General features: G+C 42.1%; 1 protein-coding gene across 1 annotated transcript; it reads right to left on the bottom strand.

Moving 5' to 3' along the window:
* Positions 1 to 8,001: 8,001 nt before the first annotated feature.
* Positions 8,002 to 41,236, bottom strand: TIMD4 (T cell immunoglobulin and mucin domain containing 4). The gene is made up of 9 exons (XM_011219193.3): positions 41,131 to 41,236; positions 35,819 to 36,157; positions 33,009 to 33,299; positions 31,514 to 31,597; positions 30,284 to 30,373; positions 13,229 to 13,275; positions 11,755 to 11,848; positions 10,168 to 10,207; positions 8,002 to 8,980 (listed from the first exon to the last, which is right to left on the bottom strand). Exons 1-9 carry the CDS (start codon positions 41,186 to 41,188, stop codon positions 8,896 to 8,898), a joined length of 1,128 nt encoding a protein of 375 aa, XP_011217495.1. The 5' UTR covers positions 41,189 to 41,236; the 3' UTR covers positions 8,002 to 8,895.
* Between the last annotated feature and the right edge of the window lie 16,629 nt (positions 41,237 to 57,865).

The following is a 57,865-nucleotide window of genomic DNA, read 5'->3' as shown; positions in this document are numbered from 1 at the left end:
GAAGGGAGATAAGATGCATCTCAGAGGGACCAGAAAAGGGAAGGAAAGAAGCCGAGGAGGGAACAGAGATAAACAGAGTAGAGAGAAGAGATAAGAGGCAGCATGAGGGTGAGGCAGGGAAGAGGAAGACAGGACCAGGGGCTCTGCAGGAGAGTAGAACCCAGGCCCTTTGCTTTCTCTTTTCTCGGGTATAGTTTTAAAGGGGGTAAGGGATCGAGTTCATAGAATATGTTAAGTGCCAGATCCTGATGATTCAATCTCCGAGCCTGAATAGATGGTCCCATTTGAAAGTAATGCTGAACTTGAGTCTCTTCAAGAATGTGAGACCCTCTGGCTTTGTGCCCTTCACACCCTCCCAACCCATTTCCAGGTTGTTCCTATCAGACAGACTTCGAGAGGGAGGACACCGAACCACGACCCCTGTGCGATCCTGTCCACCGCACCCGGGAGTAGAGTCATGAAGAGATCACGAAGGCACTTCATACACCCGGGAGGGCCAGAGTGCAGGCTCGAGGACATGGGCTTTGAAGCGGCTCCAGAGTTTGAATCCCAGCTCAACTGCAGGCCACCTACTTCACGAACCTGAACTTCCATTTCCTCACCTGTCAAGCAGGGATGACACTGGCAACCCCCTCCTAGAGGGATTGTTACGATTATATAAAATAATGCATGCAAAGTGAGTAGGGTAATGTACAACATCCAGAAAGGGCTCCAGCAATATTAGAGATGACTACTATCGCTGCTATTGGGTTTAAGCACGAAGCTAGGTGCACATAGTAGGCACCCCATAAAAACATGTATCCATTGGATTGAGGTGGAATCAGGACATTTGCTTCTAGCCCTGTCTCACTCACTGTGGTGGGAACACAGGAAGTGACTTTACCTCTCTGCGCTTCCATTTTTCTCCCCTATCAAATGGGGATATGCCCTTGCTCTGACACAGAGTACTGTGGGTTTGGAAACTCTTAGAAAAGCAGGAAACCGCATAGAAATACAGAAGAAGTTATTTCCCTTACTCTACCATTGCGCTTTTCCCCAATCTGCCCATCTCCGACATACTTACGAAGTTTCACTGTAGCTAAGAATTTTTGCCACAATTTTCTGTCACCTACCAGGGCTGGATATTTCTGCCTCATTCCTCCATTGACTCCTGACACTTGCATGAGAGGTTCGGTCCCCCAACTTCAAGAAGGTGTGTATGCAGAATTTCTAAACTTTTATCCTGTTTAAATCCCTTCATTCTTTTTGCCTCTCACGTACATTAAAAATGATCCAAATATTTGGAATCACGAAATGCATAATGCAGACAGAAGTGGCTCTGTAGACTGTAAACTGTCAGGGAAGAGGGACTCGGTCTGCCCAGTTCATTTCTACACCCCAGCACCCAACAGTGCCCTTTGGTGCACAGAAACACCCAAGACACTTCCATTGGATGAGTGAGTGTGTCGGAAATCAAGGATGTTGACCCAGTANATCAAGGTTGTTGACCCAGTGGCCATTCCCAGTTCCTCCCATGCTGCTTGACTGTAAGTTTTGGCTAAATGGCCATGTGTACATCCTGGGGGCTGAGTAATGATTGGTGTAAATTAGTCCCAGATATCTCATTCCCCTTGGCCAAAGGGTGGGCATGTGATCCAGTGAAGTATATGGCTGATGAAGCACATGGGAGGGTCTTCTGGTAACCTCTATGGCAGATTTCCCTTTTTGATAAAGGATGAGACTCATATTAGGGGAAAAGTCCCATTCCCTTCCACCTCCTTCCTTCCTGTGTGGGATCCTTTTTGGGAGGGCACATTAGAGCTGTGACAGCCATCTTGCAACCATGGGGGACAAGCCAAAAGAAGTCACAAAGACTCTAATATCTCATTTTAGTGAAGTTGCTGAACCAACCTTCAAACAGCCTAAATCCAGATATCTAGTTACATGAGATAATTAAAAGTCTTTAATTAAGTCACTACTTTTAGTATTCTCTTCCTTGCAGCTGAATACAGTCTTTCTAAGACAATAACTGTACCCTGAGAAGGGTCTCCCATTATTTTTAGGTACAAGAGGGCAGAGAGTTGCCTTTTTACCAAGTTCTTTATTCTGCAACAAAGGTTTCCACTTAACCAATCTTCCATGTTTCTCTTATAATCTTAGCATCATCTCATTATCCCTCTGATGTCTCTGAAAGATTAATAGCACCACCTCGACCCCCAGACATTCTTTCTCCGTTTATCTTTTCTGTTTTCTCATTATCACTTTCCACAGACCAAATATTATATTTTGGTTTTTAATTACTTTAATGGGCCTCATCCATAGTAATTGGGACATTTAGGTCATTATCATGTCTCCTCAGATCTTCTTAAACAATTTTGTTGATCATCTCTTTGAGCAAAATCATGTGGGGGTACTAGACCCACATAAACTTGTAACTTAGGCCAAAAGTTGTCCTGATTAATTAGCAACCTTTCCTTCTGGCGCAAAGCTGTCCTCCCTTTAGAATTGTGGCTTACAGTCATTGCCGTACATTAGTGCTCTCCAAGGTCGTCTAAAAACTCCATGATTGCCAGGTCTGCCCCATGCCCATGAAAACTAGGATCTCAGAGGGGAGTCAAACATTAGTATTTTTTATTACTGAAATCCCCACTTGATTTCCATGTGCAGCTGACTTTGAAAACCAATGCTTTAGGCCAATCCTTCTCAATCTTTCGTGTTCATACAAATAACATGGAAACCTCCTTAAAATGCAGATTCCGATTCTGGGCTCTAGGGTGGGAACCGACATTCTGCATAGCTAACAAGCTCCCAGGTGAGGACTACGGCTCGCTCTGAGCCCCATGTTTGGATTAACAAGGGTCTAGCATCTATATTTTAGTATCTATTTTAAGACTGGATCTAAACAAATTAAATTCCACTTGGGTACCATTGCAGCAAAAAAATGATCGCTGCTCTTGAGTCAAGAAGTCAGAGGGGGTTGTTTCCATCTCTGCTGAGTTATGGACTTCAGTGGACCAATCATCCCAGTTTGCCTGGATTTGTAAACGTGTTATAATCATTAGGGGTTTCTGAAGGGGTTCCCAGCATGTAGGACTTTGAGTTTTAAAATGAGACAAGTTGGTCACCCTCGTTATGGCGGTGTTCTTCAAAAAGCAACAGAACAGCCAAGCTTTGTGCTTCCACATTCTCATTCCTCTTTCTGGGAATGGCAGTCTACCACAGGGTCAAGGGTGTGCTGGGAAAGATGGTTCAAGGGAAAGGAACACCGAGTTGCACACACAAGGAACTTAATGTGACTTCAGAAGAGTAAATAATCAGGCAGATTCAGGTGGACCTAGAAAATCCGAGAACAGGTTTATGACATGGCCACAGAGGGAAGTCCAGGAGACGTGGTTTAGGTCTGTGCTCTGGCACTGGTTTCCTGTGTAGCCTGGGGTAACTCAGTTCCCTTGTCTGGGCTTCAGGTTCATCAGATAAAACATGAGAGTCGAATTGCTGGATGTGCCAAGGTCTTTCCTGCACACACACACCCCAACCCCCACTCCATACACAACACGGATAAAGCCTACAACCGCAGAACAGCACCTTTCCAGCTCAGATGGAAAGTAAACGCATCTTCTGTTTCGTGAGCAGCTATCTCGAGCACGCCCCAAGACCCTCGTAACAATGTTAGCATTCATCTTACTCCAGCATCCTTCTCTTCGCTGTCCTTTGATGTTCAAGGAGCTGAGAACTCACAATGCCTTTTTTTTTTTAATGACTATAACATGTTTACAAATCCAAATGAAATTCTATTTTGAGACCCAGCCCTTTGGTTACAAGTGGCTTCCTTCTTCTGCTCTTGCCTTCACCCAGGGAGCTCACTTCTCAACTTTTTGTTNGACATACTTACGAAGTTTCACTGTAGCTAAGAATTTTTGCCACAATTTTCTGTCACCTACCAGGGCTGGATATTTCTGCCTCATTCCTCCATTGACTCCTGACACTTGCATGAGAGGTTCGGTCCCCCAACTTCAAGAAGGTGTGTATGCAGAATTTCTAAACTTTTATCCTGTTTAAATCCCTTCATTCTTTTTGCCTCTCACGTACATTAAAAATGATCCAAATATTTGGAATCACAAAATGCATAATGCAGACAGAAGTGGCTCTGTAGACTGTAAACTGTCAGGGAAGAGGGACTCGGTCTGCCCAGTTCATTTCTACACCCCAGCACCCAACAGTGCCCTTTGGTGCACAGGAACACCCAAGACACTTCCATTGGATGAGTGAGTGTGTCGTAAATCAAGGTTGTTGACCCAGTGGCCATTCCCAGTTCCTCCCATGCTGCTTGACTGTAAGTTTTGGCTAAATGGCCATGTGTACATCCTGGGGGCTGAGTAATGATTGGTGTAAATTAGTCCCAGATATCTCATTCCCCTTGGCCAAAGGGTGGGCATGTGATCCAGGGAAGTATATGGCTGATGAAGCATATGGGAGGGTCTTCTGGTAACCTCTATGGCAGATTTCCCTTTTTGATAAAGGATGAGACTCATATTAGGGGAAAAGTCCCATTCCCTTCCACCTCCTTCCTTCCTGTGTGGGATCCTTTTTGGGAGGGCACATTAGAGCTGTGACAGCCATCTTGCAACCATGGGGGACAAGCCAAAAGAAGTCACAAAGACTCTAATATCTCATTTTAGTGAAGTTGCTGAACCAACCTTCAAACAGCCTAAATCCAGATATCTAGTTACATGAGATAATTAAAAGTCTTTAATTAAGTCACTACTTTTAGTATTCTCTTCCTTGCAGCTGAATACAGTCTTTCTAAGACAATAACTGTACCCTGAGAAGGGTCTCCCATTATTTTTAGGTACAAGAGGGCAGAGAGTTGCCTTTTTACCAAGTTCTTTATTCTGCAACAAAGGTTTCCACTTAACCAATCTTCCATGTTTCTCTTATAATCTTAGCATCATCTCATTATCCCTCTGATGTCTCTGAAAGATTAATAGCACCACCTCGACCCCCAGACATTCTTTCTCCGTTTATCTTTTCTGTTTTCTCATTATCACTTTCCACAGACCAAATATTATATTTTGGTTTTTAATTACTTTAATGGGCCTCATCCATAGTAATTGGGACATTTAGGTCATTATCATGTCTCCTCAGATCTTCTTAAACAATTTTGTTGATCATCTCTTTGAGCAAAATCATGTGGGGGTACTAGACCCACATAAACTTGTAACTTAGGCCAAAAGTTGTCCTGATTAATTAGCAACCTTTCCTTCTGGCGCAAAGCTGTCCTCCCTTTAGAATTGTGGCTTACAGTCATTGCCGTACATTAGTGCTCTCCAAGGTCGTCTAAAAACTCCATGATTGCCAGGTCTGCCCCATGCCCATGAAAACTAGGATCTCAGAGGGGAGTCAAACATTAGTATTTTTTATTACTGAAATCCCCACTTGATTTCCATGTGCAGCTGACTTTGAAAACCAATGCTTTAGGCCAATCCTTCTCAATCTTTCGTGTTCATACAAATAACATGGAAACCTCCTTAAAATGCAGATTCCGATTCTGGGCTCTAGGGTGGGAACCGACATTCTGCATAGCTAACAAGCTCCCAGGTGAGGACTACGGCTCGCTCTGAGCCCCATGTTTGGATTAACAAGGGTCTAGCATCTATATTTTAGTATCTATTTTAAGACTGGATCTAAACAAATTAAATTCCACTTGGGTACCATTACAGCAAAAAAATGATCGCTGCTCTTGAGTCAAGAAGTCAGAGGGGGTTGTTTCCATCTCTGCTGAGTTATGGACTTCAGTGGACCGATCATCCCAGTTTGCCTGGATTTGTAAACGTGTTATAATCATTAGGGGTTTCTGAAGGGGTTCCCAGCATGTAGGACTTTGAGTTTTAAAATGAGACAAGTTGGTCACCCTCGTTATGGCGGTGTTCTTCAAAAAGCAACAGAACAGCCAAGCTTTGTGCTTCCACATTCTCATTCCTCTTTCTGGGAATGGCAGTCTACCACAGGGTCAAGGGTGTGCTGGGAAAGATGGTTCAAGGGAAAGGAACACCGAGTTGCACACACAAGGAACTTAATGTGACTTCAGAAGAGTAAATAATCAGGCAGATTCAGGTGGACCTAGAAAATCCGAGAACAGGTTTATGACATGGCCACAGAGGGAAGTCCAGGAGACGTGGTTTAGGTCTGTGCTCTGGCACTGGTTTCCTGTGTAGCCTGGGGTAACTCAGTTCCCTTGTCTGGGCTTCAGGTTCATCAGATAAAACATGAGAGTCGAATTGCTGGATGTGCCAAGGTCTTTCCTGCACACACACACCCCAACCCCCACTCCATACACAACACGGATAAAGCCTACAACCGCAGAACAGCACCTTTCCAGCTCAGATGGAAAGTAAACGCATCTTCTGTTTCGTGAGCAGCTATCTCGAGCACGCCCCAAGACCCTCGTAACAATGTTAGCATTCATCTTACTCCAGCATCCTTCTCTTCGCTGTCCTTTGATGTTCAAGGAGCTGAGAACTCACAATGCCTTTTTTTTTTAATGACTATAACATGTTTACAAATCCAAATGAAATTCTATTTTGAGACCCAGCCTTTTGGTTACAAGTGGCTTCCTTCTTCTGCTCTTGCCTTCACCCAGGGAGCTCACTTCTCAACTTTTTGTTTTCTTTAGAGAGACAAAGAGTCTCCCCAGCCACCCATTGCTGGATTCCTGTTAACCTTTCATTAAGCCTGCTGACAGCTGGCTTCAGCTCTTCCTGAGTTAGTTCAACACATTCCCATTTCAATGTGTCCCACCTGGCTTCATTAAGGTTCCTGCCAGGTTCTCCACTTGCGGCTTCCTCTGCAAATGCAAATAAGATTCTGAGTAAATAATACGGGGACAAGGGAAGATTGAGCTATAAAGGGGTTGGAATTGGAGAACCATCAAAACACTCAGGTCGCCATGGATTTGAGCAAACCAAAATCCACTTGGGACCAACACAGGCCAATACTGCAGCTCTCTGTGCACGAAATGCTAAATGAAGGCCCTTGCTGTGAAGTACAGGGTAGTGGTTAAGAGCGTGAGTCCTTCCAGCCTGGTTCAAGGCCCTGCTCTGTCATAGGGGGTTGGTCCATGTGCCCTTGGACAAGTTCCTTCGCTTCTCTCTGCTTCTGTTTTCTCAACTCCAAAAGCAGGAGTAATATACCTGTTTTACTGAGCTGCTGTGAGGATTCAGTGAGAAATTGCCTTGAAACACTTAGTAGAGTACCTAGACCAGAGCAGATGCTGTTTAAAGATCAGGTGTTATCTCTGATTTAGCCTAGAAAGGCCACGGTCAAGGTTGCAGAATTGGGTTGTTCTAAATCCTCAAGGTTGGATCGTGGACCCACCATGTAAAAATCAGCTGTAAGAACCACATCCATCAAAATCCTTCCTTGTGCAAATGGAAAATCAACGCTGGTTCCATTCTGTTGCATTTCCCATGTGCGTTTCATCTCATTTAGATTGTTAAGATAAGGGAAGCAATCCTCTCTTCTGGGTCCTAGATACTAGGAAGTTATTTGTAGGTGACTACAAATTCATCCTGATTGCATGCAGAGGGAAAGAAAGGAATAACCAGACCAATAATCTCCTCTGACCAGGAAGTCTCAGCAGAAGAACTTTATATTTATTCCTTATTTGGTAAAACCCACACCCTACCTCCTGGACTCTGGTGTCTCAGACTGGTTGCCTTGTTCCAGCCCGTGGCCACGTGTTGCTTGCCCAGGATGTTATTCTAACCAAGTTGGAGTGTTAAGGCCTTCAAGTGGACACAGACACGTCGCACTTAGCACAGCCTCGGCACTTCCCTTGCCTCAGTCATCTGGGGCAGCTGCCTGGCCTCAGGCAGAGAGCCTAAGAGCCTCTTCCACACCGTGGGTGGAAGTTGGGAGACAGGACTCTCTGATCTGCATTTAGAAAAGGAGATCTCTTTGCATCAGAAACCAGGGATGTACTGTATGGTGACTAACATAATATAATAAAAAAATTTTTTAAAAAAATAGAAAAGGAGATCTCTGCCACAGCATGGAGAACAAATCGGAGATGGGGAGGACTGAAGACAGGGAGTCGAGGTAAATGCCCGCTTAAAGGAGAGGTCTCTGACACCCACCTCCACCTGGACCTTTGCCTCCTGCTGCAGGAAACTCCTGACTATCGGCCACCACGCTCGCCCCCACAGAGCCCTGGTTAAGGGAGAATCTTTTTTTCAAAAAAGAAAATGTGAGCCAAAATTATGGTGCTGTTCTCCATCGCTTCTGGCAGTATTGATGAGACCCAGACCCAGGGTTGCTCCTACCATCCCTGGAGGGGGAGCAGTGCACTCCAAAAGTTGGGCATAAAGAGAGAGATACAAATGCATAGGAGGCAAAGGCAACTAGGGTTGAGAAGGGACCAGAAATGGTGTCCCAGAAGCAAGGCAGTTTGGAGAGACATGAGGCCTTTCTTCCAGTATCTGGAGCGCTGTCAGAAGAGAGATTACACACGTTCTGTGTAAACACAATGAGTTCAACTACAACCCACAGGCAGATGCTATCTGGAGACAGACTTTGTTTTAAATATTTCTAAGTCTCAGAGATGCCCTGAGATGGAATGATCTCCTTTAGATGTGGTAGTGAGCTCACCATCACTGAAATTATTCAAGCGCAGTCTGGAAGATCACTTAGAGTGATGCTACCCGGGAGATTAAAGCACCTGGCAGAGAAGGTGCTAAAGGTCTCTAAAGTACTTTCACTTGTGAAATTAAAGCAAGATTGGATCGTGACACCAATGGAATAGATGGGGGGCTTTAAAAACAAAACAAAACAAGACAAAACAAAACAACACATTCTAAGACTTATTTTGAGAATTCCTGCATCATGCCCCTGTCCTCAATCCTGGGAGAAAGTGGCACATTAGAGCGTGAAAAGACCGTCTTCGTCTTCTCTTCCATGCTGCATATCATCAAAGTTGTTTTTACTTTCTCCAACATTGTCTAGCCTGTAAGGAGAAAAGAGAGGCTGAGAATGGAAACCACCAGGACCAGAAAGAACCGGATGTTGCTAACTCACAGCACAACTAACCTCGGCTGTTAAGAGTGCAAAAGGCTCACACCCCATCCGGTCTAAGCCTCTCCAATCACAAATGGGAAAACGGACGCTGTAGGAGATAAAGGGCTTTTGCCAGTCTAGTCCAATAAGGGAATTAAATGTTTCTATATTAGCAAAATATAAAATCAAGATCGAAATGTGTGTATGACCTTGGAAATCTGTCTTGCTGAGTCTCGGTTCCCCTACTTGTTAATATTTATTTGCTAAGAGATATTTTGGTATTGATGCAATTAAGTGAAGGCACGGTCTTCATCACAGTTAACACCAAATCTTTCATTTCTTTCCCAAAAAGCTATAGAACAGGATGGATATCCAAAACCTCTTTCCAAAGACTCTTCAGACTATTTAAAACAAAACAAAACAAAAACCTGCTCTGATGGTCTAATACTGGGCGGAGGAACCAAATCCCAGGAATGATATTCTGCATGTTTTTCATTTTTCATACTGCCAACTCTCTTCTCCATAAACTCCTGTTAAACAATGTCCTTTTAAAATGAATTGTCCAGGGACACCTGGGTGGCTCAGTCAGTTGAGTGTCTGTCTGCCTTTGGCTCAGGTCATGATCCCAGAGTCCTGGGATCAAGTCCCACATCAGGCTCCTTGCTCAGCAGGGAGCCTGCTTTTCCCTCTGCCTGATGCTTCCCCTGCTTGTTCTCGGGCTTGCTCTCTCTTTCTCTCTCTCTCTCTCTCTCTCTCTCACACACACACACAAATAATTAAAATCTTAAAAAATAAATAAATAAAATTTTAAAAAAATAAAATGAATTGCCCAGAGTTGAACAAAGAATTCTGAGCACAGAGGGCAGAGACATATCACCTTCTTTCTTTTGCATGCCATGCTTCTATTAATGCAACCTGCCTTTGTATTTGTATTTCAGACAAACGTGACACAGTGTTAACCAAGACAGAGGTTAATATGAGTTAAATCCCACATCTTTTTCACCTCTAATGCCACAATTCTCCAACCCTGTATTTAATCAGAACACGCGCAGAAGTCATTAAACCACTGAGTAGTATCTAATCATTTGTAACAGCTTGTACAATCATTACAACAATCAGTCATGCAAGATGAATTACCTTGTGTGTTTCAGGAACCAACCGGTTTTCATGACTTTCCCTGAAAAGACAAAGCCATGGAATAAGCAGAGTAGCTGTGCTAGAACATGTGAAATGTGATGAAAGCCCAAAGCTGCCTTACCAAGAGCGCAGTTGGACCAAAGGTAAGACTTTAGGGACTGGTTTTGGCAGAGAAAGCCATTTTTTTTCCCATGTCAAGTGGGAAAATTGGGCCCCAAGGCAGTGCCCATCAATTACACACCTGTTCCCATGTTGTGGGCAATAGCGTTAAACTGCTTCATTCTTCAGTCATTTGCCCACCCAGTATTTAAGCACTCACTTGAGTTTTAAAATACTTCCTTATGAGACATACTCAGAAATTCCAAAACTGTATGAGGACCAGTGACCTCTGCTTTTAAGAGGGCTTTGTAGGAAGGCTAATGGCAGACTTCCCACTGAGTTCCAATTTTCCTTTGTCAGTGTTCACTAGGGACAGGTATTGAAATATGCAAGTTTCACTACTGTCGCTCAAATGGGCCAAGAGGATTAGCAGTCTTAGCTCCCCATTTACCACCTCAAAACAGTTTCTATTAATGACTACAGAACAATTTCTCCCCATTTTAAACAGGACCAGATGTCACATGCCTCTACTTTGCATGACAACTATAGACCCTGTTCCATGACTCCTTTCTGCAGTGTGTTAAAACTATTTTTTTCCTTTTTTTAATTTATGATTTTTTTTAAGTTCTTTTTTTTTTAACTATTTTTTTGGAGATGAGGGGTGGTGGTGGGGAGGTGTAAGGTCACAGATCAGCTGGGGAATCTGTTAACAACTATGGACCCCACCCCCTGAAAAGTGCAGATAAGAACATTCAAGTACATTTGCAAAGGATTTCGAGGGATTCGCTTTCCCCTGAGGTCTATCTGCCAAGCCAAGGTAAACAAAGCTTGCTTTAAGGGAAGAAGAAGCCTGAGATCTTTCTTCCTGGGGCAGTCCTAGCCAGAGGAGGAGGCGGGCCAGGGTTTCCTTCTCCCCAAGACAATGATAATAATGACACTTTTCACTTAAGGCAGTCGTGAGAATGAAAGGAGTTAGACACATCAGGAGTGTAACAACAGGGGCGCCTGGGCGGCACAGCGGTTAAGCATCTGCCTCGGCTCAGGGTGTGATCCCGGGCGTTATGGGATCGAGCCCCACGTCAGGCACTTCTTCTGGGAGCCTGCTTCTTCCTCTCCCACTCCCCCTGCTTGTGTTCCCTCTCTCGCTGGCTGTCTCTATCTCTGTCGAATAAATAAATAAAATTTAAAAAAAAAAAAGGAGTATAACAACAGCACTGTCAGAGATTGAGTTTCCAGTAAATAAAGGTGTGCTTGTTTGTCTTTTCCAAAATATAAACTCCTCATCCAGAAGATGATATGTGAAGGCTTTAGCATCCGAGGGCGAATGAGTTTCCCTGTTACCTCCTTGACCAGAATGGAGTCGGGGATGGTAATGGGACTCTGGGTGAAGGAGACACGGGCAGGAAGTGGAATCAGTCCACTCCCAGATTCTCCTGGAGTCTCCACAGCTCTGAAGGGAACCATCCCACCCGGGCCTGCCCTCCTTACCTCGAAGGAAAAACGCCACAAGCAACGCCAACAGCACGAATCCCAGGGAGGGAGCGACGATCATTAGCAGGTCAGAGTTGATGGCCATTTTCACCTGGTGAGACACAGGGAAGGTGATCGGGCCAGTCCTTTCTGAACATCACCCCCACATGAGTCTCCTGTCCCAATCATACCTTCAACTCGCCAAGCAGGTTCACTGCTTCTCCCCTCACTTTGCCTGATAGGGCTCAAGGTCAAGACAAAGCAGCCTTACAAATCAGAATTAAAAAAAAAAAATCTCTGAAAACCTAGAACATTTACCCAGACCACACAAGTTTCCTGTCTTCGACATCAGGCATATGGGCTGCGGGGTTTAGGGGCCTGAAGATAGGAGATCTTCTGCCCAGTCCCAGGCAGCTCTCGATTTAGACCTCCAGAGGCAATAAGAGTCAAGAGAAAACGGAACTCAATTTCAAATTTTCTACAGCACTGGTTCTCAAAGTGTAGCCAGGGAACCCATGAGATCAAAACCATTTTCACGAGACATTATTTGCCATTTTCACGGTCATTCTCATGAGATGGACAGTGGGGTTTTCCCCGAGGTGACATGGCAAGTGGCAGGCTGATGTCATCCTTCCGATGCTAGAATACGTAAGCAGATAAGAGCATATCTCTGCTTCCCTGTCAGCCAGACATTCATGAGATTTGCAGAAATGTAACACAATGCCACTAATGCCATTTTTCTAGTATTTTTTTCATTTGGGAAAATATAGTTATTTTTCATAAAATGTTATTTATGTCAACAGGTCATGGGTTTGTTTTGTTATTCTTGCTTTTAAATGAATGAATAAACATCGTTTTAAATTTCTGTTCTAATGTTTATGAATATAAAGGGGTCCTGAGGAACACTCCTCTACAGCCAGCTCCGAGTTCTGGGGGGGCTATGCCACCACCACTGCCCAGGCCATGTCCCTGTCCTCACCTTCCTGGCCCTTTCTCTGACACAGCAGCAAGGAGGGGCGACAATCTCCCCCTGAGGACGGAGAAGGGAAGGAAGAGAGAAGAAATAGGGGGCGTTCACGTTTCCCTGATAGGTGTCGATACTGCCTGCAGTTTTTACTTAAAGCAGCTTGAATCACTTTTGTGATAATAAAAATTAATGAAGGGTACACTCAGCAAATAAGAAGGATGCTGATGGCAAGTGTCGATCCCGCAGGATGTCACTAATCCTGGGCCATACAGAAGGCACACATAATGATTTTTCCATGTTTTCATACTTTTTATTTCTTTTTGTTTTTCAAAGCATCTGCACATAGAGAGGTAACGATAGGAACGTTATTTCTGCCACGGGCACAAGGCGCCAGTCCACAAACTGCTTAGCTATTTCCCTCTTTTCTGCTCGGATATATCTTCCTCCCCAGCTCATTTCTGCAAACCTCTATTGTGGACTTTAAAATCGAAGTCATACACTTCAAATGCTTCACAAAAATTTTACCTGTTCTGATTCAACTCCATTTTGCACAGGCATTTCTGTCTCCGTTGCTGGGAAGGAAAAAGGGAAAAAAAATGTGTATATTTCCTATGAGGGAATAAAATACCACATCCTGCAATAGGCATTTCACAGCTCATCTGGAATTTTAGTTGATGCGTTTAATCTTTCAATGCCATCTTTCCTTTTTTGTATAATTTATTTACCACACGTTTGTTTTGAGATGGTTTTATCTGAAGCTCATGTGCTATCCAACACTATCCCACAAGAACAACTCCATTTTATAGATGGGTAGAACGGGGCACTAGGCCAACAGGCGAGTGGGTGTAAATTTTCTGCAGATGCCAGCAATGTGTCTAGGATTTTTATCCAGCAAGAAAATGTCTCTATCAGTTAACAAATATTTCTTAAGCACTTATCATAGACCATGTACTCAGCTAGCTGTACCACCAACCTTGTTGACAAAATTTACAACTTAGTGAGGAAAACCAAATTTAAGCAAATAAGGTGAAGAGTTGAAAGAAATCATGTTACAATTGTGCAACATTCTAGGAATAAAGAGTGCAATTGTGCAACGTACTGGGAATAAATAGTGCAATAATAGTACAATAACTAGATATGTATAGGGACATATCACAAGGACGGTTGACCTGTTCTGGAGGATCAAGGGTAAGTGTCCTTGAGAATGTAAAATTTAAGGTGAGACACAGACTCATTTATTTATAACTGATAGTTGAGTTCAACAGAGAGACATACCGTGCTAAGCTCTGCTCCAGGCACTAAGAATACTAAGATGAAGACAGCAGGCCCCCCGTCCCTGCCATGAAATTCACAGTACATTAGAGAAGGAAGACCAGAAGGTCATTTCGGCCTCACAGGCCATGGTTAACGATGGGATGTGAGACGTTGCGGGGGAGGGCAGGCAGAGGGAGAGGCCCGTAACCCAACATCTAGTTGAGTGAGAGCTGCTAGAATTAAACTCCATGAGGACAGTGTCCCTCTCTGCTTGTTAAAGAGGGGGACCCTAACACTGCCTGGCACACACTTGGTGCTCAATAAGTGTTTGTTGAATGAATAACATCTGAGCTGAGTTCAAGTTGTGTAAGAATTAGCAAAGAAAGACATTAGAGGTGTTTTAGGTAAAACAGCAGCAGCAAAGCCACGGAAGCATGAAACAGTGTGGCTCTGTGTGGAATGGCAGGCAGCCACGAAAGCAGAAAATGGGGGTGGGAGGATGGCAGGGGATGACCACAGAGATGGGCAGGAACCAGTCAGGGAAGGCCTTTGTTTCATGCTGGTAAGTCTCCGTTTAATTCTGTGAGCAGTGGGAAACCCCAGAAACATTTTAAGCGTGCTATGGTCCAGGTAAGAGGATAAGGAAATAGCCAAGATGAGATGATCAATTATCATCTGGTCCCAGGTCTGAAATTCAGAGCTCACAGAAATGAAAGGAGAGAGGCAGATTCTAGAAATGCTTAGCAGGGAGATCAAGAGGATGTGGACACTGAACGTGGGGGTGAGAAACAAACAAGTCTTAGATAACTCACAGAGTCCTTCCTGAGACTCTGGGCCATTGCTCCACTGTCCATCAAGATGGGGCACAGCAGAAGGAGAAGGGTCAGTCCGGGGGAGAAAGATGCCGAGCTCAACTCCGTTGCCATTGAGTAAGGCGCCCGAGAGACACACACAAACACCACTCGCCTCACACGCAGTTGATAGATTCGCATCTGGACCAAACTCAGGGGAAGTTTGGAGTTGCAGATGCTGGTTCGAGAGTCATCAGTCTCCAGGGAGTAGTTAAAACCCTCCGAGTGTATTAGAAATCCAAGGGTCACATGCCCAGAGAGAGTAGAGTAGGAATCCTAAGAAACCCCAGCACTCGAAAGGTGGGCAGAGAAGGCGAAGGAGAAGGCAGCAGAAGAAACAAACACCAGAGAGCAAAAAGTGAGACCAGTGTCACGGAAGCCAGGGCAGGAGAAAATGCCTAGAAAGGACACGAAATCGTGCGTGCAATAAAACCTGCTGGTAGAAACAGAACATAAAGCCACACACAGACGAGGCCTGAGTATAATAAAAATCGAGGTGAATAATTACTGAAATTGATCACTTCCTCCCAAGCTTCCTTGCACTCGAGGCATAAGAAAAAATGTGATAGGTTTTCTAAGGCTCATAATTTGGTACAAGAGAGCTTATTTGTTCGACAGGGAAACTGACTTGTTGAATGCCTACGAGCATAAAACTCTGAGGGGAAAATTCAGCATGCTTTCACATCCTACAACTCAGTTACGGTTGTTTTTCTCTCCGCTATTATTCCCTAGAGCTGGAAATTGCAGGTAAGAATTCAAAACTCCTACCCCTGTTCTGTCAAAACCCTCTAGCCTTACAATCATTTGTGATGGGTAAGACTGAAATTGAAACCATCAAAGAGAAAAGCCAGCCTAGGTCAGTTTGGTCAGAGCTAATCTGTATTTTAAATTGGAATTGTCTAACGGGAGAGACACTTTGCAAACACAAACACTGCCCGGTGATACCGAACACTACTTCCTGCTCCTCCTCTTCCTCCCCTTCCTGGCTCCTCCCTTTCCCCCTCTTCTTCTTTCTCTTCTTCCTCTTCCTCTTCTGAAAACGCCAAAAGCCCCGATGGGAAGCACTCCAAAGCCACAGTGTTAGACAGTGCTAGACACTGAATAGCAACAAGAAACACAAGTGGATGGTATTTTGGTTCCTTGGGAGACAGTGATGCTAACAGCTAGGGGATGGGGTAGGTAAGTGAAGCCTACTCATTTCTGGGTCTTCTGTGCTATCTTGGCCCTTACATACTTAAGACCCTGAACTCTTAAACAAGCACATTCAGGCAAAGGCAAGGAGTTCCCCCCACCCCAAACTTGCAAGAAAAGCAATTCTGTGAGAGGGGAACTGTGGTACGTTGAATAGTGTCCTCCTTGAATGTGTATTGCCTCAGAAATTCCAATTGTGAACCTTTAGAAATAGGGCATCTTTGCAGATGTCATTAGTTTAGGGATATTGAGATGAAACCATCCTAGATTTAGGATAGGCCCTAGATCCAATGCCAGGTGTCCTTATAAGGAGAGAAGACACAGAGACACACACACAAAGAGGGCCATGTAAAGACAGGCAGAGACTGAAGGGATGTGGCCTCAAGCCAGGGAATCCTGGAGGCACCAGAAGCTGGAAGAGGCAAGGAAGTATCTTCCTTTAGAGCCTTTAGAGAGAGCATGGCCCCACTGACACCTCAATTTTAGGACTTCTGACCTCCAGAACCATAAGATAATAAATTTGTGTTGTTTCACATCACTACATTTCTGGTAAATATTTACAGCATCCCTGGGAACTTAATACAGAGACACAGTCTCTGCATAGACTCACGGTCATTAAGATCTTCTATGGGAGGGGCGCCTGGGTGGCACAGCGGTTAAGCATCTGCCTTCGGCTCAGGGCATGATCCCGGCGTTATGGGATCGAGCCCCACATCAGGCTCCTCCGCTAGGAGCCTGCTTCTTCCTCTCCCACTCCCCCTGCTTGTGTTCCCTCTCTCGCTGGCTGTCTCCCTCTGTCAAATAAATAAATAAAATCTTTAAAAAAAAAAAAAAAAAGATCTTCTATGGGAACCACAGCCCTGGGGATGGGCACAAGGGATGAAAGGAAGATTGATCTTTCATTTAAATTTTTTTGTGTGCACTTTGTACCTTCACCATATATATGTTATCTATCTAAAAGAAATTAATTAACATGTAATAACAATAAAAGAATCTTCAACTTAAGTATGCTTTTCTCAGGTCTATGGACACACCAATACTTCTGATTAATATTAGATTTGCCTACAGGGTAAGAAGGTATTTACATTTTAAAAATACCCAAATAGGGACCCTCTTGGCAGAGTTCTCATTGTAAATTAGTAAATTGGCTTGCTGGTTGAATTTTAGGTTCTTGAGTTCTTGGTAGGCATGGTTACTCTGGCACATGGAATTCCTGCAAAACTTAACCCCAGACCTTGGAGTGCTACGAGGTTGCGCCTGGGCCGCCCCCCCCCCTTCACTTCACTGAGTATCTATGCATCCCACATTTCCTGGCTGCGTGACCTTGGGCACAACATTTCCTCTATCTGAGCCACAGTTTATTCCACCGAAAATGCTGGTATGACACACCTGATGTCCTATATCCTTTTTACCCTTTGTATTTCTGAATGCCTTTTTATGAAGAACTTGAATGAACCAAGAAAATGATCATTTCACAGTAATTTTTTAAAAGGATGCAAAGCTATACTTAGTATAGGAAATGAGTATATAAAAACTTAAGAACATACAAACACATGCATACCTCTTGCTCCACAAAGAAAATTAAAAAATACTGAAAGACTAAATACATCTTACTTTGAGTGGAAATGTTATAGGCAGTTACAATTTTTTATCAGTATTTTGTATACTTTCTAAATTTTCTCAAATGAGAAAATTTGAACTGTAAAATATATACCATGTGTTAATCATGGGAACCTTTGCAAGATGCCTGAGTCAAGAGCAAACTCTTGGGGTGTGTATCATTTCTCTGAAGCAATACCACAGTGACCTTCTAAGTGAAACTTGGAAGATTGCTGTTAGAAACCCATTAACCTATAGCCAAAGAAGAGCTGGGTGTTGCTATTAGCAAAAGACACACCCTAGATATTAGAGTACTGGCGAACAAAGATATTCAGGAGATATAGATTTTGGAAATCCAAGTAGAGTTTGTATACTTGTTACTTGTATGATGCCAATGTCGATTTCCTGCTTTGACCACGTGCTGTAGTTATGTAAGGTGTTTGGTGGAAGCTGGAGGGATATATAGGTTTCTCTGTGCTACTTTTGCAAGTTTGCGTTGAGTCTAAAATTGACTCAAAACAAAAAGCTTTTAAAAAGTGGTTTAAATATCAATATTTCATATGGGTTCAATCTAATATATGCATGGTATGTAGTGACTTTGCAATAAAGATTTGTTGGACAAAATTGTTGAAAAAATATTAAAGCAAGTTTTAAAATGATTTTGTAAAAAGTTTTAAAATTTTTGTAAAAAATAATGACGTATGTTACTATGTCATTAGAAAAAGAAGATGATCTGGAGTGCCTGGGTGACTCAGTTGGTTAAGCATCGGGCTCTTGATTTTGGCTCAGGTCGTGATCTCAGGGTCTTGGGATCCAGCCCCACATTGGGCTCTAAGCTGTGCACGGAACCTGCTTGGCATTCTCTCTCTCTCTCTCCCTCTGCCCCTCTCTCACTCTCGCTTTCTCTAAAAATAAGTATTTTTTTAAAAGAAGAAGAAAAAGAAAATGATCTGAAAGGATATAGCCCATACTATGAGAGTAATTATTTCTTCTTCTTGGTCATTTTGGTTGAGGGTTTGAAGAGAATGTTTGGGAATGCAAGGAAATTTCACTTTACACTGTTTTATATACTTACTTTATAACATAAAAAAACAAAGTGTAAATGTGAAAGCAGTAACATAAAAACACTCCCTTTACCTTTAAAGGACTTACAGTGCAGTAGGGTAGGAAGCAATATTCTGTGCCTGTGCTGGAAGAGCCCTGTTGAAACAGACTCACATGGGCACTTTCTAAAGAACGTGTCCTGTATCTGGGGGGTGTAGATCAAGGGTTAGCAAACTACAGCCTGAACGTCAGAACCATTCTGCTGCCTGTTTTTGTTCAGCCTGAGAGCTAAGAATCATTTATATATTTTTTAATGGTTGAGAAAAAAAACCAAAAAAAAAAAAAAAAGAATAACTCCTAACACATGTAAATTACAGGCAATTCATAGTTCCATGTCCATCAATAAAGTTTTATTGGAGCACAGTGGTACCCATTTGTTCACGTTACCTCTGGCTGCTTTTGTGCAAAAGGGCCAAGCTGAGTCGTTGAGACCAACAGCATGGCTTGTAAGGCCTAAAATAGGTACCATCTGGCCCTTTACAGGAAAAGTTTGCTGACTTCTGGCGTAGTTATCGGAACATAATTTTAATCTTAAAACCTTCCGGCCTTTCTTAAAGCCTTCTGGCCTTCGGACCCTCGGGTGATGAGACTTTCCCTCAAGGCGGTTATGATAAGATAGTAGACCCGAACCCACCCACTGAAATAAAACTGCGTGCTCTGTGCAGATCTGGAAGGGCATTGAATTTTTAGATAAGGAAATTCTTTAAGATCCATTTTGAATATCACCCCTGTTCGCATCCCATCCGGCGGAAACTGGCTTCAGAATTACTTGGTACTCCCTGTCAAAATCCATTTATTGAGCACTACAGTGTGCCTGGTACAGTGACAAGCACTTCATGTAAAGGATCTCATTTAATGCTTATACAATCCATCCGACAGACGTTTAAAATGAGGCTGAGTTTCACTCATTCACCCAAGGTAACACACATAACAAAAGGAAATTTGAACCCAACTCTGAATGACTCAAAAAATCATGATTATAAACACTCTGAGAGAAAAGAAAAAGAGCATATTAAAATCCTATTTGAAAATACAAACTCTAGCCAGTGGGCTTCATGCCAGAAATCAACTGGAAATAAAAGCACTCTATCTTCTCAGTGGGTACATTTTAAAACTGATATTACATATTTTGACTCATCATTAAATTCATAGACACAAGGACTCATCTGTCTCTACTTTTAAAACAAATTTAGTTCTGAAATAAGTCAACTCAATGATACAACCTTAACGCAATCCTAGAATTTTGAAAAGTGACAACAGCAAGCCTTCCGCGGGTCTCTCGCGGCAGCATCTGGCTTATGCTGCCCCCTTCTGGACCAGTGGTGGTACGGTCTTAAAAAATCCAAAGGAAAGAAAAAACATCCCCAAATCCATCAGAATATTTTAGATTTGAAAAGAATTAGAAACTATCTCCTCGGATACCCCCTTTTTTTCCCATCATCAAGAGAAAAATTAAAATCTAGAGACAGTTTCACTTACTCAAGATTTCACAGCAATGAGTAACGAAGGAAATGACTAGAACCCATACTTCCTAAACTTGCCTGGCAGACGCAGATCTGGAATTTCAAAAGGCTTTTGAAAATAGAAACGCACATTTATTGAGTTCACAGACTTCCTTTAAATTGTGGAGACCACTGAATGTTTGTAATATGTGCAATGATAGAAAAGAACACTATATACTTCAATCAATCAATCATTACATACATGATGAGTCAGATGTTCCCTAGCACCTGGGGCAAAATTGGGTGAGGACCTTTTTTTTTTTTTTTTTTTAATTTTGAAAGGGAACAGAGAGCGAAGTGTTTTAGAACCCAATGTGCTTTCTAAAGCAGAAGGAAGGGTAAGATGATTTCACATTTCTGGCTATTGAGGTAACAGAAGGAAACCAGGGGCTGCAGAACCCCATTATCTAAGACTCACTGAGTTCCAAACTTGCCCTCAAGCTCCCACTGCCTCCAAGGATTCCCCACCCACAAAATGTCATCATTGTGAGAGTCCAGAGTTGTCATCGCAGGCTTCTGCTCTCACGAGCCAATATCTGAGGGTCTCAGTGAGGGACAGGTAAGACCCCATCCCTAATCCTTCCCCCGTGACTCCTCTCTGAAGGGCAACGTCTGGCACGGCTCTTCCTACACCCAGCTGATCAATAAATCTTGATTAAGGAAAGTGGCAAAGTCCTCATTTTACCAAGAAATCTCAGAAGTATTAACAACAACAAGAACGATAATAATAAACGGACACCATATACCAAGCACTTAAGTATACACTACATGCCAGACACAATGCGAAGGACTTCCATGTTCGATCTCAAAAATGCTCTGCAGTAGATTCCATCGTTGTCCTCACGGCACAGTGAGAATCCTGTGGCCTAGAAAGGTCAAGTCACGTAGCTAGGAGAGGAGAAAGCAAACCTCGGAGCCAGGATGACCTACCCACAGAGCCCAAGCTCTTATCCTCTGAGTTCTACAGTCTTCGGAAAATGTGGCAAGTGCTCGCACACATTGCTACAGAAAGATCAGTACTGGAGAGTGAATGATCTTGCTACTTCACGCCACGATGGGAAGAGATCCATCTGGAATGGAACCCTAATCGTTGGCTGCTTTGGTGCGTGCAGTCTCTGGAAAGGAGATTCTAACTATTATTGTCGATGATGATTATGAGCACAATGTAAGCAGCTGAGAGTGCACCAAACACTTTCACATTCATTATCATTTTTGAACTTCAAAAGAAATCTACTGATGGGGCACCTGGGTGGCTCAGCTGGTTAAGCATCTGCCTTCCGCTCAGGTCATGATCCCAGGGTCCTGGGATCAAGCCCCGTGTCAGCCTCCCTGCTCAGCTAGGAGTCTGCTCCTCCCTCTCCCTCTGCCCCTCTGCCCTGCTCATGTTTTCTCTCCCTCTCTCTCTCTCTCTCAAAAAAATACACAAAATCTTTTTTAAAAGTATCTTAAAAAACCTAAATCTACTGAGGTACGTAAATTTGGGCAAAATTACTGAAAGAGGAGGAACCTGAAACTCAGAGATTTCCCGTATCTTGCCCAAGCCTGCGTAGCTAGTAACAACTGCTAGCTACGGAAAAGCTCTGCCCGGTGCAGGATCACAGCCAGCTAGGTTTATCTGAGGCATGATTATTGTTGATTGAAAACTTTTCCCAGTGCTATCTGATTCCACATTCCATGTCTGCCTCTCCCCCCCCCCCCCCCCCCCCCCCCCCCCCCCGCTGTGCTGCTGAGCATTCCAGGGTTCAACAGGCTACAAGTGCCCGGAGGCTCTTGCCAAAGGGTGTTGGTACCTTTCGTCAATGACCTGATTGTAGTAGGAGAAGAGATGCTTCACCTCGTCACAGGGCGTGCTGAGGTGCGCCATTTATCCTACCCGCCGTGAGACCCGAGAGCTCTCCGCTGCCTGGCTCCGTGTCAGAGGAACACTGTGGTCTGCAGCGTGGTCACCCAGCTCCCGTGGTTATCCAGTCACAAGGACCCATCTTAGGACTGGCTCCATGTTCTATTTCAGGGGCTGGCACCTTACTTCTTTTTCCCTCTGTTTGCTTTACCATGGTTGTACCTCTCTTAAAGCTTGGCAACCCTCTTTGTTCTTATTTGGTTGACCTTTCTGAAGGTGAGCAGTTAGATGTTAGAATTACACAGATTCAATTCCAACTTTATTAATGAAAAAATATCATTTGTATGGTTGGTGGAATAGAAATGCTATTGTGAGGGGAATCATGAGAATCCATTCTTTGTCCTTTGCCTTTGTCCCCAGACTGCCAGCCTACCTACTGATTTGAGCCTGTGAAGAGCGTGGCCATGAGAGAGAAAACAAATCGGCTAATGCCTCGCGAAAGATGTTGACTTTGAAATCAACTGCATCCAATTTCTTTCCTCCTAACAACGGCATTTGTGAGTGAAAATGAGCTTTGTTTCATTCCCCTGCCTTCCTCTGTTCCTTCTGCTGAACTTGTACTGAAAATGGTAATTCCCCCTACAATTCTTTATGTCCTTGATCAACTGAGGACCCAGCAAACTGTTAGTTCTAACATGACTCGATTTTGTCTTTAATAAAATAATACAGTGTAGGGGAAAGAGCTCTGCTTTGAGAGCCAGAAGAAAGTCCTACCTGGGGTCTTGTTCACACTTCTCTTTGAACGTTTTTAATGCCTCTGTGCCTCAGTTTCCTTCTATGTGGAACAAGGAATGTGCACTACACCAGCAAATCCTAAATGCCTTCTTGGGGCCAGGGATGGGCTGGCTTCAAAGGAATCTCCTGAAGAAGTTTGTCAAGCATATAATTTCTTGGACCCACTCCCAGAGGTTCTAATTCTGCAAGTCTTGGGTAGACTAGAGCAATCTATGTTTTTACTAAGCACCCTGTGTTTCCAGGCCATAGCCAGGGCTGGTATACATGGACTGGATGACCTCAAAGTTCATGGTCTTGGTTCCTCAGTGTTCTGCTGTCCCCCCGGGAGGTCAACATGAGATCAGATTGCTCCGCACCTTCATTTATTCAAGGCTCACCCCCTTTTCTCTTACCTCCATTTCTAGACCAAACCATACCTCCCTCATTTTTGACTGATCCCCTTCTCCCACACCAGGACCAACCTTGCTCCATTCACTATCCCCTTCTCTAAATTATTCATCCTCAAACTTCTTGAAAACACACCTAACATTCATTCCTTAACAATTTGGACTTATTCTTTAACATCTTGGATTTCAGGGCCTCCACCCCCAGAGCTAACCCTGTTCACCTAATGGTCCCCCTGTCACAGTTCACAGCCACCTAAGTGTTCATTCTACTTGACTGGCATTCTGAATTTCCTAATATTTGACTACACCCCCCTGTAGCCTTTATCAGCCCAGCCCTCTCTGCACTCCTGCTCTCCTGGATCCTTCCTACGTCTGTTGTCTCGCTCTCTGCCTCCTCTCCCAATCTAGTTGTTCCTTTATGGGCTTGTACCTCTTCATTTCCCTCTTCATCTCACACAATCTCTTTAGGTGATTCCACAGGAGCCTCCATTACCCCTGTGCTAATGAGACAATATAATAAAGTGCTGAAGAGCTCAGTTTCAAGAGCCAAGAGACCCAGGGTTCAAACTCTGGAAAATTTCTCTCTCTCTCTCTTTTTTTTTAAGATTTATTTATTGATTTGGGGAGTTATAAGAGGGGCAGAGGGAGAGGGAGAGACGCGGACTCCCCACTGAGTGTGGAGTCTGACCAGGGCTCGATCCCAGGACCCTGAGATTAGAACCTAAGCTGAAATCAAGAGTCGTACGCTTAACTGATGAGCCACCCAGGTGTCCCTTTGGCAAATTTCTTAACGTCTCCAAACTTCAGTTACTTTCCTTTATAATGGACGTAATAATACAATCTTTCTCACAGATCCAGACAATGCCTCACAATGAGACAATGTACCCAGGCCTGCTACATAATAAGCACTCGATAAGTGTCGTTTATTATCAATGATTCCCCAAATTGTATCTACAGCCCTGAACTGTCCCTTATGAGAAAATATATATTAAAGTATTGGCTAAGTAGCAAGTCCCTGTTCAGAAATTATGTGAATCACAGGAATTATTATTTGATCAGAGGTAGGTGTCAATCATCGAAGACCCCCATCCCCATCCCATCCATAAGTCAACCCAGCCCCACATTTCCAACTGCTCATTAGACATTCCTCAGGTGCCCTCTGAACTCCAGCTCTCCCAAACAGATTTCACTCTTCTTCCTGGGGTTCTTTACTAGTTAACCTGTCACATCGATCTAATCTCCCAAGTACAGAGACTCCGTCATTCTTCATTCTTACTCCAGTTACCAAGTCCTCTCTATCTTAACTCCGAAGTGTCTCTGACTTTGTCCCCTCTCTGTAGTTACGGCTGCCATCATTCTAGTCCAGACACTCATCCCCAGCCTGAATTATTGCGGGAGCCTCCTGGGTAGCCCCTCTGCCCCCAGGCTTGCTCTCTCTCATACATCTTTCACACTCTTACCAGAGCAATGTCTCCTAAAGCAGAATTGGAAATGTCATTCCCTACCCAGAACACATGAATCGTTCCTTATGACCCTGGAATAAAATCTAAATTCTTCAGCCCATCAATCAAGTCCTTTAAGAACATTCCCTGCTTCCTTTCTCCATTAGAGTAAACTAGACAATTAGACAATCTTCAAAGATTTCATGCTCTTATCAAGTCTCCGTCTCTTTGTTCATGCTGTTCTACAGGCTTGTTCCCCCTTCCCTGCACAATGAATGTTCTCACCAAGGAGGAAAGCTTTCCACGCTTCTATCCCCAAACAAAACCCACTGCATGTTTGTTTGCAGTGCACAGCCTGTGCATCCCACTAGTATGAGCCCTGTGGAGGAGATGTCACAACTTACTCATTCCTGTGCCACGAATGGAGAGGCCACCCAATCAGCCTTACTTAATGAATGATGGATTTGAAAGGCTTTGACCAAAAATCATGTTACCTATTTCCACGTATCCAAAACAAATGCCAAGATAAAAACAGAAAATCCCATCTCCAACCACTTTGTCCTCTGAGAATCCTTTGACACCATGGAAAGGTCGGCTTGCTCTGGACCATGAAGCTTGGGATGACTTTGTAAAACAGAAAGATACAATAATAGAACAGATCTTTCTACAAGCATTCCCTCCGCATTCTCTCACTATCCTACCCCGGGACCAAGAAAAAGTTACTGTAAGACTCTTAAGAAAGGGAAAATGTTATCATTATCAAAGCATGTTCATTTTTTTTCTAATTTTACTGGATTGACAGCCAAGTCCTCATGCATATATGGGTGCCTTAAATGCGAAATTGTTCTGCGGCTTTGCCTTCATGCTGGTGATCGGTATAATGATCCATCTGGGGAAAACTGAATCCTAATGCTTTAGGAGCAAATATCAAATCTCCCCTTGGGGAAGCTCCATTGCGAGACAGTGGCTGCTCGTCCTAGAACAACGGCCAACTACACATGGGATCAGGAGAACTGGCCTCTGGTCTCAGCTCTCTTCCCAAGTCACTGCAAGTCCTCTCAACTCACAAGCCTTTCCTGGGTCTCAGTTTCCCATCTTCTCAGTTTCCTGGTTTTCCACAGACAACACCCCTCCAGGAGTTCACAAACAGGAGTTCACGAGCACAAGTTTAAACCTCCTGAAACCTGGGTGTGAGTCTCAGCTCTCCCCCTGTCTAGCTGTGTGATCTTGGGCAAGTCACTGCACACGAGGGAGCTCCATTTCTAGGCAGCCTTAGCGTGGACGTGAGGATTCCCCCGCTTGGGTGGGGCCGCTTCAGAGCCTGCATCTTCAGCAAATGCCTGAGAAGTGGAGCGGGCACTGAAGCTGGAAATGTGTACTTGGAGTGGTCATATAAGGAATAACACGAATCTGGAAGCTCTCCCATAACACGCTCAGCTACAGCTCTTTTTCCGGCATGACTCGCTTTCCAAGCCTACATTATAGAGTGGAGCCTCCCTAGACTGAGCAACGTGGGGACAAAACGGTCAAGAGGCGGAAGACGAAAGGGGCCCAGAAGCAGGAATGAAACCAATCGTTGGGAAATCCATAGAGCCATGTGAAAGGGACTCAGCGAAGAGCTTTCAGAATCTCCGATTTCCTCCAATCGCGAGTAGAGAATTACGACCGTTAGCTTTTCTAACTTCCCCAAGTTTGTAATTTTGTCACTCGTAGGCTGTTTCCCTGGTATGGTTAGCAGTTATAAAAAAATCCTTAAACCAAAAAGTGTCTGTGGACTTGCAAGGAGCAGCAAGCCGGCTGGGAGCCGGTGGCAGTGGCCTCTTGTCCTCCTGCCGGAGTGGCCTACAGACAAAAGTGTGTGAGTAGGAAAAGCAGCAGAGGTGGAAAGAAGAGAGGAAATAGGAATCCAGCATGATGACTATCATTAACTAGTTAGGTCCTAGGTGTCCGTCTCATGCTTTTCCTCACCGAACGGTCCTATGAACTAAGTACTCCTATTATCTTCACTGTACATTTTGAGAAAACTGAGATTTAGAAAAGGATAAAACAAGTAACTCACCAGAGGTTCTGGAAAACAAACAAACAAACAAACAAACAAAAACCCCTCACACAAAATGGCAGAGCTGGGATATAAGCCTGAGCCTTCGGTTGGACCTCATGGTGAGCTCTCAACCCCCACTCAATGCTACCCAGGAGACTGTGAGGAGAAAAGACTAGGAAGAAAGGATCAGAGATGTTACTGAGTCAATAGAAGGACCAGAGGCATAATCAATGGAAGACTTAATCCCAGGCCATGTGATGACAGCTTCAGGGTCCCTTCCCAGGTAGAGACTAAGTTCTAAGGGAACAATCTGGGACCATGTCACACATTCCTGCCTCCAAGCAAGAAACGAAATGAGCCCTCAGGGTGGACAGGATGATTTGAATTCCTAAGCCGCTGGAGGGGTCAGAGTTTGGATTCCTCAAACAGATTCTCTTCAGCGGTGGGGCGACACCTATGAGTTTTTATTGTTGTTGATTGTTCGTGTTTGAATTATGGTTCCAAACCATTTGGAGCTTTGCAGCATTCCTGGAGAATCTCAAGAAAAATGTGCGTGCGCATATACACACAGACTTATATATGTAATTTCAGGGGGTTCATACCACCCTCCAGCCTATCCACAGACAATCCACCCAGTAACCCATGGACACAGTTTAAAATCTCTGAGGTCTAGGTGTGAGTCCCACCTCTCCCTCTGCCCAGCTGTGCGATCATGGGCAAGTCACTTCACATCTCTGAATTCCATTCTGGGGAGCCATGGAGTGAGGGTGAAGAATTGCCACTCTGCGTAATGCTAATTTTAGGGAATAATAATTTTGACCAGATCTTCTTGAAGGATTTAAACCAGCCCTCATCTATGGATGGCTTCCCATCCAAAATTACATGAAGAAATGAGGAGGAAATTGGGGATATTTAGCCAAGGAAAAAGAGCCACAGAAGCATGTGGGCTCCAAAATGGGTTGAAGCCATTTTCATGGGAATGAAGAAGGAGGGTTCATTCTGAATTATCCTGTAAGTGGCTCCAGAGGGGGGACTGGCTGGGGCGTGGCAGGGAGGGAAGCAGCCCAGCATGGTGTCAGAGTGGCACACAGTTGAACAGACACAGGTTAAACCCAGGCCACCATTTACCAGGTAAGTTAGATAACCGTCACAGACTCCAAAATGGACGTGACCATGGTATGTATCTCCTAGGATCTTGTGGAAAGTCACATGAATGCACTGAACATGCACAGTGTTAAGACAAAGAGAGATCTCAGTAGGTGTCAGCTTCTCTAGTAAACTCTCTGACCCTCCATTTCTTTGTCTGTAAAATGGGGATAATATCTGTACCCGATCGGAAGGTCATTGTGAGATTTAAATCAGAAAATGCACATTAAACACCCTTAAAACAGCACCTGACACATAATTCCTCAGCAGGTGGGAAGTGCAATTATAATAACAAAGTTTTTATGACAAAAACCAATGGGAAGAGAGGACAGTAAAAGAAATGAATGTAACCTTTTCTTTCAGAATGGAAGGCAAGGCAAAAAAAAAAAAAAATTCTAAGAGCACAACCGGACTCAGAGCTAGACTTCCTGCATCTGGCACCTGAGAGCAGTGTGGCCTTGGGAAATTTGCACAAAATAGGGATATGAGCATCTGCTAAAGAGGAATTGAATGAAGTGACCCATGAGAATAGCTTGCCTCTACACCAGCACATAATACGCGCTTAAGAAATCCTGGTTTCTTCCAGAATAAGTAGAGGTAGGACAGAGATAGACCTTCTCATAACAAGATCCTCTTCTGCAGTGCAACCTTTAGTGGCTGCGAGGATTCTCTTTCCTCTGGGATTTATCAAGGAAGAGAGAAATGAAATTACCAGGAATATTACAGAAGAGAATAAAACATCAAGATGACCTCTTGTTCCTTGCAATTCAATGTAAGAACGTCCAAGATTTAAATGGAATGAATGATAACATTTTGAAGACTCCTTGCCCACCCTCCATCATTTTTCTAGTTGCTACCTTCTCTTCTGCCAGAAAATAGCCCCCACCCTGACCTCATGCCACAGAGAAAGAAGGTTTAAATCTTGGGCATCTAGCTGCCCTTCAGTTCACAGCAACTAGTCCAGATTTTCTGTCTTCCTGCTGGATGAGGTGTGCTGGCCAAAGCTTTTCAACATTAGCTCACCCTTGCATTTCATCTTGATTTATAGTCTTCCTTCAAAATGTATCCCCCTTCCACTCACTCTTGTCTCTCCCCTCCAATTGGTCTTCTGAGCCTTTGTGAGTGATGTCCCTTTGCCTCCTTCATAGAGTTAAAGAACTACCATTTTCTGGCTAATAAACATATAGAAAGACACTCAAATTCTTTGTTAATCAGAACAACAAAAGCATAAGATGACATTTTTTCCTCGGGAGATTGATAAAGATTAAACAAATGGTCATATTGAGTGGAAGGAGGATATAGGAAAGCAAGCACTCTGTGGATGGGAAAATAAATTGGCAAACCCTTTCTGGAAGACAATTTTGTGATGGCCATTAAATTTAAAAGTGCACATTTCTTTCAGCCTAGCATTTCTCCTTCTTGGTCACCCCCTAGTGAGAAAAACACCGGCATAGACACTTAACGAGACACTCACATACAAAGATGTCCTCTGCAAACTACTTATGGTAACGAGATATTAGAACAACCTCAATGTCGGGGCACCTGGGTGGCTCAGTTGTTAAGCGTCTGCCTTCGGCTCAGGGCGTGATCCCAGTGTTCTGGGATCGAGCCCCACATCAGGCTCCTCCACTGGAAGCCTGCTTCTTCCTCTCCCACTCCCCTTGCTTGTGTTCCCTCTCTCACTGGCTGTCTCTATCTCTGTCAAATAAATAAATAAAATTAAAAAAAAAAAAGAACAACCTCAATGTCCCTTAGTGGGTAATGGACTCTGTAAGTATCCATAGTGTAAAATACTGTACAACGATTTAACATAATGACACAGATCTACATGGACTAGAGAAGAAAGTGGTCCAATAGATAACGTTAGGTGAATAAAACAAAATGCAGATGGCTGCATACACTATGACAGAATTTTTTAAAAATCCACACACAAAACAAAACTGTATTTTTCTATATCTATACACACACATAAGCGAATAGAAAAAGATCTGAAGAATACTCATCTTCAACTAATAGCAGTCATTATCAGAGGAAGGGCTGGGATTCAAGACAGGGAGTCAAAGAGAACTTTTTTCTACTCTTTTTATGCATCCCTAACAAAAATACGTTGGTGCAGTATTTGTGCAACCTACCATAAATTACTAATATTTTTGAAAATGAATGAATGATTTTCTGGCATTTCTAACTTCAAGACAGAAGCAGCTAAGGAAAAAGGGGAATCCCAACAGAGGGGTTTCCAAAATGAGACAGAGGAGGGAAGAAGCCAGCTCGGTTGCTGTTAGCAGATTTCACTTTCATCCTAGCTTGTGGGAAGATGGAGGATGTGACCACAATGGAACCAAAATAGCTGAATCCCAAGACAAGCAGGCAGATGACTGATCGTTCTCACGGCCAAAGACAAAACCGCCCTCAGGAGCACAGCCCCTCACCTCTTGTCTGAGGAAAAGTCATTGAATCACTCATTTCCCATGTTAATGTTGACACCTGGGCTGTTGACTGGAGAACCCAACCTTCGGACTCTGGGAGAAGAAAAAAAAAAAAAAAGGAAAAGTGAAAACAAACTTAGGTAAACACCTGTCTTTTTTTAATTTTTGGTGCCTCACTGTCCCCTAAACTAACTCTGTCCTAAAAAAGAAAAAAAAAAAAGAGCTAATGTTTACTGAACATCTAGTACATGCCAGACACTGTTCCAGGGATCTACATGCATCCTCTCCTTTAATCCTCAGAAAGAGACACAGGATAGGTGTTATTATCAGTCCCTTTTTATCACTGAGGAAGCCAAGGCCCAGAGAGAGAAAATAACTTTCCCAGAGTCACACAACAGATAAGAAGCAGGTCTTACACCCAGGCAGTGAGATGCCAGAGCACACACATGACCCCCCCATACTACCTCTGTCTATTGTACTAACACAATAATTGATTGATTGATTTACTCCATAGATGTCTGCTTTCTTCTACTTGATTATAAGCCGCATTAAGTAATATCTACCACTTGAGGGTTTACTAACGTGCCAGGCACTCACCTGTGGCCATTATATGCATGAAGTTATACAGCTCTCCAACTCACCTGGCAATAAGCCAAGGCCAGAGACCCCTGGCATAAAGGAGTAGAACAGGGAGCCAAGGACGGGCAGTTCTCTTTAGCACCCGATGGATGTGAATCACGGTGCTTATTTTTAGGGTAGTCTCTGCCCTTGGGCCCTAGTAAATAACTAAAGAAGGCTTGATGGATGGATGAAAGATCACATGAATGAAAGAATTCTCCCTCTGCTACAGAAAGCCAGTGAGTCAAGGGAGGACATCCATCCCTCAAGGGGATCTACAAAGATCATTGTGCTTGGAATTAGGATGCGACAGCTAAGTGCTACCACGCCTGCAATGGAAAGGCGAATACTCCAGAGATGTGCTACCACGAAGAATTGCTCAAACAAATCAAGGTCAGTCCCAATCTCTCTTGCAATCTCTCTCTCTCTCCCTATCTCCCTTTCTCTCTCAAAGCCACAAGAATGAATGAGTCACAAATGCTGTCCAATTTGTCCTAGGTGGGGTTCATGGCACACAGGACCCAAAAGTCACCTCTAGTCATCTGATTCCACGACATTTTTCTCTCCTCAATGAAAGAAATGAGGAAAAGAAAAAGAAGCCAAGTGTCCTCATACCTTTGGATGTAAGTAAGGCAATGTTTCCAGAAGTCACCTCAGTGCTTCTCTCAGGGTCTCTGGAGAGAAAGAAAGTTTCTGACTCTGGAAGAGAAAAAAAAGTTCAATAAAAGGGAGCAAAAAAATAAGTGCTTGTGCTGAGTGGTGGGATGCAGGGCTATTTTTATAGTTGTCTTTGTGTTTTTTTAAACATATTTCAGGTTTTCTTCAAGGATTACAAGTAATTTTTAGGATCAAGGGGAGAAAATTACAAATGTCATATTTTAAGATGATTATTTTAAAGGCTAAAAGAATAAATAATACATACAAAATTTGCCTGGTTTATGATTCATGGACTTTAGGTGACTATTCAGAATATAACAGAATTAGCCAATTCAATATCTTCAAGCTATTTAAACTACTGAGGCCTTACTGAGGGAGCTGAGACATCTAAGAAAGCCTTCACGTTATCTCTTAATGGTTTTCCAATATTCTTACAGCAGAATCAGAGGTTGAAACATGGTGGGAGCTTCGATAAGCCCCATAAGTAATGGAGCTAGTAACTCAGTGGGGGTCCAAGATGCTGGATCAAAAGGGATTGGGGGAGAGGGAGCGGGGGAAAAAGGAACAGAATGGAAGGGAGGGAGGGAAGAAAAAAGGAAGGAAGAAATAAGGGTAGAACTAGTTCATCATCAAGGGATATTTTAAGACATCTGGGGGCCTTTCCTCAATCTCTAATGCCCAGGCATAGACTTAACCCCTGGCAGACTGCAACTGGATTCTGACCCCGGTTGACATTTCCTGGTTCTTCAATAAATATCTCTAAGATTCCTGGAAGGTCAACTGGAGAACAAAAAAGAACAAAAAACAAAACTGACTTTCAAAAAAAAAAAAGGAAAAAATGGGGGGGTGGAGTGGGGGGGGAAGAAACCATAAAACAAAGAAAAGGAACAGATTAGTGAAACCACATCCTCACTGACACCCACACACAGAAACATGTGCACACACACACAGTTATAAGATGAATTGTATTCCCCAAAGTTCCTATGTTGAAATTCTGAACCCCAGTACCTGAGAATGTGGCCATATTTGGAGAAAGAGGTAATTAAGCTAAAATGAGATTATATGGATGGGTCCTAATTCAATGAGTGGTGTTCTTATAAGAAGATAAGTTTAGGCCACACACATTCACAGAGGGAAGACCATGTGAAAACACAGGGAGAAGGTGACCATCTTAAGCCAAGGAAAGAGGCCCCAGAAGAAATCAACCCAAGTGACACCCTTATCTCAGACTTCTAGTGTCCGTAACTGTGAGAAAATAAATTTCTATTGTTTAAATCCCCCAGTCTGTGGCATTTGTTATGACAGTCCTAGCAAACCAGTACACACACACACACACGCTGAGACCCGAGAGCAAGTCTCTGGACTGCCCCATTCAGTAAAAAGAACCCTGTTTCAGGGACCCAAGATACATCTGACTGGCAGAAGGGAAAGAATGGCCAAATGTACCATGTACCTGCAGTGAGGATGGGCCCTTCCGTGGAAAGCTCAGGGGTTGGAAGAACTGTGGTGGCTTCAGAAAGAAAGGTTGATATTGTTGGAGGGCACGTAGTTGCCACTGTCGTGAGGGCAGTGGTGGTTCTTGTCTGAAGCGGTGTTCTGGCTGTGAGCTCAGGTATAGTCATGGCTGTTGTTGGAAGCATAGCTGTTGTTGGAAGCACAGCTGTTGTTGGAAGCACAGTTGTGGTTGTTGTCAGAGCGGTGGTGGTGGTTGGGAGACGTGTTCTTGTGCGCCTGGTTGCTGGGGCTGTAACCAATAGAGGATATGTCTGGTACCAAGTAGAGACAGAGGAAAAGGGAAACCATACAAATATATGTGGGATCTGCAATTTCTCTCCATTTCTGATGCCTTCACCTGGTCCCCTGACCTGGACCACTGTAATGCCCATGAAAGTTGGGTTTCTTACCTCTGCTCTTGGCCTTTCCAATCTGTTCTTCACACATTGGCTAAAATAATCTTTTTAAATGACAAATAATTATGTCAGTCCCCTGCTTAAAACTTTCTACTGGGTCCTCCGTGACCTTGAAATAATGGACCCAATCCCCCACCTTGGCCCACAAAACTCCATCTGATCTCCACTCTACTCTTCTTGCTTTTTCCCAGCTCACTGACCTTTCTTAATTTTTCTGAGCACTGACCTCACACTGGAGGGACTTTGTACCTGTTGCTTCCTAGCCTCTCCCTTCATTAGGCTGACTCCTACTGAACCCTCTTGTTGCAGCTAAAAGGCTATGGCTGCAAGGAAGGTCACCCATATTCTGCGATCTCAATTAGGTCTCTTGGTTCTGAACTCTCAAACTTTATCTTCACGGCATTTATTGCATTTCATAACTGCACATTTTATCTGATGATTATGGTTTTAACATCTGTTTCTCGCACGAGACTGTAAGCTCTATGAGGGGAAATCTGCTATTTCCATTGTTCTCTGCTACAAATCTAATACCTACCCCAGTGTTGGGCACATGAGAGATGTTCCAAAAACATCGCACCAATGAACAAATGAACGATTGCATCAAAAGTGAGCCCAAACAAAATCTCAGATAAGCAAGTTGAAGAAGCTCTGGAGTCCTGCTGAACAACATCGTACCTGTAGTTAACGGTACTCTATTATACACTTGAAAGTTTGCTGAGCAGAACTCATCTTAGGCGATCTTTCCACAATAAAATAAAATTAAAATCTAAAAAAAGTGAGCCCAAAGTATGCAACATGGGTGAGAATATACTCTCTTTCAGATATTTTTTCTTTTTTTTTTAATTTAATTTTATTATATTATGTTAATCACCATACAGTACATCCCCAGATTCCGATGTAAAGTTTGATGCTTCATTAGTTGCGTATAACACCCAGTGCACCATGCTTTCAGATATTAAAGACAAGTTTATGCCAACACCACTCATCCCTGACATTTGAATTTGGGTTCATCAGCCACAGTTATTCTATATATGCTACCCTCTCTTAAATACGACAAATTCCAATGAACTCTAAAAGATTCCAGTGAGCTTAGAAATGACCCATAGATATTGAGTTCAACAAGTATTTTATAAAATAATAGCTGGTTATACCAGGCTTGAAAAGAGAAGGCTTGGATTAGCATCATTTAACTTCAATAAAACTTCAATAAATCAGAAAAATACCTTCTCTATCACAAAGTCACTTTTAGAGAAAAATATACTAATGTGTATGAAAGTTCTTTAATGATGGGCTGCCTGGGTGGCCTAGTTGGTTAAGCGTCTGCCTTCGGCTCAGGTCATGATCCCAGGGTCCTGGGATCGAGCCCCACATAGGGCTCCCTGCTCAGCAGGGAGCCTGCTTCTCCCTCTTCCTCTGCCCCTCCCCTTGCTTGTGCTCTCCCACTCTCTCTCTCAAATAAATAAATAAAATTTAAAAAAAAAAGAAAAAGAAATTCTCTAATGAGAAGATTCCGCATAAGTTGTTCTCAAATTTTAGAGTGCATTGGAGTCACCTGAGAATCTTGTTAAGTATGTGGCTATAAGCATAGGACCCTGCCTCCCTAGATGCCTACCCAGTGAGGAACAGAGGACAAGAATCTTCCATCTTTGATGCAGGCTGAACACAGAGCTAATTCTGAGAGGCTTCATTCCAAACAAGCAGGAAAGCTGATTACTGTGAGCATAATTTAACCATAGGAATTCAACCATAATTCAACCATAGGAAGGCTGCATGCCTTCCACGCAGCTCAAATCTTTGAGTTCCACCAGAGTTCAATTTCATCAAAAGCACCTAATAGTAACAGAGGGAAAGGCCACCTGAAAACTGCTATGACTATCTCCAAATCTCATGTCCTTTCCCCTTTGCTGGAAGTAGCAAACTATTGGTTGACAGACTGAAGCTGACCCATGGACACACTTTATTTAGTTTATGTGGTAGTTCTTTTTTTAATCTTTGCCAACATGCAAAAATCAATGTCATGCACATAAAAATTGGGAGATCTGAAAACACTGCACACAAATTTCTGCAAAGTGACAATCTCCTGGGTAAGAAGCAGAGGCCCTCTGCACATTGACCCTGCAATTCCCTGGTTGTCTTCCCCATGTACCCTCCACTCACTCATTTCTACGATCTTCTTGGCCCCCATGGGTATTTGCTCCATACTGTGGCCTCTAGCCATAGCAACACATCTTAGATTGAATCTGCCCACTCATCCTTGAGCACCTGCAGCCTCCCGAACACCACCCACTGAATCCATTCCCCATTAACTGTTGGATCTCTCCTTCCACAGACACAAGCCCCTTCGTGCACGCACCTCTCCTCAGCTGCAGGCGAATGTGCTTCTTCACATCGTTGAACCAGCCAGGGACCTCTATGCGGCAACAGTACACACTGCTGTCATCTTCATTGGTGTTGGAGATGGTCAAGGAGACATCGCCTCTCCAGATACTGCCCTGAAGTTCGTATTTTGGTGACTTCCTGGACAGCACCCTTACCCCATCGGTCTGGAGAAGCTCCTCGTTGCATTTGGATTTGGGACACTCACCCTTGCCCCAGCACATGCTGTTTCTGCTCGTAGACCAAGACGGGTACATACAGGGCAGAGTCACCGTCTGACCCAAATATGCTCTCACAGTCTCTGGTGCAGCTGAAGCTGTGAGGAAAGATGAGAAAAATAGGCTGTGCGGTTCTAAAATCTCTCAAATATGCTACACGGTGTTTACACGATAGACACTTCCAGGAAGATGAAAAGATTCATAGCGCATATCTTTTTAGCCTAAATTCTGATGTGCCCTTAGCTGCTGCCCTAATTCCACACCCTTTAGTCCCCTAACTGGAGACAGTTGACCCACGTGAGTGTCTGAAGTCATCTCCACAACAAGACATTTTGGCTGATTTTAAAACTCTGCTTTGGGGGCACCTGGGTGGCTCAGTCAATTAAGCATCTGCCTTCGGTCAGGTCATGATCCCAGCGGGCATTAGGCTCTCTGCTCAGTGGGGAGCCTGCTTCTCTCTCTCCCTCTGCCCCTCCTCCCTGCTCATGCTCTTTCTCTCTCTGTCAAATAAATAAATAAATTTTTTTAAAGATTTTATTTATTTATTCGACAGAGATAGAGACAGCCAGAGAGAGAGGGAACACAAGCAGGGGGAGTGGGAGAGGAAGAAGCAGGCTCATAGTGGAGGAGCCTGATGTGGGGCTCGATCCTATAACACCGGGATCACGCCCTGAGCCGAAGACAGACGCTCAACCGCTGTGCCACCCAGGTGCCCCAATAAAATTTTTTTAAAAAAATAAAAAATAAAATAAATAAAAATAAAAACTCTGATCTTGAGTATCATTCAATAAACAAAAAAATGCTCCAGTGGAAAGACCAACCCTTTAATCCAATTCCACTAAGTCATATGAACAGATCCAAAACCAGCACTCCACCCACCCTGTCTCAATAAGCAGTGAACATGCACTACAGACCCAAATGCCTCAAAAGGGCCTCCCTCTGCCCTCCAACCCAGAGAATGCCATGGCAGTAACTTAGGCTTTTGAACTACATTCTGTCTTCCTTCTCTTCTTCCAGTACTGGATGCAGAAATTAATTGCTCTGGACCGTTTATTTGTTGTTAGAGAATATGAAGTTAGGTGGAGTATGAAAACGTTTTTAATATTAGAACTGGAAGGGACCACAGGAATTAGATAGAATGGGAGCCGTGACATACAGAAATGCTGGAAGGTTAGTTTTACCAAATTAGCTGTGTGAGATGGAAGGTATCACTATTTCTAAAGTGAGGTAGTCATCTTTCCCAGCTTTGGCTGCTCATCAGCATGACCTGGGGAGCTTGTTAAAAATACAAATTTCATTGTCCAACCCTGAATCAGAATCTCCGAGGCCAAGACCCATTGAAATATACATGACCAAATTCTCCAGGTCATTCTGATGTTGCTTGCTACTCACCCAATGTGTGAGGACCACTAGACAAGCTCTTCTAAGATTACACCCATCTCTGAGAATCTGTGAAACATTTTCACTGCTGCAAATATTAAGCCGACTGGTTTAACAGAGCATCAGCAATTGTTCTAAGCACCCCCCACGACCCCCCCAAAATGCTATTGAAGCTAGGCTGAAGCTTCAGATCATCAGGACTCTATCCTGCTCCCACTGGGCTGCGTAGATCCTGCTTCTTGTTTTCTCCAATGTAACTTCCTATGAGACTCTCCATTCACTAACTTTGTGGACCCAGTTGGCTAAGTTGTATAAGACAGGGCCAGCAGTCACAGGTTCCTCTCTGACTCAAGTGTCAGGAATGTCCACATATCCCTCTCTAGAAGAAGGTGAACGCAAACCCTAAGAGTCACCAAATTCAGGCCAGCCTGGAGCCTTCCCTGAAATCACAGTGTCTTCACTTCATTGTAGTAGAAATGTTTCAATGATCACAAATGCTTTAGAAGTCCCTTTTGCCCACCAGGAAACAAGGAAAAATAAACAAGAAATTCATTTGCATCACCTTCACCTATATTAGCGACACAGAACATATGCTCCTAAAACTAACAACTTCTACAACATGAGCTTGTTCCTATATTTGGAAGACTAATAACAAATATATGCAGGAATTATTTCTGCTGGAAATGGGCAGTTTATTTTTCCAGTATCATAGTGTATATAGAAGGAGGCATCCTACTACTCAGTATGAAAGGACCAGAAAGAAAAATTGACAGCAGACAGAACATGCATAGATGAGGAAAGGTGAGCAGCTGGTAAAGTTCACCTGTAAGACGGGCAAAATTTTAGAATGCCAACGATTGTGATGAGCACTGGGTGTTATACACAACTAATGAATCATTGAACACTACATCAAAAACTAGTGATGTACTATACAGTGGCTAACGGAACATAATAAGAAAATGTTTTTACAGAACAACGACAAAAAAAATAGAATGTCAATGATATCAAGTTTGGCCAGACAGGCAGCTAGGAAATGACATAGACTACTGGAGTATACTGGAATAAAATGGGAGGTTAATTGGTAGAGCCACACTGTAGGGTAATCTGGCAGTTTCCATTAATACCGAACATGCGTGTATCCCAGCTAAACCTTAGCAATTTCATGTTTTGTTATGCACCCTAGAAAAATACACGTGCTCAAGGAAACCTATTAGCAAATGTTTGCTGCAGCTTTCATGAGTATGTGAATGAAATGAACGATGTGTGTATGGGGAATAGCAAAACTGTGGCATATGCATTCCAAGAAATCATGAATGAATCATTCTTTCCCTATAGTCATTCCAAGGTTAGTAAAAGTAGAGAGAGCTCTATCAGTGGATATGAAAACTTCAAGCCTTATTAATGTATGAAAAGGGCAAATTCAAAACAACACATGAAATATAAAAGCATCTGCTAACATAAATAAAACAGTTTGCATTTTTTTTGTGAGGGCAGAGACAAATGAAGGTAAATGCAGAGAAAAGTGTCTGGTGGGATATACACCTAACTTATTGTACCAGTCACCGCTGTGATCAGAGGAAAGCATCTGGGGCTGGAAGTAATAGTCAAAGGGGTTTTAGCTTTATAATGGCTATTATTTTTCTCACCAAGGGTGTTTCTGTATCACTGATCTGATTAAAAATTAATATTAAAAAAAGGAAGCATGCAATTTGGTGTGGCAGAACAACAGTCATTAGGCTTACATTGTAAACCTCATTCTGCCAGTTACTGCTTTTGTGCTCTTGGAGGAAAGCCACAATAATCCCGACCTCATTATCATCAGAAGACAAAGGGGATATATAATACGTGCTTCAGAAATAGTTCTGAGGTTCACATGCAATGAAGTATCAAATGCCACATGAAATTAGTAAAGTATTGGTACAAGTAACCAAGCATTTCAGAATTTAGAAATAAGATGAGAAGCTGATCCTTGCCGTTACAAAAGTATCTTGGAGTAGAGGAATCATTGGCATCAAATCAATTTCCCTCTTCGGAAATTACCCAGGATGGTAGGTGCAACGAAGGTTCTGGTGCCAGCTGGTTTCCTTCTCCAGCTGGTGACCTCAAGAAAGGTCCTCTACCAACCTGGGTTTAAGTTTCACCATTTACAGAATAAGGGTTTCATTCCACGTCTTTTTTTCCAAGATTTTATTTATTATTTATTTGAAAGAAAGAGCACACAAGCACGGGGAGGAGGGACAGAGGGAGAGGGACAAGCAGGCTTCCCCTGACACGAGGCTAGACCCCATGACCCTGGGTCATGACCTGAGCCGAAGGCAGGCGCTTAACTGACTGAGCCGCCCAGGTACCCCTCATTCCACATCTTTTAAGAGCATGTCCAGCCCTGATTGATCCTTGGTGATTCTGAGCAGTTGCTCTCTTCTAAATTGGTCATTTTAGAAAAGGCACAAATGAAAAACAAGAAACAGACCATTCTCCAGGTGTTGGTTCCTTCAAGTGGGATTGGAGAAGTCCAGACAATCAGTGTCCGGCCAGTAGCAGGAAATGTGGACATAGACTCCAGCAACCTTCAGCTAATAAAACCTCCACATGGTAACTTACTCAGGACAAGATAAAGACCAGTGAAGACACTGATAAAGAAAGTGACAGGGCCTGCCTTCATTCAGTTAACTCCTACAGAGTATCTGGCAAGAGAGGCAATTAAATGATCAGTTACTACAGGGCGATAAGTTCTCTGATGAATGACTCCACGGGAGATAGGAACTCAGAGCAGAAACACCCAAACCCGCCCGTCTGGGGGCTCCGAGGACTCAGGAAAAGCCTTACTTGGGTGGGGTCCTGAGAATGCCCGTAGTTCCAGAGGAAAGAAAGTCAGAAAAAATCAGCACGACAAAGGTTTGAAGGGTAGAGAGAACACATTTGTTTTCCTTGGAATGTGGGTGTTTTCTCATGGAGCATATTTGAAAGGTCATGTGCAAGTAACGACGAACTTTGTAAAAGCGCTAGGGACTTTAACTACTGTCTAGTCCTGGAATCATGGATTGTTCAAACTGGTCTTACCAAAGTCCCTCATTTCATACACAGAGGAGCCAGAGCAATTTCGACAGGTTCCTAACGTTTGTGGTTAGTGACCAGACACAATTGCAGCTCAGCGCCAAGCAGTTTGCCCTGCGCTGCCAGGATGCAGAAATCTAAGCTGGCCCAACCGGAGTTTGTCCATCTGCATCGTCTAAAACCTGGAAACAATGTGCTGAAAAGAAACCTCACTTTGAAGCCTCCTCCCCAGCAGAATAAAACAAAAAGCAAACTAAAACTCCTGAAAATCAAGAGGAAGAATAAGAATTATAATAAGAGCTCTTGCACAACAAATTCCCCAGGCTCCAATGGTGCTAATAACACCTATGGAGGAAATTCCTTTTCCCCATCTCATCTGACCACTTATCTTGTATTTCTTCTTAAATGGTCATTTCTGATATGAACACAAATTATCCTACCCTAAAACTCCACAACCAGTGTCAGGATAAAATCCCATGTAACAAGGAAGGAGAGAGGCACTCCAAAGAAGGAAGCCTGGAGGAAAGGAGGAATGAAGCAGGCTTCTGCTCTACCAAGGCTGGTTCAGCCATGGGAATCTATCACGGGATGCCAAGCTCTCCAGGGACTCCTGCATGGAAGGATTCAGAACACTTACTCAGAGAAAGCCGCCCAAGCTCAATCAGCAGCCAGAGAATTAGAGGCCCTTTGGACATTTTGATGGTTGGCAGGCCCCAGGAGTCAGTCTGTCTGTCCAAAGCCCATTTCTTATACTCCAGTGAATGCTGACAGGGCAGGACCTTTGAGTTTCATTTCTCTTTCTGCCTCATAATCTTCCCTTTCCGCCCTCCTGAATGGTCTCCCTCAATCTGGGAGGTACAGTAAAATGTGCTGAGCACTTTTGTCCCAGCCACTAGTGTATGTGCAAACATGCACATGGATAGTGAGGTGGCACCTCTATTCCTTTGTCCGTGTGTATTGAGGGGTTTCCTACCTGTGTGTTAGCAGCCATGCATGCGCTCGTGTGTACGTGCGTGTGTGAGCTGTGCACGAGCTACAGTCCACGTGGCTACTGTGCAGCTCAGAATAAAACGCAGTGAACTCTCCTCACTGGCAGCTGTTTACACACGGGCTCCTCATAGGGGCCAAAGGAAAGTTATTCTAGAATTTAGCTCTGCTTCCTTAACCTGATTCACCTAGTTTTCCATCCCTCAGATCTTTGGTTCCTTTACCCTGATAACAGAGAAAGAAAAGCAGGGCTGCAATCAACTGTCACATAAGCCAAAATCACCATTAGAGTTTACTTGGCAAGGAAAGAAGAATTCAGTAGAAGAAGCCTACTGTGGCCATTAGAGGATGGGCTCGGGTAACAAAGAAACCCAAGGTCAGGACCCAATTCTACCACTTTTTAAGTGAAGCCACCTGATGGAGAAGAGCATAAAAGATAAGTCATGAACCAGATTACAAGGCTTGCCTGTATAGATTCGGTGATCTATCCAAAACCACAGAACCAGTTAGAGGAGGAATCAAATCAACCCGATGTGTTTTCCAAAAGAGTCTTAGGGGCACCTGGGTGGCATCTGATCTCAGCTCAGGTCATGATCTCAGGATTGTGAGTTCAAGCCCTGTATTGGGCTCCATGTAAAATGAATCAATCAATTAAGTAAGTAAGTAAGTAACTAAGTAAGATAGACTTAGATCATCATCATTGGTTATTGAATCCTTAGTTATATGCCAGGCACTCTGCAACATGATACAGATGTATTATTTAATTCTCATGGCGCTAAGAAATAGATAATATTTTTTCCCATTTAACACAATGAAGAAACTGAGACTTAAGGGAGCTATATAGATGACATTGACAGCTAAGGTGTGAAACAGGACTCAAACCCAAGTATCCCTGATCCCAAAGTCCATGCCCCAAATCACTACACCCTCCTTTTACCTGTGATCCTTAGGGTAGTACAGGCATGAGACCATCCATACCAGTGGCCAGCCAGATCCCACCCAGCCCCAGAGAGGGAATTTAAGGATGCACAAATGCTCTAGGTTAAAAAAAAAAGACCTCATTTGATTGTAACCAGCCGAATGAGCCTCATACATTCAAAATTGCTCACAATAAAAGTATTGGTGAAAATACAAATATTGGATGAGGCTCTGGACTCAGAGAAGCCAGAAAAACGGGGGGGAAGGGATGAAAATAGAGGGACTCAGAGAAAAACCTCCCACTGAATACCCAGTAAACTGTGCAATCCTCTCCCTAGTGAACTGGGGTGTTGAATCTCTGCATGAACTGAATGACTTAAAAAAAAACACTTACAGGGGCGCCTGGGTGGCACAGCGGTTAAGCGTCTGCCTTCGGCTCAGGGCGTGATCCCGGCGTTCTGGGATCCGAGCCCCACATCAGGCTCCTCTGCTATGAGCCTGCTTCTTCCTCTCCCACTCCCCCTGCTTGTGTTCCCTCTCTCGCTGGCTGTCTCTATCTCTGTCAAATAAATAAATAAAATCTTTAAAAAAAAAAAAAACACTTACAGATATTGATGTTTAGGTGTCCCACAACAATACGAACACAAGTGTCCTTCGATAAAGTCATCAGTGCATGAGCCTCAGTCATGTACGCAGCACTCCTAGTTTTTAGTGTGTCACTTTAAATATGAATAGACAACCAAGGATCTGAGACATGTGGAGTAAGTCTTCAATATGGAAAAGATGACAACATCCAAGATGACTTTTTCCACTCACATTTAGCAAATTGATAGGATGCCTAGAAGATCTAAGAGCTGAACTGGCAACCCTATCTCTCCACATGGCCTTTCCGCAAGCCATCTTGGGCTTCCTTACAGTATGGCAGTCTCAGAGTAAATGAATTTCTTACGTAGTATCTGGCTTTCTCAAAAATGAGCATTCCAACAGACCCAGGAAGAACCTGTAAAGGTTATGACCTAAACCTGCATGTGATTCAGGATCATTTCTATTGCATTCTGTTGGTCAAAAAGTAAGTTATAAGACCATCCCAGATTCAAGTAGAAGAAACAATACAAGGGTATGAATACCAGGAAGTTCGCTGGAGGGAAAGGGGAAGCATCTTTGCAGGCTGGTTACCACAATGAGCAAAGCAGGCTGGAGCAGAAGGTCAGAGGGATAAGGTTTGGGGTGGCAGTGGTAAGTGTAACTGGTAGATTGTCTCATGCATTTAGGTATTTTGAAAATAGATTCAATAGGTCTTTGACAGAAAGGGGTTGAATCATTCAGGATGAATTTTGATAAACATTTGGAAAATTAAGAAAAGGAAAACATGAGACACTGATTACAATCAGGAAAGCAAATATATAGTACCAGAAAGAATATGTAATTATAGTTCATTTGCTCGATGTGAAAGATAGTTACATGGTCATGATAATGTAAACCCTGGCTACTAGTTTAACACAAAATTATGATATGAATACATTGGGAAGATGGGCAGAGAGGAAGTGGGGGGGGGTGCAAGAAAGCCAAACCCTATTGACCTTTACAGGAGGTCAATAGATGGTGATCAGAGTGATCAATCAAACAATACCAGTATAAGCACATTATTTGTACTATAGAAGGGAAAGAAAAAAGAAGAAACAACTCAGAAGAGTTGGGAAGGAATAGGAAAGGCATTGAACTATTTTTTTAGTTATGCCTTTTAGAATAATTTTAGTTTTAAAAATGTACCTATTGAGCACGCCTAACACCCAGGTATTAGTTTTCAAGTACCACTCTCCAGTAGAAGGAACCAGGGCTCTTTGAAAAATGGCTGATCCTAGGACTAGGGCAGCAAATACTTCAAATAAATCAGGAGCATCTTGTACTAGAAAGTATGAAAGTGCTAAAAAAAAGATAGATGATAGATAGATAGATAGATAGATAGATAGATGATAGATAGATGGAACCCACAATGGTGCAGTTGCTAACAGAGCCCAGTAAACAACTGAAAAAGCTCCCAATGACCAAAGATGGAACACCTGAAAAATAAAATAAATTAGTACTGGTTTATAACCCAAAGTATAAAAGAAATATCTATACCGATATAGTGATTGAATCAATAAATAAGTGAAGGAGAAGAGACAAATCTTCTGTCCAAAAGAATTCCAAATAATTTAAGTAGAGACTTCCTCCTTAGAGGGAAGGTGCAGCGTAACTCCCACTCCTTACGTGTGGACTGGACATTGTGACTTTCTTCCAAAACATCCAGCAAAGATAATAAGAACAAAGACTACCTTTAGAGTGGAGAGATCTGGCAAACACCACCTCAGGCATGCAACCAAGGTCAGCATCAATAGAGATAAGTCACATTGATGGTCTTCACCTCGCTATGATGTGGAGTAAATGGCACTTTAACTCTGTGGTAAAGTCTTCCTCCCAAAAAATATAATCCTACTATAATCATGAGAAAAACATCAAACAACCAAACTGAGACACGTTCTACAGAATATTTGACAAATACTTCTCAAAACTGTCGAGATCATATAAAACAAAATCTGAAAAAATGTGAACAGCCCAGAGGAACCAAAGGATATGTGACAACCAAAGGTAATGTGGTATCTTAGATAGGCTCCTGGAAGGGAAAAAGGCCAGTAGGTGAAAATAAAGGAATTTTGGACTTTGGTTAATAATATTGTATTAATATTGGTTTATTAATTATTACAAATATACTATTACACAGTGTAAGATGTTAACAATAGGAGAAACTGGGTGTAGGGTGTATGGGAACTCTCTGTTCTATCTTCATCATTTTTCTGTAAATCCAAAGCTATTCTAAAACAAAGATTTTCTTAGTGCACATATTCTTTTATTTTAGAAATGCAAATGTTAATAATAATTTAGTATCTGGAAGGGGTCACACACTGGAAAGAGAAACTGAGAATAGGCTTGGTTATCTTCTCTTCCTAGGTTAGGGTCCCTGAACAGTCTTCAGGGAATTCACAAACATCCTGATACTGGATGTTCAATTTGTCTTACTGTATTAAAGCATATTATTCTTGAGAGAGGGCCATAGCAGTTTTTGGTAATTCATGTCTTTGCCACCTTCCTCTGCATATGGAGGTTTGTGTCTGGAGAGCCAGTTCTCCCTCATTCTCAGCCAGTACAATTTAGATGGCATTGATTTCATTCATGGCCATGGTGTTTGGATCAAGGATGAACAATTGTTCCAAATAAAGTCAAGGATACACAACCCTGACACATTCTCTGGAACTTTTGAGAGATAGGAACACTCCTTATTTTCCACAGATTTTTCAGCTGTGAGGATATGAGCCTGAATCCAAAGATATCCATTATGTCACCAATGGGTGAAGACTGCCTGATGAGAGAACCAATCAGGCAGAAGGTAATTGGAGAAATAGAGAACCCTTGGTCCTTGACAAAGTTTGAACCCCTGAAACAAGACACATCAATGTGCCAATACATTTTCTATTGAGCTTAAGCCAATTTGTGTGGGGTCTTCAGTCATTTGGAATCAAAAGACCCCATGTTCTTAAACCTAGAAGGACTTCTATATAGTGGTAATTCAGCAGGATGACTAAAGTTTTTCCAATATTAAGAGTTTACACAATTATCTGGTCCAGCTACCTGGTTCACCAAACACCTGCTTCACCCTGACCTTTCAATTATTCAGCAAGTGGCTTGTCAACCTGTTATACTTTAGGTGTATGGGAATTCTGCTAGGCCCTGGGAATAAAGACAAATAAGGCATAGATCTTACTCTTAAAGACCTGACAGTTTCAAATTTTAAGCAAAGGAGGTATTATTTAAATTACTATTTAAAAACAAGGCTGTTGGAGGCCAGAGAAGATAAAAGACAAGTAACATGAAGGAAATAGAATCCAGGTTTTCTAATAAAGAGTTCTTTATGATTTACCACTTTCTGGTAAATGAGGTTAAATGTAATCCCACTCATTCATTTTTATTCATTAATTTCTTCATCAGTTATAGCAGGGGTCAGCAAACTGGGGCCCATGGACAAGATCCAGCCCACTACCCATCTTTATTGAAACACAACCATTCCCATAGGTTTACATATTGTCTATGGTTGCTTTCACACTCAATGGCAAAGTTGAGTAAACGCAACAGATACTACATGGTCCACAAAGCCAAAGATACTTATCATCTGGTCTTAACAGAAAGAGTTCATCAACCTTTGAACTACATATTGAGTTCACGCTGTGTGCCATGCACTGTGCTGAACACTAAGACAGGGACATTAGACCATTCTTGTCCTCAATAAGCTCCCAGGCTAGTGCCTTAGTGGAAACAAGCAAGCTAACAGACAACATAGCACGTTGTGATAGAGAAAGGACAGAACAGTATGCGAGGGTTGAGAGAAGATTCCTAACCCAGTCTTGAAGGTGGAAGAAGAGAATCAGGTACACTTTTTAAATATAGACCTCAAGGACATTGGAGAGGGTTGGGGTATCCTGGAAAGAACTTCAGGCAGAGTGAAAAGAGTGTAAAAGCTCAGTGGTGATAACAGTGAGGTATTTTAGACTAACCAAAGAATTTCAGTTTCACAGGTCTTTATTATAGTATTTAAAAGCAAATATAGAACTGAGGTACCTGGGTGGCTCAGTCAGTTAAGCATCAGACTCTAGATTTCAACTCAGATCACAATCTCAGGATTGTGACATTGAGCCCCACAGTGGGCCCTGCACTGGGCGTGGAGCCTGCTTAAGATTCTCTCTTTCCCTCCCCTCTAACTTTCCCCCTCCCTCTCTCCCTCTTGAAAAAAAAAAAGTAAATCTAGAACTTAAATGTTCACACACACGCACACACACACACACAAAGAACAAATGAAGAAATAGAAAAAAACAGGGCTATTGTAGAAAAACACTGAGACGATGTTGTGTTATGAGGATTATGATTAATGTGTGTGTGTAAATTTCTCTATGACTGGATCTCAAATCAGGAAGGAAGAAATGGAAGTGCCAAGTGAGAAGGCTAGAACACAGGCCAGGGACAGATCATGAAGGGCCTGATAGGTCACGTGAAGGAGGGCAGTGTCTGAGGGCAAAGAGGAATCCATCTTTTATGGACAATTACTAAGCTTGAGAGTAAAACCCATAAAAGAAAGAATTCCACAACTGGGAGCATTTTCATCAAAATGTGTCTAGAACTAACGAATTGTAAGATCTCTAAATCTCCTCCAACTTTGGCAGGTAATGACTATGTATTCTCTTAGGTCAGGAAATGACTTCAACCTAGGAAGGGAGCTATTTTCTGAGTTCTTTTACTGGGGGGTAGAGGGGTAGCCTCTCTTGCTTATTGTCAACCATGGGAGTCTATTCAGCAAACTTCCTGTCACTCTATACCCCTGCATCAGCTTCTTTATTTTTTGTGATTTCCTGTGGGATGAAAAATAACACCACCTGGGTTGCATCTTGACCACATACTAACTGTGTGGCTATAAGCAAATTACCCAATGTCTCTGGGCTTAATTACCCTTCTATAAAATGCAGATAGTAGTACCTACATCTTGGATTGCTGTGAGCACTAAATGAGATGGTCTATGGAAAGCATTTAGCAGAGTGCCATGCAAATAGTGAATCCCCAACATATATGAGTTATTGTTAAGTAGTTATTATTCAAGGAGAGTTAGAAGAATACAAAAGAGAGAATGACCTATTATAGTGGGCATATCTAGTCATTACCTGCTCTGCATCCCTTCGTCTGTGGAACAAACCCTTTTTCAATCTATACAGATCCAGTCTGGCATATAGTAGGGTAGACATATGCCTTAGGTATAACCATTCATTTTAACCCACTCCCTTGTGGGGATTGATACAAGGCAAGGAAAATAGACTGGTTTACTTGGAGAAGGTGGTTCAGTCAGAGACATGGAGAGCCATGGAATCTTGGAATCTTAGGAGGGTAAATGGCAAGTAAATGATCACTAATTTACCCATCAATCCAAAGCTTGATATATGTGGTCACACTTCTGCTTGAGTACTTCCTTCCAAGTAGTCCATTCTACTTCTGTATAGCCTAGTTGTTAGGGAAAATAGAAAGAAATTAATAGTCACGAAATTGTGGCTGTGTGCTAACCACTGTGTTGTTCACATATAATCCCAGCACATCTTTTTAAAAAAATTATCTTTTGCACTACACATACAAGGAAAGAGGGGTTAGAAGATGTTTAAAATTTAACTCAAAATATAGCTGTTATTCTCTAGTATGTTAGTTAAAGCTTATTTGAGGACAAGAACAGAGGTTCGCAAATATTGCCCCAAGGAAGAGCTGACTCATGACCAGGGCACACATGGTCTGGAATCAGTACCCCACCAGGAATCTCCAAGGCATCACTTGTTCTACTCTTCTTTTGGGTATCTCTGCCATTCTCTGAATCTCTCCCCATGACCAGCTTCCTCATGATTTCAACTCGCTCATGGTCTATATCATACACTCCATCCCCAAATCCTCTCTGTGACCCTCAACTCAGCTCTCTGAGCTCACTGATTCATTCCCTCCAATCTAAATTCCAGATTTTTGAATGAGAACTCCAGTCCCTCCAGTTCTCTTTTCATGATAGGCCCCAAGCTATAGTTCATTGGCAGATCTGTAGTCGGCTACCCTAGGATCAGCCTTGTCCATGGGGAGAAAGATCCCATGAAGAACTCAATCATTCCATTTGCAATTTGGGAAATGGGAGCTATGGATGAGGTACAGTCCCTCGGAAGTGGCTGGGGTAGACAGGCAATAAATGAGAACTCTAATACAAATAAGAATAAGAGTGTGTGTGTGAGCCGGTCACCAAAATATTCCATTGAATCACTTGGGAATCCATTCAACTATGAGTAACAAAATCCAATTCGCAGAAGTCTAAGCATTGAAGGGTTTGTTTGTTTGTTTTCTCCTCTCATAACAAGAAGTCTGGATGTAGGTAACCCAGGGATTCAAAAAAATCATCAAGGACTCAGACCCATGTTGGTTGGTCACAACATGATCACAGGAGGGCTGATATACTTCCAAACATCAAATTCATCTTTGGGAAGGGGAAAGGAGAGTCATAGTGGCTTTCACATCATTATTCCTCGACTTTTATTTGGAAAGGGAAGTCCTTCTAAGAAAATTTCCCCTTATAACTTATTATCTAGAATGAGGCCACCAGCCAACTCCCAAATCCATCCTATGACATATTTATGACTGTTTTAAAACAATTAGGGCCATCTGCCGAGCTTGGGGTAGGGACCTGGCATCTCTGAGACCAAGAGGTGGAATATGCTGGTTTCCTGAAAAAAGTAAAGAAGGATATTAAGAGAAGGAAAGGCTGTTGGTTGAGCAACAGACAGTATCTTCATTAAGAGAGCACTCTTCCAGAACAAGGGACCATGTATACACACACCCTGCAGCTGGCCCCATGCCAGGCAACCGACAGATAACTAGTTCTTGTTGAGTGAATGAATGAATGAATGAATGAATTAATTAATATTTTGATTCATTAAGGAGATAAACTAATAACAAAGAAGAAAGAAGACTAGGGTGGCTGTCAGGAGATGCAAATATTTCAGAAATCTCCATGAGACCTTGCCTCACCTCCCTGAACCTCAATTTCTTCATCTGTAAAATAGGATTGAATAATCTCTTTACCATAAAGTGGATTTGGGGATTAAATGAGACCACTTATGGGCAAGTACTTTGGAATCATAAAGAATTAGGAAGATATTGTTTTGACTTAAAAGCTGTGGAAACAATGATAGGAGGAAGCTGGCATGAGTCAATTGGCCTTTGAAGTCATCCTCACAAATAGAAAAGGAGAAATGGTGCCTGGGTGGATACATGTTCTGACTGGTTCAAAAAGTCACTATTACATGGATCTTACTCTCTAAAGATAAAATAGAGTTTCCATCTGAATAAAATGGAAAGTGCTTAAATCTTGGAAACCTGACTCTTGTTTTTCTGGCTAAACCAAAACTTGGATTAAGAAATTGAAAGTGGAAGAACTAGATGTAAAAAATGAAAAAGGACATCATTCAACTTCCCTGGGGATATCCTAGTTGGCTCAAATATAAAGAAATCACTATTTTCAGGTCATATTATACTGTGGAAACTCAGATAAATATAACTGGCTGCTTTGGGCAGTTGAGTTCAATTTGATTTCATACGGCTTAGTGATGGTGATTGCTATAGATATTCCAGTTATCTTCCAGGATTATGGTGGAGTAGCATGCCCACCCTCGTGATGTTAGATATGGCCATGTGACTTGATTTGGCCAGTGCCTGTGGGCAGAAGTGTCATGGGTCATTTGTAGCTGGGTGTCTACGAATTTGCATGCAACTCACTATTTTCCCTTCCCCCTGACAGAGCAACTGGCTCTAAATAGTGAAAGCTCCACAACCCTGGGTCCCTGAGAGAGAATGACATCAAGCAGAAACCCATCCCCCAATGACATCCAGTGAAAGTCAACAAAAACAACATTTTATTGTTCTAAACCACTAAATTGTTTGTTTAACTGCAGCATCATGTAACATAACCTAATATCACCTGGGCCTTATGGAAACAGCAACGAGGAGTGGTTAAGAACATTCAAGTGAGACAGTCCACAGTCAGAGGCTCTGACACTTACTACGTGCATGGCTACCATTTAATCCTCTGTATCCTTGCTCTTGCTCCTGTATCAGTCTAGATCTGTAGTTCTCAGATTTAGTTACACCCTAAAATCACAAGAGAAACTTTTCTTTAAAGAAAGAAAAAAATATATATATATATAATTTATTTATTTGAGAGAGCAAGAGAGCATGGGCAGGGGGAGGGAGAAGAGCAGAGGGGGAGGGAGAAGCAGAGTCCCCACTGATCAGGCCCCACCCCACATGGGGCTCCATCCCAGGACCCCGGGATCATGCCCTGAGCCATAGGCAGACACTTAAGTGACTGAGCCACCCAGGTGCCCCCACAAGAGAAACTTCTGAAAAATATGCCCAAGTTCTACCCCAAATACTTTGATTTTATTGGTCTTGGGTGGAACCTAGACATTAATATTTTTTTAAGCTCAAATGTGCAGCTAGGTTTGAGAACCATTTGTCCAGGGTTCCTTAATTTTACTTAACTCGTTCATCTTTCAATACTCAGACTGAATCTTCTACAAAAAGTCTTCCTGAATTCAAAGGTCCCACTTGAGCTTTGGTAGCAAGTTGGACACACCTTATCTCTGTAAGTAGAACATCATAGTAAGGTTATCCATGTCCATATGTATTTTCTAAATGGAGTGTTAGATCTCCTAGAACACAAGGACTGTACTAGAATCTTCTTGTGTTGGCACCTCGTGTCAGACTATGTATCAAAATATATACCCAATAAATGTTTATTTAAGCAGAGAAAAGACCACTTGATTAAAATTAAGAAATCATTGGTTGCCCTTGAGAAAACAGCTCTAAGAGAAGGGTGGGAGAAATAGTAATCATTCTACATTGAGAAGTGAATGTGAAGGTAAGTTTGGTTATCTATTTGAGGATGTTGTCTTGACACAAGAAACAGAAAGACAGACGATGATGGTCAAGAGAATGGGTTATTTTTAGGATGGGCAAAGAGCAGGTTTTTTGTTTTGTTTTGTTTTTATAATAATTTTTTATTATATTATGTTAGTCACCATACAGTACATCCCTGGTTTTTGATGTAAAGTTCCATGATTCATTACTTTCGTATAACACCCAGTGCACCATGCAATACGTGCCCTCCTTAATACCCGTCACCAGCCTATCCCATTCCCCCACACCCCCCCCTCTGAAGCCCTCAGTTTGTTTCCCAGAGTCCATAGTCTTTCGTAGTTCATTCCCCCTTCTGTTTACCCCCCCCTTCTTCTTCCCTTTCTTCTCCTACCGATCTTCCTACTTCTTATGTTCCATAAATGAGTGAAACCATGTGATAATTGTCTTTCTCTGCTTGACTTATTTCGCTTAGCATTATCTCCTCCAGTCCCATCCATGTTGCAGCAAATATTGAGAAATCATTCTTTTTGATGGCTGAGTAATATTCCATTGTATATATGGACCACGGGAGAAGATATTTGCAAATAACACTACAGATAAAAGATTAGTATCCAAGATCTACAAAGAACTGCTCAAACTCAATACACAGGAAACAAATAATCAAATCAAAAAATGGGCAGAAGATATGAACAGACACTTTATCAATGAAGACATACAAATGGCTAACAGACACATGAAAAAATGTTCAAAATCATTAGCCATCAGGGAAATTCACATCAAAACCACATTGAGATACCACCTTATGCCAGTTAGAGTGGCAAAAATTGACAAGGCAGGAAACAACAAATGTTGGAGAGGATGTGGAGAAAGGGGATCCCTCCTACAATGTTGGTGGGAATGCAAGTTGGTACAGCCACTTTGGAAAACAGCGTGGAGGTCCCTTTAAAAGTTAAAAATTGAGATACCCTATGATCCAGCAATTTCTCTACTGAGTATTTACCCAAAGATATAGACGTAGTGAAGGGAAGGGCTATATGCACCCCAATGTTCATAGGAGCATTGTCTACAATAGTTAATTGGGGAAGGAGCTGAGATGCCCTTCAACAGACGACTGGATTAAGAAGATGTGGTCCCTATATAAAAAGCAGGTTTTATAGCATTGGGAAAGATATCATTCAAAGGGGGAAATGTGTTTCTGCAGACAAGTATCATTTTTGTTAGTCAAAGATTCAGAAGGAGGCGGGGGAAAAAGTACTAGTGTACAAAATGTCAAGAGTGGTAATTTCTATATGCTGAGATCTGGGTGGTATGTTTTCTTTCGTTCCCAGCAGGTGCTCAATAAGTATTTGTTCAATGAATAAATTCTCTTTGTGTGAGTGAACGTGTGCATTTCTTCACAGGTGCAGAGTGGAGCTCACCATACAGTTTAAGACAAAATATCATCACGGTCTGTCACACCTCCTCCTATTTTCTCTGATATCTGCTTACCTATCCCAACTTTTCTTTAATGTATTGAATAAGTGTCACTGCATATGTAAGTATCCTTGAAAGATGCATAGTATTGCCTTGTATGTTATTTTTTAATTTACAAAACATTTTGCTATAGCTCCCATTCTGCTTTTTTTTTTTTACTTAACCCTATGTTTAAGATCTGTGTTACTATATGTACATTAATCTTATAGCTTCTAATTGGCTTCTAATATGTCCCTTGTAGGGACATATCCCCTATTATACTCATATATTTTCTTAATGATGAATACCTACTTTGCCTCCAACTCTCCACTAACACAAAAAAATATTTCAATGACCAATCTCTTATACATCCCTACATGGACCAGAGAAAGGATTTCTTAGGGGTAGATATCCAGGAAAGGGATTATTAAACCATAGGCTAGTCACACACTTAATTTTCATAAGTACTGCCAAATAACTCTCCAAAACACCAGATCATTTTTTTTTCCACTCCAAGATTACTATCACCTTTGCCTATAGCTTTTCCACTAATTTTATGGTTTGGTTTTGCAATTGGTCTCTAATTGGTCTCCCTCTGGAGCTCACCATTATATATGATATGAGGTAGAACTCTAATATTTTTTTCCTATAAATTGTTAGTTTTCTCATTACTTTCTCCTAAAAATCCATCCTTTCTTCATTGGTTGGTGATGCTATCTCTGTTGTATGCTGTGTAGAATATTAGACAGGTAGATAAATGTATGTGGCCATGTGTGTGTTCTGTGTTATTTATTCTGTTGCATTTGGGCTTTTGTTGGTGTTCTTGTGACTGTATGACATTATTTAATATGATGGCTTGGTAACAGGCTTTAATATTAAGAAGAGTGGTTTTGAATACTCCCACTACATTTGGTTTTATTTTTATTTATTATTATTACTTGCTATTTTATATTTTATACTTCCCTGAAGATTCTAGAATCAGTTGTTGAGTGCTTAAAAAGATCCTGTTAGAGGATGGCTTGGGCACGGTCAAGGTAGTTGGAAGGCACAAACTTCCAGTTATAAGATAAATAAGTTCTGAGATGTAATGTACAATATGGTCACTGAAGCTAATAATACTATATTGTTTATTTGAAAATTGCTGAAAGAGTAGATCTTAAAAGTTCTCATCAAAAGAAAAAAATTGTAACTGCATGAGATAATGGATGTTGACAAAACTTATTATGGTAATCATTTTGCAATATATACACATACCAAGTTATGTTGTAAACCTAAAACTAATACAGTTTTATATGTCAGTTATATCTCAATAAAACTGGGGGGGAAAGGCCTTGTTGAATTTTTATCGGAATTAGCTTAAATGACCTGATTTATTAAAAAAGAATTGATATCTTTACAAGTGTTAAATCATTCCATTCATTAAATGGGCACATCAGGTTGTCTTGTGTTCCTTAATAGAGTTTTAATTTTTCTTCATATAGCTCTTGTGCATCTTTGATTAATTACTACATACTATATGCATTTTCTTGCCAATGTGATTTATACCTTATTTTTATATTTTCCAAACAATTATTGCTGAGATGGAGATTGCTGTTGACAGCTACTTTCTACTTCAATTAACATGGATTGCTTTTCAAAAAAATAAAAATTGGGGGCGCCTGGGTGTCCTAGTCATTAAGCGTCTACCTTTGGCCCAGGGCATAGTCCCAGGGTCCTGGGATTGAGCCCTGCATCGGGCTCCCTGCTCCACTGGGAGCCTGCTTCTTCCTCTCCCACTCCCCCTGCTTGTCTTTCCTCTCTTGCTGGCTGTGTCTTTCTCTGTCAAATAAATAAATAAAATCTTTTTAAAAAATTATGAAACAAAAAGAGGGAAAAAGAGTAATATGAAAAGTTTGCCTTTGTAGGAAAAAGGCTATTTCTTCCTGTAAAACAGTAAGGAAGGAAACAAGAAATGTTAAAGATAGAGAAAAATGTAGTGGATTAAGTGAAGGAAGTTCAACAGATCATTTCTTGAATGAAATAGTCCTGAGAGGTCGAAACCACAACCCCGGAAGAAAGAAAATAATTTTCTATTAGAAAATCCAGTCCAGTCATGGCGATCAAGGAGTTAGTAGGGAAAGAACTCTTTTCAAAAAGGGTTACATAAACCCAGAACTGAAGAACTAGACCTTCAGAGGAAAAGAAAACAAGATCTAAATGAAATCTAAACATTATATTCTCCACCTACTTCCCCATCTATAAAATGAGGAGACTGAAGTAAATGGTCTAAACTTCCTTCTACCTCAAGTCTTTGAAAATATTCTTTTTCGAAAATGAAGCTGCAGGAGTGGACAAATAATTTTAAGTGTGAATTAATCTCTTCTACCGCCTCTCCTCTTTTATTTACTGTTTTCTCTGGCAAAGAGAATTTTGAGAAGAGTTATTCTCCATGGGAATTCAAGGGGAGTAAGTTTAGTTCATGTGACTACACAGAGACAATTTGGGAATGGCCACTCTTAGAGAGGAACTGGATTATTTTTATCGCTGTCATTTTGGCGGGTTACTGAATTGGCTCTTCCCTGCCATCAGCTCTACCCCCACTCTAATATCGAAGTTCTTTTCAACGGGATCCATGCATTTTAAAAGATTTTCTCACTTGGGCAGGGACGAGGAAGAGGGAGAAGTGAAACTTCTGGAGTTGCATTGTTAAAGGAAACTTGTTCTTCTCAGACTCTTTGCTGCCAAATTTTTACTCCAGGTTCCTCTTTTGTGAGGCAGGAGGGATGTTTTTCATATCCAAAAAAAAAAAAAAAAAGAATTGAGACAAAGGACAAAACCTACCACCTGAGTGTCTTATGTAACAGAGCTGTTTCTTCACTCAGACGTGTTCTGTTTCTCATTTCCACAGCGAGCCCAATCCCCTCACCCACATCGCTAAGGTAACTTGGAAGGAAATCAAAGTCATGCTTTTGAAGAACGGCAAATCTGAAAATCAATTCATCTCAAAATGCACAAGTACATTTTGCAAATAGGTGGAGATACAAATAAATTGTTAAAAAATGAATATAAGATTATTGCTAATAATAGCACAAAATTGAATATAACCAATTGCCATGTGCCATGAATATAAACATTCATACCGCATCATCAATATAAACAGTCAGCAAACCCTGAAAAGGATGTTGTAGGTATATATTTACTGTTGTGAAAAGATCTTCAGGATGGAAGTGAGGAAAATGATCTTCATGATTGAATGTGGCAATCAAGACACAAAAGATTACACACAATCTTAACTGTATTTGTAAGAAGAAACACACACACACAGACACAAGCCTGCACAATGATATAAAAATCATGAACAATGGTCCCCTCTGAGCAGAGGAAACAAACAATTTGGGGCTCCTTTTTCTTTATATGTCTATATTTTTAAATTTTGTATAACAATTAATTTACATTCTCACATTAAAACAAAAGATCCAAAGAGAAAGAAAGCATAAAAAAATAAAAAGGCAATGGATGCCAGATATCTATGTCTTAGTCTTAGCAAGTTCAAAGGTTAAAGGCAGAAAAGTTTGAGTCAAGCACCAAACTTTCCTCATGCGTTAGTTTCCTTCTCTGTGAAGTAGGGAAGAGCTGCCTTCCTCTGGTACAGAGTTTTTGTGACGAGTTAAAGTATCTTCCCGCAAACAATCAGCACCAAGTTAAACGTACACTTGCCAAAGACACAGTAATTTCACTCTTAGATATTCACCCAAGAGAAATAAAAATATGTCCACACAAGTACATAAATGTCTGTAATATTCCCAGTCATCAAAAACTGGAACATTCACACAACAAAATGCTAGGCGGCAATAAAAAAAAAGAGGAAACTACCGATACATACAACATCTCAAAAACATGAGGTCAGGTGAAAAATCTAGACACAAAAGGCTATATACTACACGATGTCATCTATATGAGATCCTAAAACAAGGCAAAACTGTAGAGATAAGGAAACACATCAGGAGTTGCTCAGGGCCAGATAGGAAGGGAGGGGGTTGCCTACCAAGAGGTCCATGGGAGCTCCCTGGAGTGATGGAAAGGTCTGTATCTTGAATGTGGTGGTGGTTACATAAGCGTACATATTTGCCAATATGATATATGCTTTAAATGAGTGAATTTTATTGTATGTAAATTATACCTTAAAATAGCTGGTTTTAGCAGCATAACTTAAGGGGAAAAATACACTAGCCAGCAAAGTATATAAAAATACATTGTAAAGCCCTATGGAAATGTAAGGAATTTTTCTTAAGTGCATTTCTTTTAAAACTAAACAAAGTACAAAGAAACAACCTTGGAATATATTCAGCTAATGACAATTTCCCTTTGATAAATGGGGGAGTGGGTGTAAGCAAAGAGAAAAAAGAATAATTGTTATCTGTTCCTCTGTCTTTTTAGCTGTGTTAAATTTTACATAACAGTTCAGGCGGAAGAAAAAAAAAATATATATATATATTTCCTTTCAATTATTTTAAGTCTTTTCT

The sequence above is a fragment of the Ailuropoda melanoleuca genome, chromosome 3 (assembly GCF_002007445.2).
Source record: "Ailuropoda melanoleuca isolate Jingjing chromosome 3, ASM200744v2, whole genome shotgun sequence".
NCBI classification, from domain to species: Eukaryota; Metazoa; Chordata; class Mammalia; order Carnivora; family Ursidae; genus Ailuropoda; species Ailuropoda melanoleuca.
This window is presented reverse-complemented; position numbering and strand designations above follow the sequence as displayed.

What these genes read in the sequence shown, in the direction of transcription:
- TIMD4 (XM_011219193.3), bottom strand. Translation starts at nt 41,188, where the DNA reads ATGTCCAAAGGGCCTCTAATTCTCTGGCTGCTGATTGAGCTTGGGCGG. An exon ending in TCGCCTGCAGCTGAGGAGAG is followed by an intron (nt 33,300 to 35,818) that starts GTGCGTGCACGA and finishes TATTGGTTACAG; the next exon opens with CCCCAGCAACCAGGCGCACA. An exon ending in TGGTTCCTGAAACACACAAG is followed by an intron (nt 8,981 to 10,167) that starts GTAATTCATCTT and finishes TTCTCCTTACAG; the next exon opens with GCTAGACAATGTTGGAGAAA.